Source organism: Haemaphysalis longicornis, unplaced genomic scaffold (assembly GCF_048455015.1).
Source record: "Haemaphysalis longicornis isolate Haplotype H1 unplaced genomic scaffold, Haemaphysalis longicornis Haplotype H1 scaffold_7, whole genome shotgun sequence".
Lineage (NCBI taxonomy): Eukaryota > Metazoa > Arthropoda > Arachnida > Ixodida > Ixodidae > Haemaphysalis > Haemaphysalis longicornis.
The window spans coordinates 150,976,426-151,048,514 of NW_027526422.1; the positions used below are offsets into that span (position 1 = coordinate 150,976,426).

Sequence of the window (72,089 nt, forward strand, 5' to 3'; positions counted from 1 at the left end):
TTGATTTTGGCTTCGAGACAAAAAAGAAGCCATATGGCTAGCTAAGCCATGTCGGCGAGGAACGTCGCTAGCGTCAATGGCACCGCCCACGGCGGTCCGCTACTGCAGCGACAGATTTCCCTCTAGAAAAAATTAGTATGAAACGCTATGCCGCATACAGTGAAAACCCCTACAAAGAGACACTGGATTGAGTTCTCAATAATTTGGGGTAATTATGCGCTAATTCATGATTTATTGACTAATGTGATGTTATTGTGTACTTATTTGCAGTGTAGAAACGGCCACCCCCTTGGCAACGGCGCAGCGCAAAGATGATCACCCCAACACTTTGCATATACGTAGCGTGGGTCGGTGTAGTGCAATGGGAACGGCTACTGCTTCGTGCCGCGAGGAGCGCACGTTAGACCCAGGCCAGAGGAAGCGGTGATCTTTTCGAACCCTGTGCTTGGGTGCGTGACGCCACGGGACTGTGGTGGCCAGATACCGTGACCTTGGACGTGCTACGGCGACAAGCCGCGCCCGTGATAAAAAAAAAGTTCCCGGCATTTTCTATTCTTCAGAGATGGTATGGCGATATGCAATGCTGCAATCCTACGCGGTGTTTCAGCAAGGCAGCGAAGGACGGCCTTCGAAGCTGTTCTCAACTTCATTCCATCCCTCCCGCATTAGTTTTTCTACCGGAATCAGGGTTAAGGGGGCTCACTCGATCACATTCTTAAGGTACTTGCTAATTCATCACCCACGGGCTTAAATCGTGCACCGATAAGAAAAGTTTTACAAATTCAAAGAAATCATCCTAACGGCCCAGTTTGCTTCCTTAAGAAATATATCACCGCTTTACTGAGATAAAAAATACACAAGAAAGGGATTTTGGTTTCTCCAGTTCTCAATATAGATGGCGCTAGCTGTCTAATAAACAAGAGTTGTATTTTTTATTTCAGCACAGAACTTGCATATCCCTAAAATAAGCTAACTAGATCGTTGTGAACGTTGATATGTATTTGTAAAACTTTTCGCAACGGTGCACGATGGTTTTTAAGCCCGTGATTCGTAAAGTAGTAAGTCCTATAGGTACCGGACGGCCGTTGTATGGCGCCACCGTCGCTTCAGCGAACAGCGCCGCCCGTGGCGAACCGCTCGTCAGTGGAAGGCCGGTGGCGGTCAGCGCCACGTTGTTGTGTGTTGCTTTCTGTCGTTCTGCTGCGGCGCGACTTGCAAAACATACATAAGCACAAAGGCTTTTTTTTTTTCAGATCAATAAATCGTGAGAATGTAGGGGACCTTTACGAGGCATGCCTTGTGTGTGCTTTACGCTTATACTCATTAATTACAAACAGCAGACGACGCTCAATGCGTCAAGCTGAAAGTCAAGCTCGAAGTGAAAGTACGTTTCTTCGTGCAAATTTTTCCTGCCTGCATGCAATTTGGCGCATCGAGGAATATATTGCAGCTAAATGCTCCTACGGTGTGTGCAGCCGATCCAGATTTTCTGTGGCGCTGGCCTTTGGCAGTTGATGACGAAACGGCGTCGTGCACAAGCGAAAAACAAAGTTGGGGGTTGCCTTCTATTCTAAGATTTGCCCTAAAATAAATTGTGATGGACGACGCTCCGTAACTCCATTAACTACTCTAGAAACGTGTTTAATTTCACAGAAATATGCTTACTACAGTCATCGAGAATCGTTTACAGAATAAATGCCGCAAGATAAACGTTATTGCTTGTCGTGGAAAATCATTGCTTTACAAGAATTGCAATGGTTGCTGGCTAGTTGGTTAATGCTTTTTAAAAAAAGAATACCTGCGTGTCTGAAGGTCGAGAGACAGAAGGATGCCAAAAACCTGCCCCCAGTTTCATAACTGAATTATGTGGTCGAGTTTTACAAGCTGCCACCTACGCTTGAATATTCATGCACTCCTCCGGCTACCGTCGATGATGGTTTATTGCAAAGCTTTTTCGTGTGGGTTTTTTGGTTGCCTTCTGGATTTAAACATTGACTTATTGAGCCTTGAATTCGACCATCACGCAGTTTGGTCTTTTGATCGCAGCGTCTTTGACTTTGACCCTTTCCCATTCTATTTCGCACGAAGAAAACTTCGCGTTCAACCATCGTCTTCGCTGAACTGAGGCCTGGGTGATTTTTATGTTTAATTTTGCACTTCCATGCACCCGTTTCCAAATCCTAACTACTTGCAGCTTGTCGGAAATGCGTCTGTGTTGGAGGACTCGTTTGATTGATTGTAGTATTTAACGCGCCGACGCAACGCAGGCCATAAGGCGCGCCGTAGTGGAGGGCTCCGGATTAATTTTGACCACCTGGGGATCTTTAACGTGCGCCGAAATGGCAACACGGTACCGATCTCGTACGTAAGTTCATGTCTCTACAAAACATGCGTATCGAGGTATCCTAGAGTTAAGGTTGCCGTGGAAACCGTAGTGATTGAAATCAGTGAAGATAATTTAAAGTGGTAGAAATAAATACTAATATTAAGGCTTTTATTCCCACTTAGACCGCGCAACAAAAAGCGCTCATTTAAATGTAGCCCATTCCCAAACTTAGGAGCGTCCAACAAGTTTACGTATCCATTTGTGCATTTAAGAAAAAATGAATACTAATAGTAGTTTTGTTCGTGCTCAGAACGGGAAGAGCCAAGCGTAGATCGCTGCAAATGTCATTGTAGCCCACACCCAACTTTAGAAGCGTCCGACAAATTTATGTAGTTGTTATTACATCTAAGAACCCAACACATCTGTCTAGAGTTTGTTTCACCGCACATATTCGCTCACAATACTACCAAAACATTCAAAGCACAGATGCAAACACGGCAAAAACAACGGGAGACTACGTAGTCCAATGCACCGGCTCATTCCACTAACGAGGGGAGCGCCGAGTGGTGGCGCCACCCGTCCAGCTGCCCTGTCCCTATAGGAATGTTAACCAGTGAGTCCCCGTTAAGATCCGGTTACCGCACACTAAAGAGGCGTAACGTTCCGACAACTTCCTCGTTAACGAGAACAGCAAATAACGGGTTGATTAGTACATTCGTCTTTATAAGGGATTGTCACATTTTATAGTGCCTTCTGCGTGTGTGGGAAGCGTAGACTCGTGAAGTTTCAGCGCCGCCTTACGTCAAGCGACGTGACGTCACGGTTATACTAGAAAGAAAACTGTTGCTCAAGCGCGCTGCCGTCATGGGGACCGCTGTTACACCTGACAGCTTTCTTCTCTTACTTGGCTTAGCTTGAACCAAGGCTTTTTTTTTTTTGCTCATCACAACAAAAGCTATACCAGGAGCAACACCTTTTTGTCTTTGCATGAAACCTTAAAAAAGCCCAAAGAATACATCATTTAAAGGTATATACTTTTCTATTGATAAAACTTCAAACTGTCATGTAACTACAATTGTGGGATTTTCTAGCCGCAGGCAACTTTCGAGCTTGTTCATGAGCCAGGACAAGTGAGGATGGGACTCTTCTCCATCGTGCATGATGGCACTATTGCTGAAACGTGGCCCAAGTAGACACTGGCGCCGCGTTTCCCTCTAGCCTTCATTTGTGCAAAACTCTATTGCACCGTAGGATAACTAGTTCCAACGCAATGTGGTTTCCTTTCATGTGTCTTGTGAATATATGCATCACGATTTCGCTCGTTCTTAGACTCTCGTAAGTTATCATCCCGCTCAATATCCTGAATACATCTGCAGGACACAAATGCATTTTTAAACGTTTAAAATATGGGCTGCTGGCACCCGGTAACCTTGCGCTTCGGGTATGAGTTAATTATACACAGACATGTTAGTATGGCCATAACAAGATGCAGTCGATAGAAACAACCTCATGCTACCGGTATCCTGACTTGGACCCATTAAACAACTGCCACGCTTTTTGAGAACTGACAAAGGAGCATAAGCAGTGAAGCCGCTAAAGGCTTGCGGTTACACATTAAGCACGTTAGTGCCTCTTGGCCCTGGTAAACGTCCGCACAACCCCAAGTTTTCGGATTGCACGTTTTATCGTCACGTGGTGCACCGAACCTTTCAATGGAGCATACGGCTAACTTGAGGTTTGCAAAGACAACTTGTTCATCTCTCTGTGGTCCAGGTTATTGGCGGTGAACTCTGAGGTAACGCTGGGGGATGTCTACGTGGTTCAACTGGCGTTCTGGTAAGTTTACCAAAGCGTACACTCAGTGACGAGTTTGAGGTTAACGTGAGGTCAAGAAGACCAACTTGAGTTTGAAGTAACCCCGAATTGTGCGAAGTAATTTGCATATTTGCTTGTCAGTGCACCAACCCAGCTAGGAAAGAAGATATTACCTTAATTATGCTGCCAATTTTCACCACCATATTTTGTTTATTGGCTGGCTTTACAGCTAACCTTACTGTGCGTACAGCCTTTGGCCACAGAACGTATCCAAGTAAATAGGTCGAAAGTCCCCCTAAAGTAACCTCCAGAAAAAGGCATAGATCTTGGTAACGACAATTAAAATAAGGCCTACTACATTCGAATAGAAGAAACAAACGCACGTATGCATGAAGAGGCGGTGCAGTTACTGAAAGATTTTACCGAACACAGCTGAAATCGACAGGTAGGTAGTGCGGGCATGCTGTGGGCGGTGGCGTAACGTACGAAAATATGCATGCCCTTAATTTTTGGTCGCCGTTTTAAAAGGGCCACGAAGACAAAAAAAACATTGCTTGAATAAAAGTAGTGCTTTGTCCCGATAACAGAGATACCAACTTTATCGCATCCTTCGAACAAATAATCGAGATGTTGCGGAAAACAGACAAAACAGCGGTAACCATTTTTCTGCGATTTCTCTATGACGTCCAATAATTATGTTTGTGCGATTGGTGAACTCTTACTTAAAGGGACCCTGCAACACTTTCGATAAGCGCTTCAATCTTTCATACGAGTCTGGAGCCACTGCGAAAGCTATAGTTATCGCCAGCACGGAGCGGCACTGCGTGATTTGCTCGGCGCACCAGATACGCCTTCCATTTCTGCTTTGTTTTTGTGGCTTTTTTTGAAGTTGCTATCGAAAAGCGTTCATTGTTGAAACTGAATGAACACCGGCCAACAGCCGCTACATAGCCTAAGTGGCGTAATTCGATCTGTCGAAGAGCGTCAAGACCGGAAAAGAGAGAAAAATCTTTTGAGCGAGTTTACAAGATATCTGATTGGCATAAATAAAGCAGTAATTTTTGACTGAAGTACTTTGCAACCCCCTAATCTAAGTACTAGGTGTGTAGGGTGACTACGTTCTGCAAGCATTTAAGATTTGAGAAAAAGTTGAAAAAGTGTTGCAGAGTCCCTTTAAGCCATCTTCAAGAAACATGATTGACCCGCTGCGGTGGCTCACTGGCTATGGCGTTGTGCTGCTGAGCCGAAGGACGCGGGTTCGATTCCCGGCCGCGGCGGCCGATTATCCGATTAAGGCGAAAAGCGAAAGCGCCCGTGTGTTTGAGATTTCGGCGTGCACGTAAAGATCCTCAGGCGGTCGAAATTAATCCGGAGCCCTCCACTTCGGCGCGCCTCATCGGATGTGTAGCGTCGGCGCGTTAAACCTTATAATCAATCAAGAAACATGATTGCGCGCTTGTAGTGGGGCCTGCAGTGTCGTTTTATTGTGTCAATCAAATGCTTACATGCACTTAACACACTCATAACTACGTTTATTCTGCTGACCCACATCCCGTCACTCCGCCGTTACTACGTCCTTGCCACGCGAAGTTGAAAATTGAAGCCTTTTCGAAACTTCTCGCGTTTTGTTCGGTAAAAAAACGTTTTTTGTGGCTGGACTGGAGCTTGGCGAGTTACCGAAAGTTAGTTCTTTCTAATTGAAGGATTTTGCGTCTTGCCTTCATGGCGCCCATAAACATTGGGGTTTAAAGCACGCTTATTCATACATTCATACATCCATATACTCTGGGTGTATAATGAAAAGAAAAAAGTACGAATTATGCCCAAGGCGGTGTTCCTGTTCTTCAAATCATTACAATGTCGGGAAATCGTTGAAGGCAAATGATGCTGGCGGCCAAAACCCAGGCAGACAGCCATGCTCAATGAGAATCTCACAGCTCACAGAATCTCACAGAATCTCACGACCGCCTTCTGCTGGGACAGTCGAGGTCACGGCTAGGGCAATCATCTTAGCGGACATGGACATTACGTGTAGAATCTGGCTCTACTTTCGACGTTTCTAATTACTTGTGCGCTGTATACAAAGATTTATTTTGTTCCATGGCCCCTTTAAAAAGCCGTTGAACGAAGCGGTACCCTTCAGGGTTCCCGGGCACGCACCGCCGTGTGTGGGTTGTCGCCGCTGTCGTTGTACTGCCACTTTCCGGAGCAGACGTGCGCCGTGAAGTCGGTGCAGGGGTCCCAGCTGAGGTTGACGCTGGCGGCTAACATGGCGTCCATGGTGGCGCACCCGGCGGTCAGGCACAGCCCACGGTCCCCGTCGCCGCCGTTGTCGTTGAAGTACAGATGGCGCAGCAGCAGCGCCAACACGATGGCGGCCAGCACCCCGACGCGCACGCACACCAGCAGTGGGTTGCTGAGCACGCACATACGGTCCGCCTGGTCGCTGCCATGCTCCGCAGACCAGGACTGCCCGCGGGGTTAGAGGGGGGTCATCATTGTGCTGTACACAGCCGGTGTGTCTCGCTTGTTCATTCAGACAATTTGCATTGAAAGGCGATAGTTTTTCTTGTGGCATGTCTGAACGCGAACCGTCTGGTCCGTGTCTCTTTCACTTGATGCAATTAATTACCACCTCACAAAAAAAAAAAATGTCAGTGTATCTGCTTTCTTTGCTGCAAATGAGCTGCTGCAGTTGTTGATACATTGCCCCATTTGGCGCGAATAAAACCAACATCACTGAGATTGCCATCCCTAGTTTGATTATAATACACGTTGGATTGGTTTTGGTGATGGCAAATGAAAAAATGATGGCTCAAGTTCAATGCTGTTGAACCTGAACCATTGGCAAGACTGGGGGACCAATGGCGGATGAAGCATTACTAAAACCCTCGCCTATATTTACGTGGTTCGCATGCTCGGAAGCAGAGCCACGGACGGCGCCGCCGGCGCTGAGCGATAGAGCGCTGGCCAGCAGCCGTTTTTCAACCTGGCCTAGTCGGGCGATACGGCAGCTGCGATGCTCCCTGCGAGTGCATCGATAAGAAAGAAAAGCGTGGCTTGCCCGCCGGTGGCTCAAGGTCAATGCGACGTGATGAATGATATTGAAAGATGTAGCGTAGTAGAGATTTCGCTTTAAACAAATAACTCGTAGAATACGTTGCGAAATAGAGGCGGGATAAATGTGCGCTCTCCAAACAGATGGCGTGCTTGCAGTGCGAAGGCGGGAAAATTGAGTTGAATTGAGTAAACTTTTATTTCGTTGATTATGGGAGGAGGGAGAGGGAGAAGGGGAGGTAGTTAAGTGGCAGGAGTAGAGGAAGGCTGTCGTCCAAATATTGACATTTCTAACGAAGCAAGCACATGCGCAACAATTTATTAAAAATCTGCCGTTATGGCCAGAGGATTTACAGAGGGAGTGGGTAGATAATCATTCACAAAGTCGGCCGCCTGTAAGGTTGCTTCACTTCGAAGGACGTCTAAACAGGATATAGCCCATGCCGCTCCGAGGCCAGCCCCAGTCATGTTATACACTTCGAACCTAGCGAACAATGAAATTCGGATTCGTTGTCAATTTTTTGCGTTAATAGACAGCAGTGAGACAACACTGGAACGCCCGCCTCGCTGTGAGATGCGAACACGACTACAAGGCTTGCAAACCAGAGCAATTGTGTTTCGTATGTGCATATTCTTACTGCCTAAGCACACTTTGCCTAGAACATCCGCAGCTTCAACAGTGTGACCACCTGCATTTGAACAAAAATACATAATTTGCGACTACCGATGCTGCCTTAACCATACCTGACCGCGACATTTCCACGCGTTTGCCCTAACACTCCGCACTGCTTTAACTCATGCGCAGCTATCCAGAAGCAGCTATCCCGAGCCTTTTCTCGTGTGAAATATGAATGCGAAATAAAGGGTTTCGTCACAAATGCGACTCTCGCTGCGGTAAACAGGAGCGCCTTGCCATGTCAGCTCAGAAGACCGGCGTCTAAACTGTGTCGAACGCCGCGAATATGTTCTTACCAAGAGAAAGCAATAGGACCCAGTGTTCATTCTCGTACGGAGAGCGTCGGTAAGAAATTAAAATAGTATGACAGGTGAATATGGTGTAATTATACACCTTATAAACTGCGATCAGCGCCAAAAGTGAGCAAACAGTGCCTAAGTTGAACGTATGTCTCCTGCTCCGCCTATCCTCACGTCAAGGGCTACCGCGGGCACTGGACCGTTGCACCGCAGTACGGGTGGAAAAGTGAAGGCTTCGCTGATGCTACGCCGTGTCTCTCGACATAATCGAAATACGACGTGCTTCGATCATTGAATTTTAACACGTAAGTGTTTTATTCCCGGATACACATACATTTGAATGACGTCATATCCGTAACGGAAGTGACGCCAGTTCAACGAAGCAGGCTGCCTGTAAAGGGTGCACTCCTGCACACAGGGTCTTCTTGCGCGGAAGCAACCTTTAGTACTATGCAGTACGTTATACTTAGGGTTGTTTGTTTTCGGGTTTTATATTTTAACACGAAGTGTTTTATACCGGCATACACCAAGATTTCACTGACGTCATATCCGTCACGGAAATGACGCCAGTACACCTTTGCCGAAGCCACCAGGCAGCAGGACGTCGCTCGCTAAGCACACCCACAAGACAGCCGCCGACCCGCAAATCATGCTCAGCTGCAGATTTCGCTGTACATTTAACTTTCGTGTTTACCGATTCCTATGACAGATGAATTATCCACAGTTTTTTTCCCCTAGACCCCTTTGTAAATAGCTCGGCTATTCTTAAATAGCCGACGAGTACGGTAGGTCAAAACGACATGAAAGACGTTATCGGGCGTGTCAAAAACCTCATACCCTGTCACGACAACCCTCACGCTGACACGAGAAGCTGCATCCGAGACCGAGGCCACTGGTTGAAACTGAGGCAGACACGTGTGTTGCGGGTGTTGCGGACAACCTGCAGACAAACCGCTGAGGTGTCCCGGACAAACAGCTGAGTCGCGAGTCGCGGACAAACTGCACGGGTTCAACGCCTAACAATCACGTGTAAACAACCTATAAAGCCGACTAACGCCAACGGAGCTTCGCTTCTCATCGGAAGGCGTGTTGGACGCAGCTGGTGGGATCTCCCCGCTGAAGAGGCAACACGGACTGGCCTCGTACTCGAGCCTCGAATGAACGACGCATAGTCCTCACTCGGCAATGAAAGGGAGACCCACGTTGATGGTGGAGCGGTTAAGTCGTCTGGGTGAACCTAAATAACCGCGCGTATCTGTATTGGCACGACAAAACGACTGCACACGACAAAAGCCTGTGACCGGCAGCTCAGGCGACTTGGCCTTCACGTGCGAGACCAACTCCACAAGCATAAAAAGACAGACAGCCATGGCTATAACCAATTGCCGGGAAGCTCTGTAATTACTTCCATTGTGCTTCTTCTATAAGTAGAGAAGGTTAGGTCAAGAGCGCATGTCCTCGCTACGAAGTTGATCGTACCACCGCTAAGATTTCTCTGGGTTTGTCCATGTCCGCCCGGATCTCTTCGCGGAATCCACTTGGGCCGTGGATCACAACAGGAATGGCACGTCGCGCAACAAAGGCGCTCGTATAGCGTTCCTCCGGAACCCTGAAAGTGAGCCATCAAATCACTTACGCCCGATTGTGTGTGTGCTTTTCGCGTGTCTGAGTTTGAGCAGTCGTGTATGTGAGGGCTATTTCCATCTCCCTCCCTCCCTCCCTCTCTCTCTCTCTCTCTCTCTCTCTCTCTCCCTTAGGAGGCAGGGTAGGCAAAGCTGGAGTGCTGTACGCTTGCCACGGCACGGCATCCAGCGATGTTAGGAGGCAAAGTTCGCACATCGCGTCACCACAAGCCGCCCCACCAAATGGGGTTTCTCCTTGGGGCAGTAGTGCATACTCACCTCATTTTTCTCGACGGTGAAAGGCCCGGGGGAGATGATGTGTGCGCTCTCAGTGCCGCTCCGTGGTGCGGGGAACCACGGGCGCAACGGCGTGATCGGGCTGGAGAATCGCCTAGTCTCCATTCGCTGTCCCTGTACAGCCAAGCTGTTGTTGCTGTTCTTCTTCTTCTTCTTCCTCTTCTTCTTCTTATTCTTCTTCTTCTTCTTCTCCTTAAGTGCAATGGCACATACCCATTGCGATATTGGCCAGGTATGAGATTGACCTAATTAGGTAACAACGCGTGCTTTAGAATTGGACAACGATGGCTGGTAAGGTAGATAACAACAAAACATACGCTCCTTAGTGGCGGGAGAAGACAAATGATTGTGCTAATCAGCGTATGAGTCTTCCGGTGGCCGCGATTAATTCATGAAGGAGGGAGTAAATTTCCCTCCATGCTTTGCGTAGGGCGCTGGCGCCGAATGAGAGAAGCACGGATGGTTTTAATTCAAGACCAAAGAGCTCGAATGGGACAGCTAGGTAAAATTTTCGTTCCTATGAAACCTAGAGTTATCGGCTCCGATTTCATGCTTCCAGAGATATAGTAATCAGGGTTTCGGAATGCGCCTAGGAAAAGTCTGCCCTACTAATCTTAGAGAACCTTAAAAGAGAAACAAACGGCAACATCCAAGTTCATTTCAATGGCGAGCTCGTTCCTCGATTCAACTGTATTAAAATTCCTGGACAACAGATTCCACAAAGCATGGGACATGGGGCTACACTCATGAAACGTGGGGCAGCCACAGAGCAAGTTCTCCTAATGATCAGAAGAATCAGAAATATAGGCCACAAACTTGGTGAAAGGGAGGCTACACGGCTAGTAGAAGTCTCTATAGTATCATGTATCATCTACGGGACGGCGTACCTCCGACTCACCAAGGGCAAGGTAGAAAAACTGAACATTCAAATGAGAAAAGCATACAAGACAGCCCTGGGGATTCCGAACTCGACATCCACCATCATACTTCTGGAGCTCGGGGCTTACAACACAGTGGAAGTGCTTTGGGAAGCTGAGAAGATAGCCCGCATTAAGCGGTTAAACCAACCAACCAAACAACCAATGGAAAGTGGCTTTTGCAGTAGCTAGGTCACACCCTGCCCAGCGGGAAGCCATAGCCACTACAAGATCTTAGCGCAGATATGAGAGCGAAAATCACAATCACTCGTAAACCTAGAAATATGCACCCCCTACATAAAGCGGAGGAGAAGAGCCAGGGCCGAGTGCCTGGGGAGACTATGGGACAGTAGCCAGCACACCCCATATGTGGGCACCGCCGGACCACAAAAGGGAAAGATGGTAGCGGCAGTTACGACACCGTATGGAAGAGTTGCAAACTCGACTACCGTAAAGACAAACATCGCCACCCTGGGGGAAGAGGCAGCCATTGCCCTGGCCATCGCTTACAAACCCGGGGCAGTAATTTTACCCGACTCGCAAGAGGCCTGCAGACATTTTATACAGGGCAATGTCTTCACACTAACCCACTAAATTCTTTCTAAACAACCCCCGGAAGGGGTGCTTATTACATGAACGCCAGCACACAGATCGGTCAAAAGGGGAGCAAGGCCCGCGGCCTCCTTGTGCGAATCCCCGTCCTTGGACATGGTGAACGTTACCTTCACCGAATATTTAAGCATATTCAGACTCAGCAGAAGAACTATCCACCACCAGACAAAAGACTCACTAAAGAAGAAGAGCCCACTCTCGGAATATTACATACAGACACACTACCCACACTGGCTAAACTATACTTCTGGTACCCCACGCTATAGTCCCCTTTTCGCCCACACTACCGGGAGAGAGCGGACGCTTACTACATGGTATGGGCGTGCCAGTACACACCAGCTATACGCCCGTTCACAAATACGTCAAAGGAGCAGTGGGAGGCCACCCTGCGCAGCCGTGTCTTTGCCTGCCAGCGATGGCTGGTATAGAGAGCCACAGCGGCGTCGGATGCTAGTGGAATCCTGGAATTACTATAGCAACCGTCTTTCCTTCCTCTTTCTTTCTATTAAATAAATATATTTTCAATCAGCAAATCGTTGCTCTCAGAAACAGCGACATTCAAACAAATAGTGCTTTAAGGATTAGGTTTTATTGCAAACCCAGATTTATTGAAATACAAGTTTAATTTTGTAGAGGGGCGCTTCATGGCTGTGAGGGCCACTTAATGTTGTCGGAAAACGTAAAGCGATGAATTCCATTTATATCTTAAGTGAGCACACTCTCGCCTATTTAGGATACCGTTGGAGCGCCCACTAAGCAAGTAATATCGCCGAAGAGCGCCACAGTAATGGTTGTTACATTACGACACACAGGAAGTGCGGGTTCGCGAAATCCGCTAAGGAGTCCACCGTTTCATTAAGCAGGATACCTGCATGTCCTGGCGCCTATACAACACATACTGATAGGATGTGATTGATCAGTTGGAATAACAACTTGGTCTGGAAAATGAGCCACGTGTCCCTTTAAATGTGCCCTGCAGCACGCGCCCAGGCAGCAGCTTGGCATTCTTTGGGAATATGTTGTCGACATAAGCCGGCACTCGTGTATACAAATGGTTCAATCTAGAAGTAGTCAACGCTACTTCGGGAAAGAATTGAATTGACACACAAGAGCTGAGGGCGTCGAAACTGAGGCCATGGCTTCGTCAAGAATGCGAGAGGTTGCTGTGAAATAATGGCCTGCGCTCCACCAGTTAGGGAGACTGTCATCCCGAGGTACGTCCGTACTGACAACTGTTGACATCTCGTGGCTAGTGGTGGAAGGTCCGCCTTTATGTTATAAGTATAAGCCACAAATCTGGGCAACCCAAGAAGTAAGTGCAGAGCACGTTTTTAAGCATATTGTTACGTGACGCTCCAATTACAGGCAAACGACGAAGACGACGGGAGACACTGGACGGTGCTCGGTTCACGAAAGAAGAAGAGAAGTTTGATCGGCCAGCTTGCGAACCGTTCTGTTGTATCCGCCGCCCCCATACGTGGCAGAGAGACGCAGACGCTACCTCGTAAGCACGGAAAAGAGCCTTTATCCTTGTTACATCTATTTATAACCGGGCTTGCGGTTACTGATGATAATGCTGGAAATTGGCCACCTTAGCATTGTACGCAACCTGGTGGCATGAACAGAACTACATTACACAACACAACATCCCCTCCTCCCAAAAGGGGCACGCACAGTCACTGCATTGTCTCATAAGTCATATTTAGCCAGCCACGCAGGCTTGCGTCGATCTCTGGTGGATCGCCGTGGAGCCTCACTTTCAGCACTTGTCTCAGTCCCTCCCGACACGTTCCTTGGTACACTCATGTCCGTGACATCAACACTCGGCACACCAGTACTTGCAGTTGAAGTTGGAACTGCCGTTGTGTCGGTGCTGGCCGGGGTAGTAAGTGGCTGGAACATCTGGGCACTCGGGGGCTGTGCTGCGGTGGAGCCGGGAGTCCCGGGGGAAACGCAGGTTGCCTCTGTCGCAGGATTCCAGGCTGCAGTGTATGGAATCAGCCGCTCACGATTCCAAACGCGACCGTCGCTCAGCTCGTACGTGTCCTCATGTTGGCGCCGAACCACTGTGAAAGGAGGAGAATACGATGGGGAACCCTTTGGCACATGTCCCGGTAGTTTAATCCGAACTGCTTGTCCTGCGCTCAATGACGAATGTTTGGCTGCACGACGTCGATCCGTATAGTGCTTGCTTGCAAGCTGTTTCCGAGTTACCTTTTGCTTGACGGCTTGAAGCTCCACGCCTTCGACCTCAGGAACACTTCCAGTCGGTCCTGCAGCGAGATCGAGTCTGGTCCTTGGGTGATGGCCGTGTAGGAGAACAGCAGGTTTCTGACCCGTAGTTGCATGCGGGGTGCAGCGGTAGATCCCAAGGTACTCTGTGACAGCCTCCTTTAGTGGGCGGTGTTCCTCCAGACACACCTGAACGTAGTCCTCTAACACACGATTAAACCGTTCCACTTGTCCATTTGATTGCGGATGATAGACTGCCGACAATGTGTGGTGGATACCTCTATTGCGCAAGAATTGCAAAACGACAGTCCTGAGGAGCCCTTGCGAAAGAACCAACGATGTCGATGCCTAACTTCTCCCACGGCGCTGGAGGAAATGGTACCGGCTGCATTAGCGGCACAACTGGCTTTGCTGATTTGTCAACAGACTGACAAACGGCACAAGACTTGATCAGCTGTTCGACGTGCTTGTTCATGCCAGGCCACCAGTATTTTTCTCGGAGCCGTTGCTTTGTACGCGTGATGCCTGGGTGTGATTCATGGGCGATATCCAGAAGTCTGCTCACCAACGAAGAAGGTACCACGAACTGTTCCCCTCGGAGCAGCAGGTCATTCATCACTGACAGTTCGTCGCGAACCCTGTAGAAAGGCATTGCTTCTGGAGGCAGCGTCTTGGCTGATGGCCACCTGGACGTTGTCCACTGCATCACTTGGCAAAGTACAGAATTCTGCGCAGTTGCAGTTACATTTAAACATGCAGTTGCAGTTAAACATGAAGAAACAAAGCAAACAGCATCTTCCGGCTCCGGACGGGCTCCATACTTCTCCTGCGGTAACCGGGAAAGGGCATCTGCGACAGTGTTTTCAGTGCCCTTCTTGTATTCTATTGTGTAGTTGGATAGCAGGTCAGGAGAGAGCCCTTCCGGTTTACAAGTGCGGAAGCAGCTCAGTGACGTACCATTTATCTGTAGTTGCAGTGTGTTGATGGCGTCGATGCCCAGGAGATTTGTGCCTTGTGGTACCACGTAAAAAAGGAGTTCAGCATACCGGTTCCTATACTGGACTGGAGTGGCGAAGCATCCTTGAATGTAGATTTTTCTGCGTGAAAAATCGAGCAATGTCGCTGATGTTGGCTGGAGTGGTGGTGGAGGCCTCAGTTTGCTGTACGTATCAGCAGCAAGAATTGAAACTGCAGAACCCGTGTCCACGAGGAAATCGACGAGAGTTTCTTGAACCTGTACTTGTATGCGCACTCCGTTGCTCGGTTCCCCGTTAAGTTGCAGTACGCTCAGAGCTGTTGGATCGTGGTGCTGGACTTCTTGAACAGCGAGGGACTTCTTGCTAAGCTTCTCGCTACGACGGACTCTCTCGAAATGGCCTACCTTGCCACAGTTGTTGCACGTCTTGTTCCTTGCTTTGCAAATACTAGAATTGGCTAAGTGTTTCGCAGAGCCGCAGCGAAAACAAGTCCTACTATTTTGTCCCGACGAGGCATGTTCGGCTGGCCCTGGCGCCCAACGCGTATCCACTTTTTGCACTTACCCTGTAGGGCTAGCTGATGACAACTCCTTGGAATATTTTGCAGCTTCTTCGATACTTCGAGCAATCGTGAGGGCCCTGTCCAACGTCAATGAGGAGCCTTCCAAAAGTAGCCGCTCCCGAAGTACGGTGTTGCTCGTCTTGGCGACGAGTTGGTCGCGTATGAACTCGTCGGCCCTGTCATTAAAGGCGCAGGAAAGTGAAAGTTCTCTCAGCGAAGAAACGAACATGTCCGCGGTATCAACCGGCAACTGAACGCGTTGACCAAACCACTGGCGTTCAATGACAACGTTAGTGATAAATGCGAGCAAGGTTAATGTAGGTATATCAGGCATCATTTACAGAAATTTCGGTACGCGGGAAACATCATTTAGCATTGACTATAAAAACGTTGTCTTGGATGGCCGCCATATCAGAGTATGGAAAATTGCTCTCAGGTATTTCTCCCAGGACTTCCTTCAATGCCCTTTGGATCTTCCAGAGCAACTAAGGCCTGTTTTCATTCGGAAGTTTTCCAAAACGCAGCTTCAGGAATTAAAAGAAAGCGCTCGTGAATGATGACGATAAGTCTTCGTTCCGCCTGCCAACCAGTACAGCTTGGCGGTTCCTGTAACAAATGGAATAGGTGTGCCGCCGAGCGGGATGTGAAACTGGAGTGGACTGCCCTCTTGGTGGCGGTATAGATATTGAAGGGGCGGGCTAGCTGGGAGGGGTAAACAGCCTTGTCAATGGCGTATAGTTCCGCTTCTTATGCTGAGCTGAACTGCTTGTTGCCTTCTGTATAAGTTGTGTTGAGTCCGGTCTAGTAAGCGACAGCCCGCGAGATGCCTTTTCCCGCCGCGTCCGTGGGGTCTATATAACCGGGAATGGGCGCCACCTTTAATTGCTGTCTGTCTATAGGCTCTAACTTGCAGTACTCGCCAACCGTTGCTTGGGAATCATAGCTGATCGTTTGTAGGAGTTTATTCCCGGCCTTGCTTTGACTCAGTCTCCTGAATGTGTTGTATTTGTGGACTGAGATTGTTTTCTCTATTGTGGCTGTGGTGCCGACGTCCTCTATGGCCTTATTACATGCGGTTATCGGTATTCCTAAAGATATCTTTGCGGCTCTTCGCAGTAGGGTATCCAGTTTCTGCAGTTGGGTCTTACTGACGTTTGTATTAGGAACAGCGTATCTTGTGCTTGGTGTAATGAGTGCTTCGTTAAGTCGGAGTAGGTCTTTTAGAAGCGAAGCATCTCATGGTCGGGGCTATGTCCCTCCCTTGTCGTTGTCGTTGTTGTTCCCTTGTTGGTCCCTTCTATGGCTCCTGGAGTGACACTGTTGCCCGTGTCTTCCTTGGCCGGCACGAGACGAGCATGCTTCACGCGCCTTCGACGTTTCATCGTCGTCGGCAGCGGCGTGCATCGGCGAGTCTCGGCGAGCCATAATTACAAGCAGCCCACAAACATCCGGGGAATGCGCATCGACCTCATCTTCAGCAACTTCAGGGTTCATCCACTACAACAGCCCTTGACTTTACATTTCACAGACCATAAGGCGGTCATAATCAAAGAGGAACGCCAACCACAGTTCGACGTCACCTATAGAACAGGAATATGACAATGCTTAAATAAAGACAAACTCATACCAAGTACAACGTCTCTCTCTCTCTCTTTAATGCCTCTCCACTCTAACACCCCCCAACCCCCTCCAATAAAATTACACCATCTTCCCGTAGGAGAACCCTGGGTAGTATGCGAAACAGCCATGGGGTCAACACAATCTCCCATTTCGTAGTTCCGGTAAGTGAAAAGTGTGGTAGTTAGCATGGAAACCAAGAATAAATATAACAGTAGCTACGTACCTCAACCTCACGGAAACGACGAACTGAAAACTAATGGGCACTTGAATTGACCCCATGCCTGCTTCGCATACTACTCAGGGTTCCCCTACGGGAAGATGGTGTAATGTTTTTTTCTTAAGTCCTGACTGCCTATGGGCGACTCGTTTCATAGGCTGAAGTAATTGTTCTCCTTGTTTGAGGCTGAAGCAATCGTTTCATAGGCTGAAGTAATTGTTCTCCTTGTTTGAGAATTCAGACCACTTTAGTGTAGCTCCCACCATCCCTCTGGCCAAGGATCTTGATCGTGGAATGGATGACTGTGGCCTGTAGCGTAAGTTGAATGGGGGTGGTTTCCATCTTCTGTTGGCGGCAATGAGTACTTCTGTTCTTTTTTGTGGAGGATGTCAAGCCATTTTTTTGGGCTACTGCTTGGGTTTCATTGAGTTCCTATTGTAGTTGTGTTTGAATATGTGCAGGGTAGCCTGTCTGGATAAAGATGACATCTACGTACATACGGTGATGTACGTCTTCCACCTGTTTTAGAGTCCTGTGAATCTTAAGGGCTGCAAGGTTGAATAGGGTTGGAGATCGTATTGCATCCTCGGGGGAAAGGTGGTGTCTCATGCTCACCCGTTGAAACCACGAAGAACGCTCTCGTAAGAAATCCCTGACGTAGTTGTACAGGCTTGATCGACAGCTTCTGGTGGCAAACTCGTCTAATATGGCGTCTTGGTCCACACAATCAAATGCCTTCTTGTGGTCGACTGCGATTATGGTCTTGAGTTGCGCCAAGCTTTGTTCAGCCGCAACTTCTTCGTGGATTCCTAGAAGGACATCTTGTGTTGACAGAGGCTGTCTAAATTCTAGCATGCTGTACGGAATGACATCAACTTCTTTAAGGTGATCTTGCAAGCGCTATAGCATCATACGCTCCATAAGCTTACTCTACCAACATGAACTGAATTAACCATTTCTTGCCTGGCTTGCAGACATCCGCATTTCAGTCCTTGGCCACACTTATTGCGCGGTGTTACACCCACTCCCTGATTCTTTGGTCGCTTTTCCCACAGTATCCCGTTGACCACATTGCCTTCTCAGTGAGTGCCCTTCGGTGCAATTCATAGCCACGCAGTTCAACAGGGGTTCTATCTATACGTGGCGTTCGCACAGCGTCACTATAACACAAGTATAAAGCCCCGTGCACGTAGATCTTCGCTGTTCATACAATAGGAGGACAATATTTCTACCATGGTGCGGGCAGTAATTAATATTTCTATGTCAATGCCCCACAAGGGATCTTTGTGTAAGTGAGTATGTGCCAGTAGCGGGTTTTTGTTCGGAAACTATTTATTAAATGTAAGACAATCCCGCACAACTAGTCCTTGGATGAGTTGGTGTGTGCTGGGATGGGGGGTTTTCGGCGGACGCGAAAAAGGCGGCTATTTTAGGCAAACACAGTTTCACAGTAAAAACTTTGCGAACTCTACCTTTACTCGTTACACAGATGCTTACCCGTACACCCAACAAACAGCCATGCAGTGAGTGTCGCCGATGCCAATGGCGAAGAACTAACGGTGGTTACAGTCGCCACGATGTCGGTAGAGGCAGCAGAGTAGCTGGGATACCGCGGAGTACTAATAGACTCTTGAGCCGTCTGTTCCAACTTTTTACCTAGCCGCATATTGTACGTTGCCCTTAACGTTCTACAAAACGTATGCCGGCCCCCGGAACTACATGTCTCCTGGACCGCCGGACACCAGTCTTTGGAGGGAAATGCGGCGGAGCGCCGTAGCCCGCGTTTATACGCACTCGGCCGTTTTCCAAGACGGCGATGGCACGTAGCCCTCAAGTGTACCCAGAGCCACTCCTCTTCATCGATGCCCGGCATCCTCACCCGCCACCACCCAGAACGACATTTTGTGAGTTTCGAACGAACTCTGATCACCATGATATTTTACTGATGCAACGTATGCAACCATCTACACCGTAACCCCTGATCTGCGGTCCCAGCCTGACACCGTGTACCGCACGGTGAGTGAGTGTCAACAAACACAATCCTTCCCATGGATCCTCACCTAAACTACGAGCCGTGGGTGGGCAAGCTGACCAGAACCAACCTCTCAGTCCAGCGTAGCTTGGTGAAAAGGTTTTTCCAAAACGGCCGATTGCACTAACTGGCCCAGCAAGCTACGCTTCTACTGGTGAAAAAAGCCCGAGCAACCAGCGCGAACCTCGGATTCCGGGATCAGAGGATACTCACGCGTACAGTCTGCTCTACGATGCGTCATATTTCTGGGCAACACCATGTATCTGCACACTTGAATTCCCTAGTTGCATTTGGAAGTAAATATCTTGTTCTGACCGTGTATGAGGATCATTATTTCTAACACATAATACATTGAACTTATCCACGCTTACTTTTATTGCACACAACTCTATAGAAAGTAGTCTAGCGTGAACAGTTGAGAGCCGTGACTCTGCTCTCTGCACACCACATGGCCTATCCTGCCTTCTCAGCGGCCCACCTGTCTCACCGTCAGAATTCCTATAGATATCAAGATGTGCCAGGCCGCAAATACCTCCATCGCTTACTCCCACTGTACACACTGGACCTAGAGTCGGCCTGCCGATATAAGAGCTAGCTCTATCCCTCTGTCTTTTTTTACTGGGAGGCGCACAGAAGTGATGCTGTGAAAAGTATATAGAAACTTTATTAAACACGACATGGTAAGGATTAATCTGCCGCCTCCGTCCATGCGCCCGCGGAGGGCCCTGGTGATGTGAGCCGCTTAGAAAGTCTGCAAGGATGGGGAGAGTAAGGGGAGGACAAGGATCTCTGTGACGGGCTTCGCAAAGGGCCGGGATGAAGTTTTGTGGAGAAAAAATTGGGTTCGCCGCTCGAAAAAGTTCTTCACATTGTTATTGGCTTCGTACACTGGTCTGGCCATACGCGATACTTTCCGCAGCTTCCTACTCGAGTGCCCGTCGTGGAAAGGTTCCTTGACACATCTGAGCCCTTTATTTCGCATCTTTAGCGGCGACGCGACAAAGTCTGCATGGCAACTGGTGAGGAGATACCACTGCTCTGGACAGTACTTAGTTTATGTGCAACAACACTATCTTTACTGTCCAGTGGTCGCTGCGCTCTTGTCTCGAGGTTCTGATAAGGTGACGAAGTCAACACCGACAATAAAATGACGTTCGGGGGACTGACTTAGGTGTTTCTGCTGCCTGCTTGTGTATTTTGGCGTTTTCCAAAACAGACGAGTGGCGGAGTACTCCAATGCAGGCGAGAAAAAAAGCTACATCCTAAAGCCGACCTGCGTAAAATATCTAGTCCCGCTCAAGGTGAAAAAAAGTGACAAAATGGCAGCCACAAACGGTGATGCGCTAAGATATGACCCAAAATTCGGGTTGGATTCTCAACGGAGCTGGACTATTTTGGGATTCTGTGCGGTGACTCTGTTCCTATTATTATCTACGGTTAATGCCAGTGGCGTCCTCTTCTACGGCATTATGGAGACCTTCGGTGTAACAAGACAGCGAGCATCCTGGCCTCTTACGCTGACTAACAGCTTACTTCACCTGGCAGGTAAGCACAATACGGAGTGTGCCGGACATAAACCAGACCTTAAGATACCCCATACTTTATTCTGTTCGCTGCCTACTTGTTAGCATTCATTATTAAAACCTACCAAGAATCTGTTCTTTTTCCGACCCGAGGTTGACGCATGGATTAATGAGCCTCTAGTAACGTCTGCAGTAATAATTGTTGAAGCCTCATCAATATTTCAAAGGTCTATGGAAATGCAGAAAAGTTTGAATAATTCTTCCTCCGTTTTTCTGTGGGCACATTTTTCTTAAACTTTCTGGGTAGGGACTGGAATAGCGGGTCCGTTCACTGATTTCAGCAGTACTGGAAAATGAAGGCTGCCATACAGATTTAGGATTCCGCACTATTCGATTAGAATGAGGAGAGTGGACGTGCCTATTGCCAGGTCTATTGCGAAGTACGTGTTGTGTGTTGTGCTTTAATACGTTGCTTATTTTTTGTAAGCAAACAGGAACCAGAAGAGAGCAAGACTGTTTCTACTGTAAGCCTTGGGTTAATGAGCAACTGAGATAAGTAGCATTAAAATTTCCTGTCAGTATGTGCGGTTCTGGAAGTTCATCAATTAGTTTTTTTAGTCCTGGGTATAATCGGTGATATTCGAGGGGGATGTGCAGTGAACATATTAATGTCAGACTGCCAAAGGCGAAAGCTCGTACAGCTTTCGCTAGTAGATACGTTTACAGCTTTATAAGATGATATGCTACTGATCTGTGAAGAATGACTGCTACACCAGGAGAAATGGGATATCAGTGCAATCTTAGTCTTAGCTAAAATCTGCACACTGAGGAAGGAAGCTTGTTTCTAGCTCAGTGTGTCGCTTGCAGATACATTGTGGTGGGCTTGTGTTTTGAGAGAATTATGAATATATAGTAAAAAAATTCTCCAGGGCCCCTACAGTTCCAGTCAGTTATGCTGGAAATTATGCAGGGATTTGGTTTTCAGAATGAAAGTATACCAACTAGCTCAAGTTGCTGTTCTTTGAGGCGGGAGAAGCGGCCAGAAGAATGTCTGCTATCAGATCCATTGTTGCAGCTCGCGATTTATCCACAAGGCAACGAAGAGTGTTCGTAGCTGCGTAGCAGGAATGAGTTCAGGGATGTAGACGAGCAGTTGGCGCCAGCATGTCCGCGGGCCTGGTATTCGGCTGTCGGTAATCGCTGGTGCAGCTACACAGCACTCCGACGGCGTTCGGCCGCAGCTCTCGTGTTCCACTTACTTGTGACCGATCCTGCACATGTCCACCCCATCGAGACGTCATAATTACATTTTATTACAAATACCTATAGCGCTTGATGTCAATTATTGTAGAAGGCTAATTAGCAAACACAGTAAAACGTAAGCATACAAAAACAAGCTATAGAATGTAAATACAGGTTTGTCTTGTTACCAGGTCAGAACAAAGTAACAAAATAAAATCGCTGACACTAACCAATTGTAACATCAGCATTGAGGAAGCGCTTTCAATAGCAGTTAAAACTAGGAGTGTGCGAATATTCGAAAATTTCGAATATTACTGGAATATTAAATATGTTATATTCGTATTCGCTTCGAAAACTATCTATTCGAAACATTTTGAATATTCGAACAGGTTCGAATAATCGGCTATTATCGAATATTTGGACTGATTAGTCCGGGTGGGGGGAGTGGGGGAGGGGCATGTCTTTCAACTTCGGAAAAGGGACCACAACAGCGTTTTCTTTAAAGCCACATATTCGGCTTCTATGTTTTCTATCCCTGTGCGTTTGCAAAGTTTGTCCGCCGAAAACCGTCGCAAAGTGGTATAAAAATTCTTTTGCCAACTGCGGTGACAAAATGCCAGCGGAAATGAGCCAAAAAAACGCCAATTTTTGGAGCGCTGTATCTCCGCAACGGTGCCACCAGGCGTGGCCGTTTTGGTACCATTGAACCAGCCGAGCGATCCTCTTTCCGGTCCTTTTTGAAAGAAAAAGGAATGCGCACAAACGAAGCCAGAAATAGATGCGGAAGCGTGGTTGGCCTTCCGGTCGGCGCGCGTTGAAACGGCCCTCCTGATTGGGCGTCGCTGCGGCAATGCAAGAGGGCGGCTGCCTGAACTGTGTAATGCGCGTTTCTGAGTTCATTTGCACTGCCTCGGTCGTCGAAGTTTCTCTTCAATCATTTTATCTGCTATGGTATTCAATGCGGGCATTATAGCGATGGCAATTTCTGAGATCACAAGCCGTATCACGGGAAGTTGCGTGGCTCAAAAGGCGGAGGTCATCGAACGCTTCGTGGTGCGCGTGACTTTACCCTGGAGGGTGAAACGTGGTGTGCGCACTTATGATAGCGGTTCGCGCAGTAAACTTTTCGTCTTATTTGAGATGCCTTGATTGATTGTAGGGTTTAACGCGCCGACGCAACGCAGGCGATGAGGTGCGCCGTAGTGGAGGACTCCGGATTAATTTTGACCACCTGGGGATCTTTAACGTGCGCCGAAATCTCGTACACACGGGCGTTTTTGCCTTTCGCCTCCATCAGAAAAGCGGCCGCCGCGGCCGGGAATCGAACCCGCGAGCTCGTGCTCAGCAGCGCAGCGCCTTAGCCACTGAGCCACCGCGGCGGGTATTTGAGATGCCTATACACGCTTAGTTATTGCTCAGCTTGACAGTAGGCTCGCTAGCCTTGGGAAATAAACGGCCGACGCGTCAAAAGCTTCGGCGCGCACGGCGTAGCCGCTGCGCGTTTGGAGCCTGGCTGCACAACCTGGTACGATTGAACGCCAGTAGTTGTAATTAATGTCTGTGACTTTAGACTTAATCTTAGGAGTGACCGGGCGGGCCATGTCAGGGATAAACAAAGTATGACATGTTGCGGTATACGAGCGCCGCGATGCGGTTTCTTGCGCAACGTAAGACTGTCATGACCTCGTTTATTCATTTTGGAATGCAAAGAAGTTTGAACAAGTTTTCTATCATATTTTACAGGCCTATTAAGCTCGGTTCAAGGTCGACAGAAAGAAAATTTTATGAACAAAAAGTTAAAAAAAAACTTTTTATGCTGTTATCACAGAAGGACTTCCAGTTGGTGTGCTAATTTTCATCAAAATTCACACAAACAAACAAAAAGTTGAATTTGAAAGCCAAATTTTTTCTTATTTATTCTATATTCGATTCAATATACGAAGCTTCATATTCGTATTCGATTCGCATTCGAAAAATTGGATATTCGCACACCCCTAGTTAAAACATTTAGTGATTGTACAATTTCATTTGGGAGCGGGTACCAGTCGTTAATGGTATCATAAAAAACGAATACGTGAATACACTGACATGGAACCGGAACGGTCTAAGTATTACTGAATTGCGTTTTCGTGCTGACACGTGATTCGGTGGTTTTAGATGAGTATTTTCGTCAATTTCAATTAAGCCACTCCTGGTGGGACTTAAGTTTGCACATTTGTCTTCACGAGCGCTATGTTTGCTACCATAAATTGTCTTGGATGACAGAGCTTCTTATTGTAACATTGAGGTTACCTCTAAGAAATCACCCTGCATGCTTTTGTACTCGGACTATAGTTAAAACACCCGAACACGCGTTCAACAGCGCATCCGCGTAATATAAAACAGCCCTAATGTTGATTAAATCAAGTGTCTCTTTCAATTATTTAGTGGAATATTTAAAATTGTTTTGAAAGAAGTACAAAAGCCGAGAAGATTTTTTATCGGTTCCATGAATATGGTCTGTCCAGTAAAACCTACAAGTTCAGTGTCACACGAATATATATCACTTCTTGTACATTTTCTTGTATATTATGGTTTAAAAATACCACTATTGCAGTGCTTTTTTATTATTAAATGCTACATGGTAGCACGTAGTTAACACCAATGTGAAAATAAGTAAATCTGATTGTAACACACGTTAATCATCCACACTCTTGACAGGATAGTACAACACAGCCATCAGCGTACAATCTAACATTCGACCGGACACTGGGAAAATCATCGACAAAAAAGCAAAAATGCACCAGCGCGACCATCGGCCACGCCAGACAACTTCAATGGGTGATGATGGCGGATTAATTATGTCTAAACATTGCTCACGTGCAATGATACACTCGTTTAACCAACTAAGAAGGCGGCGAGGGATGCCCTGAAGCGATAACTTGTGCAGCAGTAAGTTGTGTGGTAATACGTCAAACGGTTTTTGAAATCTAGAATAACTGCATCTACTGGCTGGCCCTGGTCTAAAGAGGCGGTAACATTATGAATTTACTGGGTTGGTTGTGTCCTGCAGGAAACCATGCTGCGTTGGCTAAAAGAAAAGATGAGCTTCAACATGTTTTATGAAGGGCGAGCAGAAAATATGCTCAAGGGCCTTACAGCAAACTGATGTAATGATACTGGTCGATAATTGCATATCCGATTCCGATCTCCAGCTTTGTACATGAATGTGAAATTTTCCATTTCCCAATCATGGGGAGCGTGTCAGTTTAAAAAGATACATTGAAAATTAATACCAAAAAAGGAGCCACTGAGGCTGCGCAGCATTTTTAAAATGTCATTAGAGATACCATGCGGGCTATGCCCGGTGTTAGAATTAGATTATAGATTAAGGACGACGTCATAGCTTGCTCAGTAATAGCCGTGTCATTCATATCTGGCAAACGGTGAAGTGAATGAGACCGGAAACTAGAATGTTCAGCTGAAAACATGTATAAATATATGCTATAAAGCACTCGGCTTTGGTGAAGGTGTGATCCACTAATTTGCCGTTATCTGTGATTACGGGAATGTCAAAATAATATTTCCTGTTTCTTTAATTATAACGCCACAATTGTTTTGCTTCTTTCTTTATTCTGCCAGCTAAAGATGACAAATGTTGGCGTTTTGAAAGCTTCTGGACAGTTCTAGCTATGTGCTATGTTCCTTTATTTGAGTATATAGGTTGGTATTTTGTGTTCGTCGAAAGGCTTTGTACATTCTGGCCTTTCTTTTTATTGACATGCGTTTGTCTGTTGTCATCCAGGATTTATCGACACGTTGTTTCTGCCTCCTCATCGGTACAAACGTTGTTGTTACTGAAAACATTTTGTCCTTAAATGGGGTTTAAAAGCTTTCTATGTCTAGATATTGGCTGTAGTCAACAAAGGTCGGCAAGAAAGAACTTAATGCAGCGCTAGAAGATCGTAATTTCTCTTGTATATCTTTCGTGAACACGGTCTAGTATTATTTTTATCGGACTACACTTCGATATTACAGTTTGAACTGTAGGATAGTTAATTCTTGGTAATGCTATAACCGACTGAATGAAATCACTTTACTTACTGAATACCCCATCTAGCATACTGCTCCCTGAAGTAATCCTCGTAGAAATATTTACTAACTGCAAATGCCTATATGCACGAAAAGTTTAAAAAATGAAGCGTAAATTGCCGAGCGAATATTTCCACCTGGACGTTTGTTGTTCCAACTAACGCAAGGCATGCTAAAACCGCCGCCGGCAAGAGCAGTATCAGAAAAAAGAGAAAAGCCATAAAATAAGCTACCTGCAAAAAGCATTTACAATAAGGCGTTCGCCTTGAATGTCTTCTTTATTCATCAGTCCGCTGCCGCCGTATCTGGGACTAAGAATGGCAGAGCGTTGCCCAACTCGACACCGCTTTATATGAAATGGCCTTTTTTTTTAACTAATTCGACATAGGTCGGCATTTCATGTTCGCCTGCACCATTGTCACGACCACGATTAAGAAAAATAGGACTTTAAGGGCAGAAGCTGGAAAGATACGTGCGCTAAAAGGTGAAGCTGGCAACCAAAAAAGGAGGACCGTTCGCACGGGTCCTATGCTTTCTCTTCTCGTTCTGTTTTCATTCTCGGGTTCATGACACATACGGCGAAACAGGGTGAGCCTTTACGCAGCTTCAGAATCGCACTCGCACCAATTTAATTTTTTTTGCTCATTTGCTGTTTACTGTGAAAGCATTGTTCGGCTGTGAATAGCGGTTGAACAAGAATTGTTGGCTTGGAAGTTGGTACCTGCAAAGTCCATTGATTTATATCCAAACTCTCTTCTATGCAGGTCCTGTCATGGGCTTCCTGTGCCGGCACTATTCTTGCAGAAGTGTGTTGCTGATATGCTCTTTAATCACTGGCATTACCGTCAGTTTGTGTTTTTTCGCCAAGAGCATCGTTTTCATTGACGTCTTCATCGGCGTATTTCATGGTGAGTGGTGTGATATAGAACAACTAAGTCGAGGTTCGTGCTTTCATTGTGACCTTAGCTACAGCCACTAAAACTGCCCGAACGGTTTCCCCGAGAACAATTTGTGACTCACTGAATTTAATTTGAACATTGCTACTGAAAGAATAAAGACAAAGGCACAATCGCTCCGTATTAATTTTTTTCATAAAATGGTCATCGCACCTAGGCCTCCGCAGTTATAACTTTCCTCACAATTTTTATACACAGGCTTGTTCCTGTTAGCTTTACGCTAACAATATTTTTATATTTTCAACTGCAAACTGAGGGAGAGAGAGAGAGAGAGAGAGAGAGAGAGAGAGAGAGAGAGAGAGAGAGAGAGAGAGAGTAAATACTTTTATTTATCGAGCAGAGGCTGATGTGTGGGCCTCGCCCCGTGGAAGGCATCCCTAGTCCGGGATTCCTTGACTTCGGCTGGCCGTCTGTGTCGGGTCACCAGTTTCAGCTGGATATCCGGGTCTGGGCTGCCCAGGGAATCCCTCCACTGCTCGTAGGTGGGGTTGGGAAGTCGGGGCAAGTCTGGCAAGTGGGGGCAAGCCACGGCATGAAGCGGGTCATGCCGTGGCTCGCGATTTAATATAATAAATCGCGAGCCACAGCATGACCCGCTTCATTTCCGGGGATGGCGGCGTGTCCAAAAGCCCAGACGATGCGAATATCAGTGGTTGTCGAGCAGGTTTTCAGTATGAGTAGGGCTTATAATGAAATGCGGCCAATCCGGCAGTGTCGGCAGGCTGTCTGCGAATCGGTGAGGATAGTAACTGGTCCAGGGCGGGAAGTGGCGGCCAGGGCAATGGTTATTTCTTCAGCGACATCGATTGAGGGTGTGTTAGTAGTGGCGGCATTGTTGCATTGGCCAGTATGTGTAACTACACAGGCTACGTTGCCGGTGCGCCCAGGGTAGTGGGTAGCATCGACGTATAGGGCGCTGGGGTCGTTCCCGCATCGCGCAGTAAGGGCTCGAGCAAACTTAATTTTCTTTGCTATAACGTATGTTTCTATATGTAAAGCTTCTGAAGGAATAAATGCGGTAATTGAATATTCTGCCATCAGAACCACTGTGTAATACCGGAAGCTCCAAGCGCTCTTACAAACTCCAAGACTTCGCACAAACGATCCAAAAATGAGATTCGGCTTGCACCGATTTTTCTTCCATCACAGTTTTGCTCACGACATTGCTTCTTCGCTTTTCCAGTTTGGAAGACATGTCTCGAAAATGAAATTGTCACTTAGTGTTAATAACTGGTGAAACAAAACAGGTGCGATTTCCAACTGGCTACCAGCGTGCCGATTCGGGTTACATGTGTGCCGTGCCAAGCGGACGAGAATTGGTTTGACCTGGTCTAGTTGGTGCCCAACTACTATTATGACAGCCAAATCTGAGACAAGAACGCACAGTGGAAGGAGTAGCATGGTGCTGCATGTCATATTGTCGCTGAATTGGCTTTAGAAACAATACATTTCAAAATGACGAGCAACAAGAAACAGTCCTTCAGACGATGCTGTTATCGTGAGAGATGCACGGAAGGTTTTTTTTTTTCTCGCGTATCGCACCTTATCCGCAATTCGGGCACTGAACACTGCAGGGACAGTTCTCACAGAACTTCTCTTTTTTCAAGTAGTAAAAACCACGTGTTAAAGCGAAAAATATACATACTTGGGTGTCCTACTAACCACTTAGCAAACGCATTGCTTCTGTTACGGCACGGCAATGCATTTTAATATAATGCTAAAAAGCGTTACTTTGTTAATTAAGACTAGTTCCAAATTTCAAACAAAATTTCATTGGGCTGTCGCTTCTGATCTGCCCAGCAGAAATTGGAAGCCTGGTATTGACGGTTAAACCTTATGAAACAGAAGTGCGTTTCACTTTGTAGCGGTCGTGTGATGGCTTTTGTTCTTGCTTTACACAATGAAAATTAATAGAATTGCGTTACCATGCAGCTCTAGCGAATCTCAATGGAGTGATGTTCCGTGCTGGGAATTTTCCATTTTTCGGGGAATTCTCGGCTATAATTTTGGTTAAAGGAGCCATGAGGAGAAAACACAAGTTTGGTTCATTCAAAAGATTGTCTCGTTAGAATCATACTGACACCACTTTTAACGTAAACTTCGCTCAAATAAGCTACATAATTAGGAAAAACGGGAATGGTCATGCGACCCACCAGCTCATTTCCCGCAACAGAACCTATGATGTCACATGAGCTAAGCTCTGCGATTGGCGGAGGCTGGCAGAAGCAGACACAAATTAGGTAGAGCTTACAAACTCGACGAACGAGCGATTTGCGCTTAAATTTAGGGCACATTCTTTACAAAGCAATAAGAATGATGGGACAAACAGTGGAAGTTACGAAAGCACATGTAAACATAGAAGTACTGATGCGTTCTGCTGTTCGTAGTGCGCACAACATGCTTGGTTTAGCTGCACAGCACTACGGGGCTTGTGGTTGTCTCAGACGACACTGGCCAATTGACGCAAGCAACGGTGTCTTACGTGACCCCATTTGTCGAGCGAGCACTGTTTCTGGGAACGAATATTTTCTCCCAGAACAAAAACAAGCCAGGTTTAAATGCGGGCAAAAACAAACCAAACGCTTGCCACGGTATGGTGGCGCCATCTAGGTTACGGAACGTAAAGAAACGCGGGAACAAACCAACACCGCTGTACAGGGTAGAGACAAACTTTGAACGGTCCCGTGCCGCCGCAATTGGGCCAACGGGCTCAACGCGTTATTCTTTTAGTTTCCCACGAGACCTAGCAACGCGAAACAGACAATATGATTCAAACTTCTTCAGTAAACCACGTTGCGGCGATAATTTTAGCGCGGTTTTGACACAATGAATTGCTTCGGCGGCGAGCGAGCTACCGAAAATGGCGGCGCCAGCGTATACGTGTCTCTACCCTGTACGGCGGATGCGTGAATGAAGGTACTCTAGGCTGCAGAGCTAGAGTGTACTAGAAGTTTTAGAGTGGCCCGAGCGGCGGCCTCTCCCATTGCTCCGCCGGGTCGACTTTCGCGCAGAAAATAAACCGGTATAGCGGCGGCGCTGCTGTCCTCAACCACTGAACAGCCGCCGCTTCCCGGCCCCAGCTCCTAGCCTGCGCGCGGCAAGATTTGCGCTGCTGGCTGCGGTGTTTGGCGCCTGCGCAGCTGATTTATTGATCGATTACGAAGTTTAACGCGCCGACGCTACACAGGCGATGAGGGGCGCCGTTGTGGAGGGTTTAGGATTAATTTTGACCACCTGGGAATCTGTAGCCTGCGCCGAAATCTTGAATACACGGCCGTTTCTAGCTTTTCTTTTCCATCAGAAAGCGGCCGACGTTGCAGGAAATCAAATCCACGCCTTTGGGCCGCTAATTTAGAGAGTAAACGCAGTACGTTGTAATTCCGCTTGTGAAAATTTTAAACTAGTACGACCCAACATCAAATTATCGACGCCTTCCACCTAACCATACTTTCACATTTCCTGATGCGTATTCTGAAAACGCTCTTGATATACAGCTCCCGTTAACTCAAAGTCGTAAAATTGCCTGAAAATTTTAAGAAATGTGGAATGCCAAAAGTTTGTGGCCAGGTCACTGAAATAACAGCTGGTGCTACTTATAGCTCCACTGCAAATAGGTGCTTTCCTAATAAAGGGAAAATATAATTTGCAAGGAAAACAATTTCTAATATTGCAAAAGAAAGAACTTATATGATCCTCGCCTTTTCTGCGTTCGCATCTGCATCCCAAAAAAGCGTTCTCAATCTGCTCAATGCATCACATCGGTTGTTGGTCGCCAACGCTACTTTCTATCTTGTTGTGAAGCAGACGTTGCATGTTTGGTGTTTCTTATGTTGTAGGCACTTCTGAAGGCTCCTCGTCGTCCGCATGATCAGCTGCGTTGTCCACATGTAGCTATCTCAAAACGATGTAAGCGACAGACAGCATTCCGGTAACGGGGAGGTCGGTTATGCACAGCGCGTACTTCGCGTAAATTTGCCATTCACGACCGCGTTTGGCGCGTAGTAGTGGGAGCTGAGCGTTCGAACAGGGACATTATCAACTGCCTGTGCTAACTTTGCTTTGTGTCCTCTCTGTCAAGATTTCAAGATATCCGTGGTCCTAGGGAAAAAAACGTTTCGAGAGAAATGGGGGCAATTGCGTACCGCCTATGGGAGGTAATTATGCACGGAGAAAAAAGTTTCGATTTGACAGATATTTTGAGATTACAAAATCGAGTTAATCTTTCACGTTCGGTATCGGGAAAGTTTTCCCCTTCACCGGTATTGGTTGCGGCCAGCACAGTGAGACCTTGACTGCATACTTGGTTGGGTTCTACGTCGTGACACGGATGCATTTCTATATAAAAAGTCTAAACAAGTCCTGTGATTACATGCGAAGTTCTGAAAATGCGTTCGCCCCAAAATGTAAGCAAAGTATTTTTGTCCCAGGTAAATCTCTATGCTAGCGTTCTTGTACTTTTCTTTGTTGAATAGATTTTGTGTATGATTATTTGCGTTACATTTCATTTTCGTTGCCATCGAAAATGCGTGTGTATTTAGTACCAGTTCCGTTTATTTGAACTTTGAACTTTCTTTTATATTAGACTGTGTATAGTTTCCCGCGTTATATTTTATTTTTGTCGCGATGAATATATTTGTTAATGATCTTATCTATGTCTTGCTTCGGTTTTATGTGCGTGTAGTTGTTCTGATCAGTATACTTGTGAATAAACTTTGTTTCTTTGATTCGACTTTTCTTAACTGAATTACGCTGTTGAACTCAAGGATGCGGCTTCGATTCCCGGATGCGGCAGCCGCTTTTCTGATGGAAGTGAAAAGCTAGCGGAACCCCCTTTTGCTCGAGATTTCGGCGCAAGTTAAAGATCTTCAGGTGGTCGGAAAAATTAACCTGGAGCCCTCCACTACAGCGCGGCTCATCTTCAGTGCAGCGTCGGCGCGTTAAACCCCATAATCAATCAATCAATCAATCAATCAATCAATCAATCAATCAATCAATCAATCAATCAATCAATCAATCAATCAATCAATCAACCACATTAAAGGTGGTAAGAAAAATATAATGTTGGGAGAATAGTTGCAATAAAACAAGGTTTTGGGGACAACTGGGCTAACAGCCAAGATAATCCTTAAGTTAAAACAATTTTTCGCTTGCGTGTGTCATTTTCTGCTGGGTCAGGCGACAGCATGCATTAACACCACGCTGATTCTTAATTATTACAAGTGGACCACGTAAATTACACCACAATAAAAAATCTTCTGAAAAGCGATCATTCCAGGCCTCATATTTTTTTCATTTTTTTGTGTGAACGATATATGTCCATCCAGCAGCATAACAAGGACAGGATCATAAAGCAATCATGAACTCGTTCATATTAGGCCGTTTCACGCAAAAAAAAGTTTCATTGGGGAATTTGTAATAGCGACAATGTCTCTGCAATTACTTAATTTACAATCCGCTACCAATACTGCACCAAAGGATCGATAAAACCGTAATTTTTTTGTTGTCGATCGGAAAGGGAAAAATTAACGCAAAATGTGCCGCAGCCTTTATTTCTCATTTCGCTACCCACACTCCACTGCATCTACAGTATATTTAAACAGTCGGACGTCCCTCGGAACAAGCTTCAAGCGCTCCGCGCGTACAGCAGCAGCGTTTCCTGGCCGCCGACAATACGGCCGGGCGCGCGGCCGTGCGCGCGGCCAGCCGCCGCTTTCAGTTGTCGTTGACTACAGCGCCGCCGCTATTTTCTGCGCGAAAGGAGCACCGCTCCGGGCCGCCGGTCGGGCCACTCTAAAACTTCTAGTACACTCTAGCAGAGCTAGAGTGTACTAGAAGTTTTAGAGTGGCCCGAGCGGCGGCCTCTCCCATTGCTCCGCCGGGTCGACTTTCGCGCAGAAAATAAAACCGGTATAGCGGCGGCGCTGCTGTCGCCGACAACTGAACAGCCGACGCTCCCCGGCACCTGCGCGCGGCAAGATTTGCTTTGCTCGCTGCGGTGTTTTGCGCTTGCTCTGCTGATTTAGTTTGAATTATGAGGTTTAACGCGCCCGCGCTACACAGGCGATGAGGCAAGCGGTAGTGGAGGGCTCCGGGTTAATTTTGACCATTTGGAGATCTTTAGCATGCGCCGAAATCTCGAAGACACGAGCGCTTTTCGCTTTTATCCTCCATCGCAAGAGCGGCTGCCGCGGCCGGGAATCAAACCCGCACCTTTGGTCAGCTAAATCTACTTTGGTGATTTAGAAAGTAGACGCAGACCGTTATGACTCCGCTTGATCAAACTTTCTAACCCCCTCCTCCCTTCCCCCCCAAATACTTTCTCATGTTTTGATGCGTATTCTGAGAACGTTGTTGATCTACAGTAATCTCTCGTTAACTCAAAGTCGTAAAATTAGCTGAAAATTTCGAGATAAGCGCGGAGTTTCGAGTTAATTAAGTCAAATGCAGTAAATTTGTGGCTAGGTCCCTGAAATAGTAGCTAGTGCTTCTAACAATAGCACTATTGCACAGGGGAGATTTTGTTATAAAGGCAAAATATTTCGCAGGAAAAAGAAACTTTTATTATTGCAGAAGAAAGAACTGTTTTGTGCTCGGCTGTGTCGCGTTCGCATCTGCATACCAGAAAAGCCTACTCGAGCTTCTCAATGCATCGTATGAATTAGTGGTCGCCACCGCTACATTCTACCTTGCTACGAAGTAGAAGCAGCATCTATGTTGTGTCGGCCGTTGTTGTATGTTGTATCCGCCGTCGTAGTCACTTCTGGGGGCTCCTCCTCCTCTGCATGATCAGCTGCGTCGTCCACAGCTTTCTCAATGATGTACGCGTCAGACAGCATTCCGGTAACGGGGACGCGTAGTCCGCGTAATTAAACTTGCATTTCACGGCCGCGTTCGGTGCGTAGTGGGAGCAAGCATTCGAACGGGAACCTTATCAGCTGCCTGTAGCGGACTTTGCCTTGTGTCCTCTCTGCCAGTATTTCAATATATCCGTGGTCCTCCAAAAAAAAAAAAAAAACCTTTCGAGATAAAGCGGGCAAATGCGTATTGTAAAATCTGGCATACCCGGTCATGGTCATGTCTCACGCTTCACGAGCGCACGCATTGTTTCTTCGTCTTCTGTTCCCTTCGACGTTCCATTAAACATAGACCTCGATGGTCGCTCCTCTCCCCCTCGACGCTTGAGTCTTGTCCTTGGGGGTCGACGGATCCCACAAATTGGTGCCGAAACGACCCGGGACTCGTGTCTGCCAGGCCGACACCGACAAGCAGGACCGATAGCCCTTCTTCGATGGCTTCTGCTTGACTGACCGGCGGACCTACCTCCAAGGACCAAGGATGACTTCAATCGAGCGAAAGCTGCTTCGACGAACTGCCCTTCGGGACAAGCTTTCCGCCGTCTTGACCGAGATAGAAGACGGCCTCCGAAGTGGTACCCTGACTACAGCGATGGACGCAGCGATTTCTTTGGAGAGGATCGAGGCCATGCATCGACCGATCCAGAAGCTGGACGACGACATTTTCCTGGAAGCTACAGAGGAAATGGTCACGCAAGAGACCTCCAACGCGACTTCGTACAACGACAAGGTGGCGAATATTAGGGCTGTGCTTCAGTACAGATCTCGAGATCAACAGGCTGGTGAGTCCCTCGTTTCGCCTTCTTTAACGAGACCGCCGCATAGCGAAACCGCAACCACAAGAACGAAGCTACCGACATTAGAACTGCTGAAGTTCGATGGAGACCGTCGAAACTGGTTGAGATTTTGGAGTATATTCGAGTCCGCTGTACATAACAACTCAGAACTGCGGGCGACGGAGAAATTTTGTTACTTGAACAGCCTACTGACCAGCTCGGCGGCTGCATCAGTTTCTGGTCTGCCCATGACCGAACAATGCTACAATGACGCGATCGAGATACTTCAGAAGCGGTTCGGTGACCAGACTCTTATTGTCCGAGACCACCTGCGAGCTCTGATTGACATACCACCTGTTTCCTCATCAATTGACGCAATAGAACTACGAAAGCTTTACGACGAGGTGCAGATACACTGTAGAAGCTTGACTGCACTTGGTACTAGCCCAGAGTCGTATTGTGCCATGCTACGTGAGATACTTCTTCGGGCACTCCCTCGAGACATGGTCCTGAGGTACCACCGGCATTCAAAGACGTCGTCTACTGCTTTATCGTCAACCGGAGTGGAGCGTCAACAACAACCGATCGACCACAAGAAAAAGTTTGATGAACTGATGGACTTCATTGGAAACGAAGTTGAGTACCTGGAAGCAGTTTTTCAGGACTCGTCGGAGCTAACGAAGTTTAAGAAGGACAACAAGACAGGGGAACAGCTGCGAACAGGAATTTCAAAACATCAACATGCTGCAGCGTTCCTAAATACCGCCGCTCCCGAGATACGAAAGTGCTTGTTTTGTTCCGCCTCACATGACGCAGCGTCTTGCGCAGCTGAAAATGTAACCATGGAACAGAAGAAGAGCCTTCTTACCAAATACGGACGTTGTTTCCGTTGTCTCACCCATGGACACATCGCTCGACAGTGTAGGAGGAAGATCGTTTGCCCCCGTTGCGAACGACGGCACGTTCCCTCAATGTGCAACGAAGACCCAGAAGAGCCAGAGGAAAACGTGTATTTTGGCGGTGCGAGTTACGAACGTGCTGTTCCCTCCAAACAGGCAACTGACCTAGGTGACAATTCCAAAGGAGCAGAGCGAAGAACAGGTCACTTGGTCGAGAAGCACGATCAGAACTTTTCCCTAGGAAGCGACAACTCAGACGAGAACCTATCGAGGAAAACAGAAAGCGAGCCGCTGATGACTTACGCGTCGTGGGAAGGACCCTCGCGGACATCTATGCACAGCTCACCCCCCGACCCCGAGATTTTGCCCATGCAGCCACAGCAAATAACCGAGGCAACGAGCTTGAAGGGACCACGTATTTTCAAGACGCCATCTTCGAAGAAGCGCTCCCACGTCATTTTCTGCTGCGCCAATCTAAGAGTCATTCGTTTCATTTTGGACTCCGACATGAGTTTTGAAAACATTCTGCGGAAACTACACTGCAGTGCATGCTGCCATCGGGTATGCCAGATTTTACACAACGACTGCGCAGGAACTTGTACCATGGCTGCCAGCTCAACGCCTACACTCTTTACATGCAGACTGTCTCCACATTGCCGGCCGCCGGGAAGATGTAAAATCTCTTTGTACAGGTCACAGCCGCATCGCCATCGACCGCCATAGGCCGGGTGCGGCCAGCCATTATTTGTAGCGAACTGAGGTCAATCTCCCTTGGCTGGCATGGTCATGTCTCACGCTTCACGAGCGCACGCATTGTTTCTTCGTCTTCTGTTCCCTTCGACGTTCCATTAAACATAGACCTCGATGGTCGCTCCTCTCCCCCTCGACGCTTGAGTCTTGTCCTTGGGGGTCGACGGATCCCACACGTATGGCCTATGGGAGGTAAACACACTGTAAGAAAAAGTTTCGAGAATATATTCTGAGATAGCATGAGTTCCAGTTAACGAGGGATTAATTTGACGGACAGGCACCAGGAATGTTTTCCCTTGCCCTTCTTGACTCTTCGCGTGAAGCAAAAGCGGCGGGGCGCACATTCTATAGGCTGAAAAAAGTTTGCTGTTTTTTTTTACGTTCCTATTTGGAACGAAAATATTAAGAGCCTTCTTATGAGATACCCCTAACGTTGGTGCTTGTACTGTCATTAGTGGGCTTTCTTATTTTATTAACGTACTATGTCGCAGGCACTTGGTCAGTAAGTGTGTACTGAAAACGAAGTGCCAAAATAAGTCTGCAGGACCAACTACTGCTTCCTGCATGCCAGGGGAAGATGCCGCTGTATTTACTACCTCAGGCTTGTAATTTTGGGGGACTTCTCAATCCTTCCGTGCATTTTTAAAGTTTATCAGCGATCTCTAGGACGTTTTTACCGGTTGCTTCAGCGACAAGGAGCTCCACCATGACAGCGTTATGGATGTGCTGCAGCCCTTATTCACAACAAACACCTTAACGGCGTTGGTTGCGACCAGCACAGCGAGACCTTGACAGCAAATTTGGTTGGTTTTGTATACATTGTGACACGGATTCATTTCTATATAAAAGGTTTAAACAAGTTTCGTGATTACATGCGAAGGCGGGAGCAACACCTTAAACTTAGCCGTCGCTAATGATTGCAGGCGAGTTATGAAAATGCGTTGGCCAAAAATGTCAATTTAAATCTCCCTGTAAGCGTCATTCCCAAACCGTTACCTGTGTAGACTTTGCGGATGATTTCCCGCGCAACATTTTATATGCTGGGCTATTGAAAATGAAAACACAATGTGTATTTTGTTCTAGTTCCGTTTATTTGAACCACTAAGTTAGCTTTCTTGACTTTGTGTATGATTTCCCGTGTTATATTTCATTTTTGTCGCGGTCAGTATATTTTCTGATCTATGCTTTGCTTTGGTTTTATGTGCGTCTAATTATACTCTCAGCATACTTGTGAATTAAATTTGTGTTAATTTGATTGAAATCCTTTCTTGACCGAATCAGGTGAAAGGTGGTGCGATTAATAGAATGTGACATAGTTCTGTGAAAGACGGTGATTGGAACAACTGAGATAACCGCTGGGCTTTCCCTTTTTTATTTAAAAAGACATCTCCCTTGCGCGTGTAATTTTCTGTTCGGACAGGCGACGGCATTAACACCACGGTGACCCCTAATTATCACAAGCGGGCCACTGCTTAAATAACAACTCACGCAATAAAAAAACAAACACAACCTATGATATTAACCCACATAACTGCAGTCGGAGCGTAAAGTGCGTGACAATAAATAAGAAATTCTTCTGAAAAGCCATCATCCCAGTCCTCATATTTTTTCATGTCATTTGTGTCGACCAATTATGTCCATCGAGCAGCACAATAAGGACACACTCATCAAGCAATCATGAACATGGTTCATAGCAGGCAATTTCGCGCAAAATAAATTTTGATGGGAAGTTGGAATAGCCAAAATGTCGATGCAAATACTTTATTTACAATCCGCTAAGAATGTTGCGCTCAATTAAGAAAAATCCGTAATTTTTTCGTTGTTGTCGAGCGGGAAAGGCAAAACTAACGCAAAATGAGCTGCAGCGTTTATTATTCCCTTCGTTACCCACAGTCCACTATACCTACAGTATATTGAAGCAATTGGATGTCCCGCAGAACAAATTTCGAGCGCTCCGCGAGTAAAGAAGCAGCGTTTCCTGGCCCGACTGGGCGCGCGGCCGTACGCGCGGCCAGCCGCCGCTTTCAGTTGTTGTTGACTACAGCGCCGCCGCTATTTTCTGCGCGAAACGAGCACCTCTCCGGGCGGCCGGTCGGGCCACTCTAAAACTTCTAGTACACTCTAGCAGAGCGGTCGGTTCCTGTGATGTCATTTGGGACCACAAAAACGCACGATTGAGCGGGAAAATCAAAATTTTAATCTAAATTGTTTAATTTCTCAGTGAATAAAGCACCGTTTGTATCCGGACAAGCGCTGGGGGCACTATAAAACACGAAATCTTTCGAATAAAACCAACTTGCATTTTCTCTTCATGGCTCCTTTAAATGTGAATCTTTTTTTTTTAAATTCAGGCTATTTTAGGAGTGGTGTAGTAAAATGGCAAAATAATGTCAGTAAACCGGACCTGGCACCATTTATTACTTTTTCTCTTTAAAAGTTTCCTTAACACTTTGTTGTATTTGTGTTCAAATATATCCAATTGTTTTCTCGCACGGCAAAACCACCCGCGACCGCTTTTAATCCAGTTACTAAAACAGGAGGGAGCATAGAGGAAAGAATGCCCCACGAAAAAGAGCTAGCAAAGCGTGAAGCGATGGCGGATGAAGGGCTGAAGACTGTTCGCATGTATTCATGCGCAATATACAAAAAAATTATTTCGGATGCGCCTTAGTCTACGTGCTGACAATAAGAGATGGCGCCAGCAGGCCCGGCACTGAGCTAAAGTTACCTCAATTCAACACCTGTCCATTACTTCGAATTGTTGATCAATTCGTTCTCGCGCAAAAAACAACGAGCCTCCTGGTTAGCTCAGTTGGTAGAGCGACTGCTCCGGTTAAGCGGTGGTCCCGGGTTTGATTCCTGGACCAGGACGAATTTTTCTTCAACTGCGAAGTTTCTGAGGAAGCTCTATAGCTTTCCTTTGTAGCCGTATGGCTGCATTCAGGTGAATGTCAAACTTTCCTTCGCTCGTACATCAGTTACCCCAAACTGCCTTCTTCCTTTATGGGCGAGGCACCTAAGGGGCTCGGGCGGTCGGCTACTCCTATCGTCTCATGCAGTCATGGTACTAAAGCAGCGGGACATTCGTTTTCCAACGCGTCGCGCTAGAACGCTTCGTTCTTCCAAGAGACGAGACTTTTGCAGCAAAGCTGTATACCTTTACCTCCCAATGGTTTCATCTCCGTGGGAAAAAAACGCCATGGCGCCAAGGCCATACAGTTTCTTATACTTACTAAGAAACTCTGTGGCCAAAGCCTAAGACGCCGAGCGCTCAGCATCAAAATCGCATTATGGGTGATAACGGTCACCTGTGAACAATGGGACCCCCCACCATGTGTTTCTGGTAAATATTTTGTTTGCAGATTATCTTTGAAGGCTAGGCAAGATCTAGTGACACTACCCGAGCGCAAGCGACAAACCCGCAAGCGACAAAGCCCGCAGGCGACCAGCCCGTCCAATCAGCGCGCGCCGTGTGGCAAGAGAGGGACGTATCTTTAAATGCACTTACACACTGCATGTTTCGCCCCTCCCCAGGTTTCACGTTAGTGAAGATGGCCTGGGATATTTTTTATACGGGTAGTTTTAACTTAGAGCTTTAGCATGCACAGTAAGCATTGTGTTTGCACGAAACGTGAAGTGCGGAGTCCAAAGCATGCCGAGCGGTGAGTGTAGTGCAGTTTAGCTCGCGCAGAAACTGATTATTTTAACGGCGCCTACGCCCGGAAAGTTGCGTAAAGTTAAGTGGCGCTGGCTAACGCCTAAATCCGACAAGGAATCTATGTAAATATCCATAAACTGCAAAAAGAGAATGCAGGAAAATTTGCGGGGAATTCTTGAGAAACTTGTGGGAGAAAAGGGCTAAAAATAAGGAATTTGTGAGCCTAGAAATAGGAATTTTGCTCCCCTGTCTTAATTTCCCTGTCTTAATCACTGTCTTAAGGCCCCTGCGGGAAACGGGAGTCGGGGTCGGGGGGAGGGGGGGGGGGACATACTTTTTTTTAGATTTCAGAGGCTGTCGCTTCCTTACGAGGGTCACGAAAGGATTGCGCAACAGCCTTTACCATTCGACGAAGAAGGACAGCAAGTTTCTCCACTGAGTGGCGTTTATTCCCCGGGCTATTTGCATGGCCCTATTTTGAAGTTGAGTCAAAATTAGTTCTGACTGCAAGCGCAGGATATTTTTACTGTGGGCTTAATTTTGTTGGCCTCAGCAAATGTCGCAAGTAAGGCACTGTGACATCATACAGGAAAGTGCTGGAAATTTGCTCGTGCACTGCCATTCTTTGTTCTGTTTTTCTTATCTGCTATAATCAATTGCCGTCTGTCTTAAAACTGGCATCATGATTGTTCTTCCGGCAAAACAGACTTTTGATGAACCAATCTGGTATGCTACGGTATCTTTGGGAGCATTTTCATTGTATCCTTTGGACCCTCGAGATGTTTTGCAGGGTTGGGTGGCGAGGTGTAGCTTTCAGAATCCATTTCAACCAGCACTTGCCTTTCCCGTTCAATAAAGTGCTATGCATATAAATTGTTTAGGCGCAATCTGTCATAGCCTCTTCAGCCATTTTCGAAGTCAGAAATGCTTTTAGGCCAGAGTCAACAAGCTCGTACAGTACCTAGATTATGTGGAAGCGAAGTATCTGTATCCCAGCCAAGTATTAGTGCCCTCGCGCAATAAATAACTCTGAAACTGGCTCAAAAGATTCGCTTACATTTCTTGGTCTAAGGATTCGTTGCGTGGTTGAGCAGCGTAACTCAATTGATGTCGTGAGCATTGGCAGGCTATCTTTCCGATGTAACAGTAAATGCATTCGGAAGCCACTTCAAATACAATCGCACCAAATGCAAAGCAGAAACTAGCAAAGGTATCTTCTGCGACAAGTAAATCAAGCAGTTCCGTTCTCTACTTGCGGCAGAAGTAGCTTATAAAATAAAATGAAGGAAATACGGTGACAAAAAGATGTACTTTTTGTCATAAGCACGTAGCATGTGCAGCAACTGTTTACTACGCCAACCATAACCACTTAAAACCTCTCGCCCCAATCTGGCGAGCCTGAAGATTAACCTGCGGAGAATCACGAGCTTCAATTGTGGGTATATATTACAGAAAAAAGTGACTGATAACTAAGCGATGAAATAAGACTATCTCAGAAGTTTAAATGGCCATTGAAACTTAAATAACAAATCATGACAAATTTTTGTCTAGCTTAAGTCTGAAACAATCAATTGCGGCGAGGAAGTGATAACTTAATGTTTACAAAATTCATCTTTTAGTCATACAAAACTTTCTTTGAATTTTATCTGGTGCACCAAAATCAAGTATATTATTACCTGCTAGCAGGTGACATAATATTGCCACCAGGCAGTGAACAGTGTCTGCACAGATATATGCGGGGGAGAAGCCACTCAACTGGGGTTAGAGTTTAGCACAGGAAAGTCGGAAGTTCTGTTTTTAGATGCGAACGCATCTCATTCACCCGCCTTGTCCCTGCATCAGGCGTCAGCGCCGTCGTCGTTGTCGTCGGCGTCCACCCCTCCTCCATTCTCCTCGCCGCGCCAGCTTCGCTCTCTGCCGCTCACCCCCTCTCCTCTCCGATAGCGAACACTCTCTCGCGAGGGGCATTGGATTGGATTCGATTGGATTGGCTTGGCTTGGCTTGAATTGGATTGGATTGTGTTGCGTCATAGCCGCGGCAGACGCACTGGCGCCGGCGCGTCCCCTCGCCGTTATGCGCGCAATAAAACGCGGTGCCTGCGCCGCTCCGCTCCATCGTTCCAGCGCCGTTCCCCCGCTGTCCAACGCTGCAACGTGAACCCCCTATGCGCCGCATCTATACAGGGGTTCCCGCGAGGGGAGGTGGGATTTTTCTTTGTTTAATTACGACGCCCGTAACGAAACGGTTTTCGTTAAACAAGCAACAATACCATGGGTCATCATCATCATCATCATCGCCAGCCTATCTACGCCCACTGCAGGGTAAAGGCCTCTCCCATTATTCTCCAATTATCTCGGTCCTGTGCCAACTGTGACCAATTTATCCCCGCAAACTTCTTGATCTCATCTGCCCATCTAACTTTCTGCCGCCCCCTGCAGCGCTTGCCTTCTCTAGGGATCCACTCTGTTACCCTTAATGACCAGCGGTTATCTTGCCTTCGCATTACCATGGGTAACGAAATACAAATATCTGGGCTAATGACTGAACGAAGATCAGGCCTATCTAAATTGAGTTTAATTTCTATTTCAGCTCTCTGCCGATTGCAGACGTCACCTTGAACTTCGCCTAAAAATGCCCTACAATACTGGCAGTTCTCTTTCGAAAAAATTCCGGGCCACCTCCACTAACGTGAAACCTGGGGAGGGGCGAAGCATGCAGTATAGAAGTGTATTATTGGGTCCTTGGCGTTTCTGCCAACGGAGATTAAACTGTTGGAGGTGCAGAGGCATACAGCTTTGCTGTAAAAGTCTCCTGCCTTTGAAGCACGACACTCTCTAGCGCGAGGCGTAAACGAGTGCCTCGGTGCTTTTAAATACGCATTACGAAGCGCTCCAGCGCGAAGCGTAAACCCGTGTCCCGGTGTTTTTTAGCACACGATACGTTCTAGCGCGAGGTGTAAGCGAGTTTCCCGGTGTTTTAGTACCGTGACTACATGAGACGACGATTATGACGACGACGACAGGATACGCCAACAGCTCCAGCCCTTAAGGGGCGTCGCCCCTAAAAGAAACGCCTCAATCATGAAGCACAGAGCACTGTGGGGATATAATATTAAGTAGTGAGAGGAATCTGGAAGGGTGTAATGGTACCAGCACTCACCTTTACAAACACAGTAGTGTGAGTCAAATCAGTCAGGGCTAGAAGTGAATCATAGGGCTGTAGGTCGATTAACATTAGGAGTCCGCAATAAAACAACAAATGAAGGAGTACAGGGAGACATTGGATGGGCCTCCTTTGAAGTAAGAGAAGCACAGATCAAAATATGTTTTGAAGAACGACATAAATATATTGATGACCAGAAATGGGCGGCCTGAGTGTTGAGGTATCTTTACATGAAAAGCGTGGACACACAGTGGAGTAAAAGAACCAGAAGGCCCAGGACAAAGTATATGTAACCTGGAAGCGCAGGGGAAGTGACCAAGACAATAAAAAATATAGCGAAAGAATCAGAGACAACGACCTTGAAAAAGAGGATGAACACAAATAAGTCCTTGGATATCTACCGAATCGGGAAGCGTGAGGTCGCGATGGAGAAGGTATTTGATAATACCAAAGCGAGTGCATTGCTTTGTGAAGCCCGAGCGGGATGCTTGTGGACAAAAACGCTTATCCGCGAGCCGGTACAGGAAGAACTGTGCGCAGGTTGCGGCAAGAAGCCAGAAACCATGTGACATATTGCAAAGGTATCCGTCCAGTCCTCGGTGAGGGAGACATCTAAAAGTGAATTGGACACATTGCACGAGTTCAAAGATTTCTTGGAATTGTAATAAACCGCAACTTGACCTGGTCAGCAGAGGTTAAATGGTTACGGGCCCACATTTCTCCGGCAACTCAGGTTCTGAAATGTCTTGCGGGTTCACGCTGCGGCAGTGATTACCATTTAATGCTTATGCTGCGCAACAGCTATGTGGATGGTATGCTGGGGTACAGCCTACCTATCCTTATTCGAATACCACAAAGGAGAAGAAGAGTCTTGAGGCAGCAAGGAACAACAACTTATGCGTCTGCCTTGGGCTTCCGAAGGGATCTTCGAGCGTCGGAACCCTTGCAGATGCACGTTGTTTGCTTTTTGACGTGGTTAGGAAACAGGAGGCTCTCCGTGTGCACCTGAGGCATCGGCTTCACTCAAGGAACCACTATTTAAGTCGGGTAACCTCAAGCTGCTGGAGCTATGGATTCGCCCAAGCAATTGGCAGTATACCTGTGTTAATTTCAAGCCAGCCCACACACATAATGCCACCACATTTCCCTCCATGGAACGTTACTCCCTTACAAATTCAGTGTCACATTCCCGGAATTGGCCTAAAAAACGCAATGCCCCAGACGGAAATACTACATATCGTGCTAGAACACACGTATAAAATGCATTCTGCTAGAACTCACATATTTACGAATGGATCGTCATTCCCGCAAAGCTCTTCATCTGGAATTTACGTGGCACCTACTGGTGAAATCTTTTCATTTCGTCTGGAGCGGCTGAGCTCTATGACCTTCAAGAAGCACTTGTTGACATCCTACGCCACGAGCAGCATCAGTGGAGCATCTTTACGGACACCAAGGCAGCTCTGGAAGTTTTGTCAAGGAGGAGCAGGTCTTCCCGCCACCATACGCGCCACCACCTCGCTTGCATTGCTGGACACTGTATAAAATGGCAATAGATACCTGGCCGTAGTGGTATTATTGAAAACCAAAGAGCCGATGAAGCGCCCCGTCTGGGCTTTAACCACAAGAAATACCGTAAAGTGTTCTTTACAAAAAACAGAGGCTTCTACTGTGGCTCATCGCTTTGCAGAAACTGAAAGAAACCAGCTATGGTGTAAACAACCAAATAACCAAGTCTTTTTGCACGCAACTGACCCAAAGTTTAAATCAAGACTTCCGAGACAGCTCCCTCGTAGCCCAGAAACATTATATCATCGCCTACAGCTGAACTCGGCGCATACCGACAATTACCTTTGTCGCCTCGGACTGAAGACCAACCCTACTGCTACAACTCTTCTTCTGTACAAACCATTATTAGAATGAGCGGCCTACTTGGCATCAAGATTTTTTAGATATTGAACGCCTACAACAAGGGCCGGTAACTCTCAAGGCTATCCTAGTACCATGAATTTGTCCCTCAAAGCAGCGTCATGCCATAAAAAACGATTTTATTTGGAGGACTTTGGTCGCATTTTAACATTGTGAATTCTGCGGCACATTCTCAAAAATCGTCAGTCAAGCACGTCAAGCCACGGAGGTGTTTTCTTTTCTGCCCACTTCTTTCTAGGGCATTTTTTTTTCGACATCTTCGATCCTTAGCAGAGAAGCATGTAAGCGATAGCAAACGCCGGCAAAAATCTCTGCTTTTTCAATAAAGAGCCTTCTCTCTCTCGTTCCCTGAATTGGACAGCAGTAGAGGTTAGTAAAAAAAGTTAGAATGTTGGTAGGGAAAGAGCAAAGAACAATCTGGGAAGACATCCAAACAAAAAAGTCAGACAAGCACAAAAATCCCATAACAGTTGTTTTAATGGCGAGGTGATTGTAAAGTGGCATTACTACTAAGGTCGCTGTGCAACGCCACCCCGTTACAATGATGAAGCCGCTAGTCATAATCATCATGATTCCTTAGTCAAAATTCTTATTTACTTAGGGACACAATAAGTAAATTTGGCTGCCCAGACAGTGGCTGGTTGGGTGACTGTACGAAATGCTCTTGAAAAAAAAAAAGCAACTGTGAGGAAATTTAAAGCTAAAAGAAATAATGTTTGTCTATTCTTTGTGCCAAATAGGAGAAGTAAAACACACCACCTTGGGTCATGCCTGCTTTTTCTTATTTTTTAAACACAAAACTATGGACAAGATATGCTCCCATAATGAACTACCACATAGTTCAGAGCTTCCCTAGACGATACCATGGCATTTAACCGGGCGTACGCATTTGCCGTAAATACCCACTCAGAAAAGGAACGCTGTCAAAATCTGCAGCACCTTTGCGTAATTATTGCACAATACTCATTATAATGAATAGTTATCAATGTTCTTAGGATCGCTGGCTCTTCTCTATGTAAAATCAAGTGTAAACTTCACTAGACATGACATGAACGCAAAGCAAGGTTCCGCATCAATGCGAACCTGTGAAAACTCTAACAGAGCTTTGTAAGTTGTAATATTTGATCTTCAACGTAATGTGATATCCTCAAATTCTCGACATGGAGAATGGAAGTGGCCAGTTTATATATTTTACGAAGGATATTGGGGGTATAGTACAGACTGCAAGAGCCCTGTCTAACACTCGAGCGGCGTGCCGCGGGCTGCACCGGCAACGTCTTTCGGTGGCACCGATGCGACATCGTGTTCGAGATAGCGTGCATGCATGCACATGCGTGGCCACCCTGACATGATCAGCTTGTCTTTGTCGGTGGTTTTGGCTGCCGCTGTTACAGAGGATGCTTTGGCCACCGGGAGCGCTGTTGGCGGCACCGCTCGTGAGGCGCGCGTCACTGCTGCGTCATTGTTCCTGTCGTGCATCTGCGCTCGGAAGAAACTGCCGCGTCATGGTGCTGTCAAACTGCTACGTGTGATGGCGCGTTTCGGGATGCGAGTTTATGCACCGGTTGGGTAGTTCGTCGACGGCGGTGACGGTTGGACTTCCTCGAGCGGCTTTTATCGTTCAAGTGGCCATGCTTTGAGGTCATTGGGTGCAATGAACGGAGAGTGAGCGGAGGATCATGCGGGATGATGTTGCGAATCTCGCAAAGAGGGAAAAGAGCTGCAGGAGCACAACATAGTTTTATTGATAACTGTATTATATGATACAATGGATCAATGTGATCACTGTAAATGAGATAAAGAGAACGTTTTTGTCTAATCATTCCGTCGACCTTCACAGCCCTTGAGCGAAAACCGGCAGTCATCAGGCGTCGTATAAAAAAGCCCCTGGACGCCTCCAGGGAATAAAAGGCAGTTAGAGCGACTTAGAGGAAGATTTAGAATTAGGCGATGACACTGCGAATTAAGTAGGACGAAAAAGCGAATAAGGAATAATACTAGTGAATTAAAAGTATCAAAATAAAATAATCGGAACAAAAGTGAATTAAGAAAACACGGGAAATAACAAGAATCAGTGCGAGTTAAAAAGGGATTAAATTAGGCGGATTTCTGAGAGAATCAAGGTAACTTCAAGTTAATAAAGATGAATCAAACTCAACTGACATATGTCAAGGTGTGCTAAGATGAAACCAACCGTATTAAAAAGGAATACGAAGCGATTTAAATTGTGAGGATTTAACGCAATAACAGTGAATAAAGTAGTGAATTAACTTTGATAAAATGAACTAACATGAACCCAACTAAATTCATACGGACCGAAGTGCATTACGAAGACAAAGCAGATGGAGAGGAAGCAATGCGAACCAAGCGGAATCAGAGTCAAATAACTTTAATCAAAGTAAATTAGGGTGGGTCAGTGTGTGAATTAACGTGTATCCATGTAAATTAAGCTGAAAAAAATTGAATCAACAGTAACCAAAGTGAACTGAGATGGGCCGAAATGAATCCGTAAGAAAGACAAACAAATTAAGAAGAATTAGTCTGAATTGACAAGAATCAGAATAAACAACTTGGGGAACAATGCAGTCCATGTTAAAATTGAATTAACAGACAGCAATGCCAATAAAAAAGACCTAGCGGAGTTCACGGTCTCTGAAGCGTGACCGCATTGATGCAAGAAATGCTGCGGTGGCTGAGGGGGTAAGGCGTTGCGCTGCTGTGCCCGAGGACGCGGGTTCGATTCCTGCCAGCGGAAGCCATTTTCCTGATGGAAGAAACATCCCCCTCGCGAGGGGCATGATCAAATGCAGAGCATTTCTGGGGGCGCACGACGTTAAGTAGTTTGCGTTACGTTAATGTTGTTGCACTTGTGGCAACTGCTGACGAGAGAGTGCGGCGATGAGTGCGTTCCAGCCTCGCCGACACCCGCCTTTATCACGCCACGATGGCGCCACGCGCGCGCGATGCTGACGTCACGATCACACCACAGATGTTGTTGATCCCGCCACGCGCGCGCCCCCACCTGTTGGGCGCGAACCGACCGCGGAGAGAGCGCGCGATGCGAGTGGAGAGTAGGCGAGGAGGAGCGGGGCTGACGAGAGAGCGCGGCGATGAGTGCGTTCCAGCCTCGCCGACACTCGCCCTTATCACGCCACGATCGCGCCGACAGGGCGCACCTGAGAGCGATGCGGACTACAACGGACGCCTAGAACGGGTGACATCGTGAGTTAAAGAAATGCTCTGCATTTAAAACGTCCGACTTAATTAGAAAGTAAGGATAGCAAATTAAGAGGAATCAATGTTAATTGTGAGAAAACAAAGTGACTTGAACGGAATGAATGAGTGAAATAAATGAAAAAAAGTGAGTTAACACAATACCTGGTGATTTAAAAACGACCAACGTCAAGTATGACACAAGACAGTAAATTGACAATGAATGAAAATTAAAACAAAATAAATCAATTCCTCTCAAGTTCTTGTCTGCTTTCTAATTTATTTTATTTTAATTTAATTCACATTAATTCACTTTGCTACACGTGAAGTCACTCATTGACCGGCACTAATTTACTTTGACTCAAGTTATTTGACTCTGATTCCGCTTGATGCGCATTGATTCCTCTCCATCTGCTATGTCTTCGTAATTCACTTCGGTCCGTATGAATTCATGTTAGTTAAATGTATCTAAGTTATTTCACTACTTTATTCACTGTTATTGTGTTGAATCCTAACAATTAAAATCGCTTCGTATTCACTTTTAATATATTTGGTTTCATCTTAGCACACCTTGACATCTGTCAGTTGAGTTTGATTCATCTTTATTAACTTGAAGTTACCTTGATTCTCTCCGAAATCCGCCTAATTTAATCCCTTTTTAACTCGCACTGATTCTTGTTATTTCCCGTGTCTTCTTAATTCACTTTTGTTCCGGTTACTTCATTCTGATGTTTCTTAATTCACTAGCATTATTCCTAATTCGCTTTTTCATCCTGCTTAATTCGCAGTGTCATCGCCTAATTCTAAATCTTCCTCTGAGTCGCCCTAACTGCCTTTATTTCCCGGAGGCGCCTAGGGGCTTTTTTATACGACGCCTGATGACTGCCGGTTTTCGCTCAAGGGCTGTGAAGGTCGACGGAATGATTAGACACAAACTTTATCTTTATCTCTGTAACATTGATCACATTATACCATATTGTATCATATTATACAGTTATCAATATAACAATGCAGTTCTCCAGCAGGGGCGGTATTCTCGTAACTGTCCCTTTTGAAAACGTCCCTTTAGCGTCCTTTTCATCGTGACGTTCTTCCGGTTAAGCAGTGGGCCTTTGATTCAAATACCGTAACTGTTCTTGCAAACGCATTTTAAAGAACTCAAACCGTATCAGAGTATCTTTTATGTGTTTATTGTTCCGCGAGTGAACCAACAATAAGGCGACGAAAAATCGTCTGCTCCAAATCGTCTGCTCCGTGCAGCCACGGCTCATAGCTCTCCCCATAGAGTTTCTCACTATAGCTCCACCGTGCTTGCATGGCGTCACATCCGGGTGTTTGCTTTTAGCCAATCAGGGCTCGCTCAAAAGAGACACTTTTGAAGGGGACACACAAGGGACAAAACACGGGAATACCGCCCCAGCTCTTTTCCTTCTGCGCGAGATACGCAACATCATCCCGCACGACCCTCCGCTTACTCTCCGTTCATTGCGCCCATTGACCTCAAAGTATGAATGACCACTTGAACGATAAAAGCCGCTCTAGGAAATCCAACCGTCGCCGCCGTCGACCAGCTACCCAACCGGCGCATAAACTCGCAGCCCGCAACGCGCCATCACACGTAGCAGTTTGACAGAGCCATGACGTGGCAGTTTTTTCCGGGCGCACACGCACGACAGGAACAATGACGCGGCAGCCACGCGCGCCGAGCGGCGCCCGCTCTGCGCGCGCCTCACAAGCGGCGCCGCCAACAGCGCCCCCGGCGGCCAAAGCATCCTCTGTAACGGCGGCAGCCAAAACCTCTGACAAACACAAGCTGATCATGACAGGGTGGCCGCGCACGCGCACATGCACGCTATCTCGAACACGATGTCGCATCGGTGCCACCGATAGGCGTCGCCGGTGCAGACCACGGCACGCTGCTCGAGTGTTATAGACAGGGCTGTTGCGGTCCTCACAAGCCTTGCTTATTCAATACTAGTGCTATAACTCAGCGATGCTTTGCGTGCATGATGTATAAATAGGTTTGTTTGCCTTTCTACCTACTTACAGGTGTGGCCATTTGCGGTCTCTATATCAGCATCAACATCTTAGTGGCCCAGCATTTCGAAAAGCGACGAACGACAGCATGCAGCCTCATGTTCACAGCCGGTGGCATCAACACCATGGTTCTTCCCAAACTCGTCGATTTCTTTCGCGTCACTTACGGCATTCGTGGCACATTCCTCCTATACGGAGCCTTCCTGATGAACGCCTTCCCTTTCGCTTTGGCTTTGAGGAGCCCGCCATGGTTACGTCAACGAAGACGCCCGGAACAGAACAGGGATTTGAACGAGCCTATCGCCACTGAGGCCAATACTAGTGCTGAGTTTCGAGTAGAAAAGTATGGAATTTGCAAAACAGGGGAAGCAAACCATGAGCCACAAATTCTCGCAACTGGCGTAGCCTGCGCAGAAACATCACGCGCCATAGGTTTAAGTCCGATGCCTGATCAGAGCTGTGGGGCTCGTACATCGAAGTGGGAAATTTTTAAAATAAACATATCGTTCTACGCTGTAAAAAATGCCCTAAGTCCTTTTATGACGCTCACATATTTGGTTGATGCTTTAAGCTTCTCAGTCGTTGTAAATGCGCAGCCTGTTTTCATTGTCGTATCCTCGGATTTAGTGAGTGACCGCGGGATAGCGCCTTCACACGCTGTTTATCTTCTTTACGCGCTATCCGCAAGTGACACATTTTTCCGACCTCTCTCAGGACTAGCCATAGACTCTGGGTTCTTATCACTCGAATCTGTAATGATCATAGGGTTTCTCCTCCAAGGTGTGGCCTTCGAGCTGCTTTCATACTTCCGCCAGCTCACTGCAATGGTCATTGTTTCGGTGTTAATGGGCGCGACATTGGGATCGAGAATTGGTCTTCGAACCCCGGTTCTGGTAAACGACTTCGGCATGCAGAGGCTACCCGTCATGATAGGAGCAGTCTTCTTTTGCGAGGGAGCGACCGCGCTGCTGCTACCGCCTTTGATCGGTAAGACATGAGGTCACTTTCAGTTTTTTTCCTTTTATGTCTTATCTATATTTATGACGTCAACTGTGCAGGTTTCAAGTTAGATAGAACAACAGCTTCGGAATGTTCTTCAGTGTAATAAACTACACCTAACCCTTCCTAAATTCTTGAGTGGAGGGAATTTTAAAACAAGAAAGGTCTTTTTTTCCCCTCGTCGTCTGAACGATGATACTGGACACGAGAAGTGGCAATAATGACCCTTTTCTACTGTTTTTTTTTTTTCAAAACTTTTGCTTCATGTTGGTAGCGCTGTGCATTTTGTTATGCCGTACTTACTACTTAAAAAAGCCACTAAAAGCTGAATGAAATGTTTTATAACTGAAAGATAATACGATTCGTAGCACTCACTGCTTTTGTTCGACGAGCAACAATGCGTTATTTCTTTAGAAATTCGCAAAGAAAGCTGGCATTTCTCTCTCCCGTTACCCTTTCATTTTTTCGTGACGCAGACATCAAGTAAAATATTTGAGCGAGGCACCGGTGCGGTCTAGAGAGTAAACAGTTGGCGCTAGGCGCTCTCAGGCTGGCAACGGTAGCTGTTAAATCACCAAGCCATGGCCGACCACCGAGAACGTTTCTTTGCCCGAGGAGCCTGGCTTTTGCTTTTATTATTTCTCACTGACCGAACGAGAAATTCTTTTCACCGCTCCAGCGGCCGTTGTGCCCGCCTACACCGGACACCCAGACTTCACGCCGGCCGCGAACGAAGCAGCGCTGGGCGTCTCTCAAGCGGGAGCCTGCATATAACCTCGTCTGGCGATCACGCCCATCTCATATTCTCTTCTCTCGCGCGACGCGCCAACCTGGCGTGAAATACACACTCGCTTCCCGCGGCCGTCGCGAGTAGTCTTCGTCGCCAAACTTTGGAGCGGCTCCACCCGGCCGAAATATGACAACAGTAGAGCTATGCGCGCCCGATTTACGGATTATTTATCAACAGCGTCTCTCAGCAAGCGGAAGAGCACAGGTTCGAATCGGTCGGATAACCCAATGCAGTAAGTACCCTAACCTTTCACGGGCGATAAGGTTCGAACCGCGCGCGGGCACGCCTTACTGGTAGCAACATCCGCGCGCAGAGAACGGATTGGAAACTCAGGCGAGTCGATTAAACATCGGCAGTGCATCTTGTTCCTTTTGCCGTTTCCTGCCGGAAATATTGTTTGCAGAAGCTCGCGCCTTCACCGTGGTAGGTTATTGACTTCGCTAATTGCGCACCAATGTTTTTCCAAAACGACACTGAAAGCATGATGGCTGGCAAGCGTCAGGGGAACAGCCTGTCTCGCAGTTTATAGAATCCGTAGCCTGCGTTTTTTTTTTTTTCAATTACGTTAGCTCAGGGAAAGCTTTTATTTGCATTTATTTCATGTGCTCAACCAATTCGGAACTGTTCGTTTTAGGAAAATACATTTATAGATGCGTCTCCAATGAGCTCTCGTCTCGCCGTGCCCAAATATTGTGACGTCACAAACCGTAGTACCCGAAAGCGTGCGGGGCGTCAGCACCCGTTTTCACGTTTCTGGAATTCGCTTCCTTATTAAGGAACTGCGAGTTGCGATAACGGTGATTTTGGATGGATTCCCGGCACCTTAATCTATCGATATAGGCAAATTTGTTCCCACTGTTTACTGGCCCTTTAAGGGTGCTAATAGGACAACATATCTGGTGTGTCAAAGGCTTGGTGCATTGCAAGGCCTTAAAGGGACCCTCAACCTAGTCGTAAACGCTATCAATTGACCTCACAACATAAGAGTCTTGATTAAGTAGACTGTGTTCTCAGTTTTTTTTTTTCTGCAAATGAGGGCAAATATTTAACGAGAAAAGTTTCTTAAGAAGTTCTCAGTTGCCCACTCTGTTTTCCCCGTTGATTTGCTGGCGTCTGCTGTGCCAACGCCCTGGAAATTTCACAGGGCTAAATTTATCAGATTGATTACATGTCTGACCAGCAAATCTCTTACATTAGCAACGACAAATTTGTGAAAAAATAAAAAAATCGTCACTGAAATCGCCTTAAAACACATTGCAAACTAGCGTAACATCACTGGAGTAGTCACTGAATTGCTCAAATCGATTAAATGTTTTCGCGTTCGCACTGCTTCGACGCCATTATTTAAGACCTTTTTCTTTCCAATGTTATTGGAGAAACTCGAAGAGACATCTTTTGCTAACTTTTGGCTTATATATCGCCTGTCTTTAACACTGTTTCTTTACCGCGTTTTTATTTCTATTGCAAACTCAATTCAATGCCTACCTTTAATTAGGAAATTTTGAAAGCTGCTACTGTCAGTTGTATACTTGAGTTTCGCCTCAAACATGCATATTGTTTTCGTTTTGCTGGACAATGTCGATATGTAGGGTGCATTTTGCTAGTTTTAGCGCTTTATAACAGTCTCGCGTATATATGCTTCGTGAGGCTGTAACTTTTCATCGTGAGGCTGTATCGACGGAATGAGAGAGAGGCACAGACAGACAGACAGACAGACAGACAGACAGACAGACAGACAAGCAGACAGACAGACGGACAGACACACGGACGGACGGACAGACAGACAGACAGACAGGTCATTTTTTTGCTATTGGGCAAAACTGGAAAGTCTGTCGTCTTTAAAAAAATACATCTCAGTTCCTTAGGACTATGAACACGGGTCTCCAGAGTAAGAGCTGAGGGCGTTACCACCAGCTACCTCCACGCGTATCCAGTGGCATAACAAGAGTTGGCCTAGTGCAACTGAGAGAAATGTGAACGGTACGGCACGTGAGTCGAGCTGGTGCGCCCCAGCAGCGCGGAACTCTGATTCAGTGGAAGCTGTCGCGTTAAAAATCCCCGGGCTGCCTGTTTAAGTAATTTGTTCTAAAAGACAAAGAAAAATGAGCGAAGAAAAAGGCGCTATTGCGATGTATCAGTAAAGAAGTCTTCGATAAGTACAACCAGGCTTTCGGTTTGAAAGCACGTAAGCAGACGTAAGTGCCGCGAGGAATTTCTTCTACTCACTGGATGTATATTGCTCATTGTGAAACGAAGCGCGAAGCAACAACGACAACCACGAGGAACAAATATAGCAAGACGAAACGCTCCGCCCCGTTGTATTTCGTGGTTGTCGTTGTTTCTTCGCGCTTCGTTTCACAATGAACACTTACCAACTCGCCCAGCTTTATTTATTACTTCAATATATAATGCTACATGATAAATAAACAGTATCTGCTGCAAAGCCCACAGGTTCTTGCAGTGAATGTTTGCGATCTTTGAAGGCATTTTGTTATTGTCTTCCCTGCGACGCTTCTGAGGTCGACAACCGTTTGGTACGTTACGAAAAATTTCGGTGTCGAAGCATAGCCAATTTTTCTTCATGATCGGTTGCTGTAAAATGCGGGTAAGCCGAAGGGGTCGCATGTTCAGGTTTGATTCGACTCTGTAGTAACAGCATTATAATCAGTGGGAAGAGCAAGCACTGCGCACATATAACTGATTTTTTTCGCCACGATAATTAGCCCACTTGGTGTTTTGCAATGGGAATTTTTCATTGTATCCTATACTTTCAGGGTGCTTCAGGGACAAGATGGGATCCTACTCCGGTCTTTTCCACACCATGGCTGCAGTGAATCTTTTGTTGTTCGTCGTCTGGGTGCTCAGGAAGCATAGGCAGCGGAAACTGTGTACAGATGTTTGAGAAAAGACAGTATTTCAACACAAAAATTGTGCCAAGTGAAGTTGTATCGAGAAGAAACGAAAACTTTTCACCGTGCCCCGCAAAAGACGACGAATTGTTACTTGCTTTGACGGTTTACTTCTTCCTCGGCATTGCGTATTTATTGCAGCATGCGCAACTTCGTAATCCATTTATTGCGATAAAAGTGTAAGGGATTCCAAAATAAAATCTCCAAAAAGACATGAAGCGCCAGTTGGGGAGATATATTCGTTAAAAATGCGCCCATTCACTCCGAACGGATGGCTACCAACGAAGCTCCAAAGTGCACGTCTTTGTAAGAAAAGGGCAGCGCCACACACGGGAGAGATCGAACACGAGGCAAACCCTTGCGCTTACTACCAACCAAATGAATTTATTGCATCGGGCCGCCAGTTTTATACATGCTGGTCGAACACCAAAACAACGCGAAAAAAAAGGAGTGGGTAGGAACAAGGCAAAACCGTAAAAAATCAAAATGTTGGGCAAGGGGAACGGAACACGCGTGTCAAGTCGACAGATATGGAATCTCTTTTTCGAGGAGCGAGGCGCCTGGAGCACAGACTGACCAGACGTTCCGTTTAGGCCCGGAGAGTCCGCTTTTGAGGTCCGCTACTGGCGTCCCGTCTTTTAAAGACGATAGCCTTTCTTGGGCTACTTAAACCCAGAAATTTTGTTCTGTCTGTATGTCTGTCTGTCTGTCTGTGACTCGATTCAGCCACCCGGCCAAAGTAAAATTGATATTGCGCAATAGTCTTATATACTCATGCACAGCCAAATGTAAACGTCTAAGCCCGGTTTATATGTTCATACTTGTCAACTTAGTTGAACAAGAACAAGACATAACGCAAATATCACACAGGAAATAAGTACACAAGGGATATTTACAGTGTTCCTTTATTAAAAAATTCATGGATACTTGGTTTTTGGATAGCATATGATATTCTACATCTACTGCAGAAAACCGCCGCCTCCTGGCGACATATGAAAAATCACGCGGCAACAGCAACGAAAGGTTCCACTCGCTACGTTCCACGTTCTGCTTGGAACGCACGTGGAACACGGCCACGCGGTTCTATAAACCTTCTCGTCGGCCGCCTCCCTTCACTCGCGTCTCCGCCGTACTGCAGCGCTGGCATCGAGGAACCCGGCCTATAGCAGTGGAACGCAGTAAATTCAAATCGCCTTGCGCAAACCTTTAGTGTGTTTACCTTGGGATGAGCGCGACGGTACAGGAACAGCATGAGAGGTGATCGGGAAAGCAAGGGGGGGGGGCAGAATTTCCTTGGCAAATGTCTAGAAAGACTATCGTCTTTTGACGACATTTGCATGAAAGGAGCAGATACGCGGCCAATTTTTTCTTCCAGTAAACAGCAATGTCCCGTTTTCGCAGGACTTCAAAGTTTCAAAATTGACGCTAAGCAATTTGGTGAAAACACAGTGTGCCGGCCCGTTACAAGCATATTTTACAAATACAGTCGAACACGGATATATCGAACACGGGTATATCGAATTATTGTCTATATCGAACTCATAAATTATCCCCTTCAAAATTCTGTGTAAAAGTATAGGAATTCGTACGTTTATATCGAACCGTATTTTTCCCGAGGTTGGGTATATCGAACGCCGCGCGAACTGGAAGGTGCTCTTCGGCGGTCGCTGCACCCCCGATTGAGGTTGAGGAGGATGTGGAGGAATGCGCGGGCATGGCGAAAACTGGCTCGCGGAACTAATCCCCCCTACCGGAACGAATTTGCGCTTGCCCAGTCGGGCCCCGCTACCGGCCGCCGTAGGGTTAGCGGACGGAGCCCGGTATGCTAAATCTCTCTAGGCACACAAGCCCGAACGCTCAGAAAATGTGACAGTGCGAGGTAGGGATGCCTCGACTGCGCACGTCCTTTTTTTTTCAGCTGCGTACGTTCCCGGCTTGCGAAAAAAGAGTTTTTTTTTCTCTCTCTCTGTGTCTGTCTTCCCCCGATGTCGTCTCGGGAAAGGGAAGAGGGAACGAAGGCGCTGACGGCATCCTCCTCCTTTTACATTTTGCTGCTGTTGCTGCTGTTTGGCGAGTTGTCCCGCACCTTTCGGAGATCACTGTTTCTCTCGGAGATGACCATCGCGAGCGCTTTGTTGGAGTCCGTTCAGAGAGCCTTGGAATTGTTACCTTCAAAGTTCTTGTGGTACGTGCGCGCTGTTCTTTTTTTGCGTGCGTGTTGTGCATGGTGTGCGAAGGCGCAGCGTACTGCTGGAATTTTCTAGTTGTGCAGCCTCGAGAAGATCGAGACCAGCGTATTTAATTTCATTTCCAGGACGAAGAAGCAGGCCAAGATCAGCGATTTTTTTTTCACGGAAATAAAGCGTCCTGTTGCGTCGTGAGTGCGGAATTAGTTGTCATTCTTGAATGCGACGATCGGTAAGTGATCGTCCGCCATAGGTGAGGTCTCAGAGCCCATATTTTTATATCGAATTTTTCATATATCGAACTATTTCGCGATCCCCTTGGAGTTCGATATATCCGTGTTCGACTGTATGACTTTGAGTACGTTAAAAATGTTTACCAAGAGTGTAAAATGTAGATCTATTCTCACCGAAGAATTTTGAAGTTTCTTGCCGAAGACGACTTTGAAGAGGCATTTTTTTTTACCAGTGGACAATTTTCAAGTAGAACATTGAAAAGAAGCAAGAAGATTCAAACTCTTCCGATATTTCGGTTTCTGGAAGATGGGTGCAATTCTTTAAAGAGACGACAACAGGGGATGTACGCTGCGCTGAGATTTCTTGCGTCGAGGAACTGTCCCTGTGTTTTCCTGGAATCATGGCTTCAGTGGAGCGCGTTTTTTTTTTCATTGTAAACTGGGCGTAAACATCAACATTCTGTCAGCATTGCGTGCAGTGTTACTTGTGCGGCTGACTTTCCGTACGCTCGAAGAATTTAGCAACCGAGTGTTGCTGGGTGAAGTCTTGCTTTAAAAACTTCTATCGTCCACAAAATACACCAACAAAAGAGCTGAAGCGGTACCTTCGAAATTAATGCGCGTAATTGTACTCTGAGTGGGGTACCCTTGGCCTAAAATTGGGCGTAGTGCAAAATGTAGCATTTTAAATGATAGCAGTTCTCGCATTAAAATGCCTTCCCCTAATCTCAACCCTTTGTCTTTTGTACGCCCTCTACTCGCCCCCCCCTCCCCCTCACCGTACTGGACAATACAAAACGCCCCCCTCCTCCACTCCCCCCCCCCCCCGCTGGGGTGTCCCCTTTTCCACCGCCAGGAATATGGTAACCCTATTTATGCACTAACACAATATTCACCGTACTGGACAATGCAAAACGCCGCGGAAATTTCGCGTGCCTTCTGCTCTCGATATCCGTCCCAGATGCTGCATTTCTCCAACAACGGCATGCAGCCACAATTTTTGCAATGTGCAGCTAGGCGATCGCACACAGACCCGTTGAGCGCATTGGCGTGCTCGCGCAGACGGTCGTTATGCAACGGCCAGTCTGGCCTACGTAGTATTTCTTGCAATTCAGTGGGATGCTGCAAACAACTTGAAATTTGCATTCCACAAATTTCCGGGCATCATAAGCAGCAGAAAGTGCCAGGCCCAAGCATGGCAAATCATCAGTGGCCAATGTGTCCGAGATTGGCAATACCTCGGCCGGCATTATTGCCTGGTGTATGGGAAAGGTGATAAGCCGAGAATTGGCCAATCTCTGGAAGGCCAATAGTGGACAATGCTTGGCAAAGCGTGTTGCCATGAGAATGCCTATAAGTGGACATCATTCTATTATCATGCAGAATTCTGGCTTTCTGGCCAGTTTTGAGGCCAGTGATATTCTATAAGTTGCCTCCCGGCCCGATTTCTGCTTTATACATGCCGTTATACAGAAACGTAAGGCACACGAAATAAATAATGTTCTGTACAATGACATGTATAATACTGAAATCAAGCCGCAAGGTAACTTGTTGAATAGACACTCGGCATAATCATATTGCATGCATTGATCACTGCCAGTTCTTCAATAAAATTTGCAGTTATTTTATGTGAAGGCGTTTGTCAAGTTTCCTTATGTAGATACATGTCTAGGCAAAGTAACTTGAAAAACATTTGTACCTCAAGTGAACAAGTAAAGATTTCACACAAAGTCTATGGCAGTTAAATTCGTTTCCTTACGCACCAAGCTTAAATTTGAACAAGCTTACGCCCGCATCACAATGGAAACGAATTGAAAAGGTTCGAACTCTGCGGCTAGGATAAATTTGTATGACAATTCTTCGAACCATCCATGTATTCTCGGCAATCGCCTAACGGCAGTGCTCTCAATAGACGAACTGCTTTTAAACCCGGATATACTGATTATCCGTTCTTGAAATTCACGTATCTGCATCACCGGCATCCAAGGCCGAGTCGCTCCGTGACGGTTTAACCAGATGACCGGTTTGACTAATATTTGCAAGCCTATAGATCTAACTGCACAGTTTCTTTTTTTTTTTTTTTGCAAGAGACTCGCGCTGGTCCAGGTTGACAAAATTTATCATCTTATCATCTCCGCTCCAATCGCGCTTTATGCAGCCAATCTCCGCTCCGCTAAAGCAATTAAGTCCTCCAAGTTGTTAGGGGCAGCGAGTACGGCAATTTACGGCGCCCCGTCCGGAAGTCGTCTCCATAGGTGCAGTGTTGAGCTTCGCAAAATATAGCCCTATAATGTATACTAAAATAAACAGAACGAAGATAAGAGCTACTATTGATTTATTAATAAACGTTTACCAAGGCAGTTGTTGCATATCCTGGCCACTTTCTTTACTCAATAAAAGCTAATGTATGCGACAAGCAAGTCTGACGTCAAAGGGGTTTTTTTTCAGCACCTAATGAAGCCGTGGTCGTTTGCTGCCCGCGCCGCCCTGATGGACAGCCAGATCTGGGCCTTCAGCATTCGGTTGGACAGCACGGCGTGCCGGGCTGGTCGATGTGATGGTAGGGCTACTGAGCTTGTTATGCGTGTTAGTACAGACCAGCCCTCCGTATTGCAGAACGTTCGACTGGTCTCTGCAGAATTGCCACTGTCGCTGATAGCGTCCGGGATGTGGTCTGTAGTAAAGAGCCGTGCTAGTACGCATTGGTCTGTAATCGGCGCCAGTTGGGGACAGTTCATCGCGCTTGTGTTTTAATGCTGGGTATTGCTGGTGCTCATTCCGCGGCCGGTTGATGGTACAAGAAGTATTTTTGTGGAGAAGGCAAAAAGCAGTGGCAAGTAGTCGTGACGGCCTATAAAATGTAAGCCAGTGTGTTGAACCAAAAAAAAAAATACCGATTCGGTTATGGTTCGGGTGAAATTATTTCGTTCCGGTTCAGTTGCGGTTCGACTAAGTCACATCGTGAACCGGTTCGATGAGTTCGATGAGTTAAATTATTCGCGAATAGCAACAAAATGTTTGCTAGCTCAAAGGGACACCGAAGTGAATTGGTCAAGCTTCCGTTTTTGCTTGCACTGCGTAGACTGGCTCAAATCAGCACACTTTTCAACGTATATTTCTGCGTGTAAGGCGGTATTTTTTTTATAAAGCCCGAAAGAAGAAAAACGTTCATGCGTGGCCGCCCCAACTAAACGCTGTGACGTCGAGAGGAGATGCACCGTAATTGGACGCTGTCCAAGATTAGCTTTCAGAAAAGTTCCGGTTTCGGTTCTGTAAAACAACATGCTTGACATCCGAATGTTATCGTTGGATGGGCATTCCCGATATCTCCATAATCGTCATACCGCCCTTCTGCCATGTTGTCGGCTGTAAAATGCCCAAGATAAGCCTCTCAGGACGGCTCATGCCTTTATCGTAAAAAACGTGTTCGCAACAGGCCAAGGGTCTACTGATTCGGATCTGTGCCCACTGCCCGCAAGCAGTCGGTGCTTATGGCAACAGCACGCCAACGAGTACTCGCTAGCGCGTCAGTGTCAGTCTGCGCGCGTTCTGCGAACTTGTTCGTGGACTAATGAACGTTACGGAAAAAAAATAATTAACTCAGTATAGAAAAAATCGGCTGAAAGCGAAAAAAGCACCTTACAAAAAAAAAGAATATATACTTGGGGATTCGAACTTGCAATGGCAACTCACCCAACCACCACCCATGTAACCAAAATCACCGACTCTCAACAAGCCTGCCGACATTGCCTGCTGGGAAGAGTACCTCCGACAGCGCTCAAGATCCTCAAAGCCATTCCCGACCTACCTACAATCACCATCGTATGGACTCAGGGACATGCCTCACTACCTGGGAAAGAGGCAGCACATATTGCGGCCCGAGAGCTTGGCCCGGCTTCTACGACGGCCACTCTCCATCCACTTCACCCCTGCTTCACCGACGTCCTATCGCACTACCTGCGCTCTCGCCGAAGATATGCCCCGCCTCACCCTGCGCTCTCCATCAAAACCCCCCCGCCTCCCTCGAAATATGCACCCTGATGCACACCGAGCCGCAAGATGCACAGGGCCAAAATGCTTGCAGAAAAGTACCCGATACGTCCAGCCACCGTGTATTTCGATGCAGCTCAATATCGACACCGCAATGCATTCGCTACAGCAGTCATCAACGCCCAAAACAATCCGCCACTCACTTCTCCCACGATTCGCACGGCAGAACCGCTCACGGCGGAAGAGGCGGCAATCGCAGCAGCCCTTGCAAGTCGGCAACCACCCTCAATCATATTTTCTGAATCGAAAACGGCCATTAGAAATTATGACGCGGGTACCATCTCACCCCAGGCCCTAAACCTTCTCCAAGTTGAGATGATTTGGACTCCTTCCCACACTGGGCTTGGGGGTAACGAGGTGACACAGACGACAGCCCGAGCACTCACCTCCCGGGCGTGCCCCACCTGTGTAGCCTCTCACGGAGCCAGATCAGCCCGAGATAGCCTATTGAGCTACAACGAAATAACTACTCATTACCGCCTCTCTCGCCTCAAGTACCCACCGGCCCACCCCTCACTGACGTACACGGAAGAACGACTATAATGGCAGGATCTGGAAAGTGGAAAATATAATTACTGTCGCTAATTTCTGGAGAAAAAAAAAAACGCAAAACACTGGCGATTATATAAGAAACTACAAAACATTTAGAGACACATGGTTAATTTTAGTTGCACGTCCTGCCTCTCTGTTCGCGGCCTCTCCCCCGGCCACGCGAACTATCCGCGGCCGGTTACGCGCGAGGTCTCTTGTGCGATACTGAGCGCATGCGCACGCTCCTCTCGAGTGTTGCCGTGGCCGCTATCACGTGTCTTTTCGTGGTAGAGGGGTTAACGCGACAGCTGCGCGACGCCTACGCGATAACGTTCCTCGCGAGGAGTATTCGGCGCGCACGAACATCGGACCTACGGCCAGTAACAACAGCTCCGCTGTTAAAGGGACACTGAAGTGATATGTAAACATTGCGGGATTACTAGCGCAAATTGTAGTCCGGAGTCCCCAGGCCATGTTACGACCACTCTGGGCGTGTTTACGCGATTTTATTTAGTAGAAAAATTAATTCGAAAATGCTGTCGTCCTCTCTTTACGCTCGCCCATTTTCTGCGGCGTTTTCGTGTGACGTCGCGAGGAGCCGAGCTCGCAATTGGCTGCGCTACTGCACGGCTCCCCGGCCTTCAGACAGAGTCAGTCGGCCCAGCGTTTCGTCCGCCGGCCGCCGACGGGTCGTCGCAATTCGTTCGCTCAGTTGAAACGAAGCCAGGACACGTTTGTGAATGGAAGAATGGGCCTTTCTTTACTTGGTTAGTTTGTACACTGTATCTAACTCCAAGTCAAGGTCGCTTCACACAAGCGCTGCACAAGCGCACATGCGACGCTTCGCTGACTGGTACGCCAGTAGGAAAACATAAGGCCTCTTGAAGGCGGGAGAAGAGTCAGCGAACTCAATATAGGTACTAAGGAAATAAAATCAACTGATATTTTTACCGTACAGCGTAAAAATGGGGTGCGGGAAGCACTTTTTTTGCGCTGGGCGAACAAGCACAGCGGTCAGCAGCACGACTACGCATCTGCGAACGCTTTTCCGTCTACGAAATGCAATTGCTAGACGTGAGCTATTGTGGAAACTCGGGGGACGCTTACTGCACGAGCGCAATACAACAAATAGTCACCCAAGCTGTTTGAAATGCCAAAACTAAATAAAAGTGTAAACTTGTTGTACAATATATACCTTATATTACGAAGGCCGGCGCTGCTCGTCCCGTGGCCGAGTGACCTTTTTCTTCCGGTTGTGCGAGGGGGACTTGGGCTTGTTCATCTGTTTCTTTGGCAGCTTCTTTCTCGTTTATTCTACTTTCGAGATGTTCAACATCATTTTTAAGTGCGAATGCACTTCTTAAGCGAGCCTGAATCGTCCGCCGCCGTCGTCCGCATAGCAACAGCTGCGGGTGCGCGCGCTCCTCGTCTTCCTCCTCGTCTTCCCTAGCAACGGGGGGAGATGGGCGCGCGCTACTCTCCTCCTCCTCTCTCCGCTCAGTGACTGCGGGTGTTGGGCGCCTCCTCTCCACTTCGGGCGGGAGAGCTCTCGCTCGCGTAGCGGGCGCTCCACATTCCGACGCGTGAGGGCGCTCGTGTAGCCCTTGCCGTAACGGCGGGCACTACTCTCCTCCTCCTCTCTCCACTCAGTGACTGCGGGTGTTGGGCGCCTCCTCTCCACTCCAAGATCACGATATCCACCGTAATCGCGCAATCAACAACCATGCATTCGCACTTACACACTCTCCCCCTCGGGGAAGTGCGAGGGAATTTTTTTGAAAGCTGTACTGCAAATACGTCTTGCACATTTTCTCCCAGATATTGTGGTGTCTTCGCTCTCTGTGGACGCAGCCCGAAGCCCGCGAGGTTTCCTCAAAGAAGTGGTTGACACAATTCGCTTCTTACAGGCTCGGTTTAGCCTTGAGTACATATTTAGTGGTACGCGCGAGTCTATTTCTGATGCCCTGGTTTCTGGGCTTTTCCCCACACCTTTATATCGTGTTCTGTACCTACAGTGTCCGTACCAGGATGTCCTCAATAGAGTGTGCAAAATGTGTGTTCAGCCAGGTGTTAAAACATTTTTCTTTAAATTACACACTGGCACGCTCCCTGTTAAAACTTGGATGAAAGATCGGGGTCTGTTTATAGCTTGGTCGACAGACTGTCGGCTCTGTACTCGACCAGAGACAATTGATCACTGCTTTGTAGACTGCAGAGATGCTGTCTTTTTCTGGGACATTCTACAGCGAACGCTCAAAAAAGACATGGATATTACGCCTTTCTCTATCCGATTTTTGCCATTCGACTATCCTGGTGAGCCACCTTATGACATGTTCGTGTTGATTGGTTTGTACAGTCTGTGGCGATGCCGCTTATGTGATAGGCATGCTGAGCCACCAAGATCAACTAAGTCTTATTTCCGAGAAACTGTGGCATTTGTACATAGTGTGTATAGTTCGCTTGACAACCACCTGACTGGTTCCCTCTTTTGAACGCTTGTGTGTGTTTGCCTGAATTTTGATGTATATTTGCTTCTCATAACTTCAGGGTATTCTTTTGTTTGCTTGTATTCGTCGTACTGCAACGTCTGAGCGTATTTTCCCATGTAATAAAGAAAAAAAAAGTCCCGTGGCCGAGTGGTCTGGGGTGCTAGGTATGTCGCCGCAAGTGTTTTGCAAGTCACGAGTTCGAGTCCCCGTGGGTACGTGCTTTTTTTTTGTAAGTTAACTTTTTCGTTTTCTGCCGATGTTTTCTACATTGAGTTCACCTTTTTTTGGGCCGCAACGTTCATGGCTCCACGAACTAGTTCACAGAACGCGCGCAGGCTGGCACTGGCGCGCTAGCGAGTTCTCGTTGGCGTGCTGTTGCCATAAGCACCGACTGCTTGCGGGCAGTGGGCACAGGCCAGAATGAACAGACCCTTGGCCTGGTGCGAACACGCTTTTTACGGTACAGGCATGAGTGAGGCAAGCTCCAAATATGGGGGAAAAGCGCATGACATTTGGGCGTCTGCGGGTACGCGGAGGGCGTCCATGTACTGCGTAGGCCTCGGCTAGTGAATGCTACGATTCCAAGCCGTCCTGGGAGGCTTATCTTTATGCATTTTTACAGCTGACAACATGGCAGAAGCGCGGTACGATGATTACTGAGTTATTGAGAATGCCCATCCAACAACGCCACCGGTTGTGTTTTACAGAACCGAAACCGAAACCGAAACTTGTTTGGTTGCTCACCTTGGGCATCGTCCAATCACGGTGCCCGCTCCTCCCAACGTCACAGCTTTAGTTGGTGCGGCCGCCGCAAACCGCGCATGGTAGTTTTTCTTCTTTCGCGCTTTGTAAAATAATTACCGATTTGTCAACCGGATAAACGATGAAAAGTGTGCTAATTTGAGCCAGTCTACGCAGTGCAAGCAAAAACGGGAGCTTGACAAATTCACTTCAGTGTCCCTTTAATAAAACGAGTGAGAAGGCAAGGTGACACTGTCACGGGCTCTTGTTCCTTCACGGAACGCATCAACGATGGTGTGGAGATTAGCCGGTTAATGTGGCCCACCCTAGTGAGGGTACGCGCTACAGCACCGTCCGGGAACCCAGCCGCACATATTGGCCGCGCTGCCGACCACTGGAGAGGCCGGCGCTGCGGTCATTTTGACGTCACTTGTAGAATCACCGTTTCTATCTTGCTAGGTAGTGGGCTTTATTGATATTAGGAGGTTTCAATGCACCTCACTCAATATGGGGCTACAAGTTCTACTCAAAGAGAGACAGGGTGCTGGCGAACCTCATGGATCAGCACAACCTAGCCCTCCTCAACGAACCAGATACTCCCACCCGCATGGGCACAAGTACATCCCGAGACACCACTCCAGACCTTACCCTGCTGAGTGGAACCTTAGACGTGTCGTGGCAGAACACGGGGGTAAACCTGGGGTCGGACCACGATTTACTCAACGTCACGATCAGCGGGCCCATGTTCAATGCAAGAATGGGAACAGCAAAGCTAACAGACTGGGACAAGCTTCGACAAAGATGATGAAGAAGAGAACATGAACAGCACCAGACCGTATGGGGAATGGGCAAAGGAGCAAATCGAGCTGGTAGCGAAATATACCCAAAAAATTGCGACCACACTACCGACACCCTTTGTGAACGCAAGGCTTGCCCACTTCTGGGAAGCTCGACACAGCCTCACCAGACGGTTGAAGAAACAACGGCACAACAGGAAATTTCGCAGACGCATCCATGCACTCAACAAGCAGGCTGCCGAATACGCGGCCCAGCTGTGCAAAGAGAACTGGCTGAGCGTATGTGATGGTCTGCAGGGCACCTTGTCTACCAGGAAGACGTGTTCTCTCCTCCGTCACCTGATCGACCCTCTCAGCAGCAAAAGCGCCACTAATCAAAGCCTCATGCGCACCCTCAACAACTATACTAATGGTGCCGATGAACTCATCAACGACCTGAAGGCCAAATATCTGAAAACTGAGAAGGGTGACATTGCACCTCAGGACTGTGCAGGACCTACCAACGAAGCAATAGACAAACCATTCACCGACACCGAATCGGTCGCGGCAATCTCCGAGAGCAATAGGGGCTGCGCGCCAGGACCCGATACCATTACCTACAGGTTACTCAACAACCTCGGGGACAAGGCCTGCAGACAGCTGCTCGAGTACATTAACCGGGTCTCGGAGACTGGCAAACTCCCACCGGAATGGAAAGAGGCAGAAGTCCGCTTCATACCCAAGCCTGGGAAGACACCTCACAAAGACAACATGCGACCGATATCCCTCACAACCTGCGTGGGGAAGGTCATGGAACGTATGGTACTCAAGCGGTTGCAGCGACATCTGGATGCCACCGACCAGATGCCGGAGACAATGTATGGCTTTAGGCAACACCTCGGCACCCAAGATGTTCTCCTACAACTTAACGAGCTAGTAATCAAGCGGGCAACGAAACAGGCGCCGCGAGCGATACTAGCGCTCGACCTCAAAGGTGCCTTTGACAACGTCACTCATGAAAGTGTCCTCCGCAACCTACGCAACACGGGTTGCGGAGTGAGAGCGTACAACTATACCCGAGACTTTCTTAGCAACCGAACGGCCAAGATCAGAATAGGAGAGAAGACATCACAACCGATCTTTCTGGGGGATAAAGGAACGCCGCAATGTTCGGTTCTCTCTCCACTCCTGTTCAACATGGCTCTCCTGCCATTGCTCAAGCTTCTAGAGTCAATTGATGGCCTGGGACATGCATTGTATGCCGACGAAATCACCCTCTGGACTGCGGGGGGCAGGGTCGGATGGATGGATGGAAGACACGCTCCAAAGAGCAGCTGACACGGTCAACAGCTATGCGAAGGCCTGTGGACTTTGCTGTTCGCCTCAAAAGTCGGAGCTCACCATTGTTAGACCACGTACATGAGGGGAACGAGCAGAAAAAATTGAAATCACTCTGGAAGGGATCCGCATCGTTCCGGTACCTCAACTCAGGATCCTAGGGCTCCTGATCCAGGCAGACGGCAAGGCAACGGCTATGATCACAAAAATCAAGCTAGCGTCAGACCAGATCTTGAGCATGATCAGGCGAGTGGCCAACAGGCGGAGGGGTCTGAAGAAATCAGACACATTGCGCCTCGTTCAGGCTTTTGTTACCTCAAAAAGTATCTACGCAGCGCCGTATATGAAACTCCTGAAAAATGATGTAACACAACTTGACACAATAATCAGGAAAGCCACAAAGCAGGCCCTGGGTATTCGTCCACAACAAAATTACTGCAAATGGGAGTCCACAACACAGTAGCCGAGCTTATAGAAGCCCACCTGTCCAATCAAAGGGTCCGCCTTAGCCATACCAAGGCAGGCAGAAGCGTCCTCCGCGAGATCGGATGGCAAGAATCCCACTATACCTGTCACGGCCAATTACCCGAAGAGTGGACTGAGAAGATGGAAAGCAAACCATTACCGCGCAACATGAACCCCACAAGACACGCCGGACGGCGTGAGGCCCGGGCCAGAGCCCTCTCCAGGACCCTGGAGGAAGACGACACTGTCCTCTACACAGACGCCTCCCTGCTCAAACACTCCACAAGGGCAACGGTCGCGGTCACCGGGTTGGACAAGCTGGTCACCTGCGCATCGATTAATACTCCACCTTCAGAGGAAGCAGAAGAAGTGGCGATAGCCCTCGCACTCCTGCAACCTAACGTCACCAAGATCATTACGGACTTACAAGCTGCATACAAGAACTACAGATCTGGCTGGGTGTCCCTTGCGACACTAAAACCCCTCGAAAAAGCTACGCCTCCTAAACAAAAAATGGAATTAGTTTGGGTCCCGGCTCACTCCTCTGTTGGGGGCAACGAATATGCTCATCAACAGGCCCGAGCGCTCGACTCCCGGGCCACCGCGGAGGAGGGAATGGGTGGCAACCAATCACCAGCTACACAGGTATAGTCAAGTATTACAGGGACGGTTGGAAGACATTCCCGCACCCCCACCACTCCTTGACTAGAACAGAACAAGCGATATACAGGCAAATCCAGGCAGGCTCCTTTCCCCACCCCTTCCTCCAGAATAGAATGTACCCAGAAATCTACAAGAACAGATTCCGTCACTGCAATGCACTAGGCACCCTCCAGCACGTCATAAGAGAGTGCAATTTCTCCAAAGGCCACCGCCCACCTATACCCATAAGTAATGCCCCTACTATCCTCAGCGTTGAGGAGCGATGGGAGATCTTGCTTTCCATCCCCGCCCTGGAAGACCAGCTCCGACTGATCCACAGGGGCCAGGCGGCCCTGGGAGCATATGGAAACCGTGAGGAGGGAGCCACCGCTTACCGCACTCTATTTGACAATATAATTCGTTTCCTCCTCCTCCTTGCAACGAGTGGCGCTTCGCTTAGAACGCGTGCTCTAAAAGCTTTTTAGCGTTAATTTCCGTCGTTTGAATTTAATTTTCAGTGCGTCAGGCGCAGTTCGACCTCATTGGGACTTTATAACCGCATCAACTGAGGCACATTCTCCGCAAACAAGTTGAACGTAGTGGTGTATGAGGTATATGTATATGCGATCGAAGCGTATACGCTGCGGCTCGTTTCCCCAATCAACAATGCAGTCTACGGCGATCACCGAGCTAACCTTCTAGATTTCCCTTGTTTGCAAGAAATGTATAAAGCAGGAAATCATGAAGTGTTAACTGCTCGCAGAAACACTCCGCACACACACCTGCCGTGCTTGCCCGCACGGCCGACGGAGCGGCTGGCACCGACGCAGGTCGCGGCAGCAACAACTTGTCGCCGCTTTTTAAACCACACAAGTCGCGTAAAAGAAGTTCCAGGTTGATGTAAGTGGATGTTAGTGTGGTGAAAAATTGTTATAAGTAATGTCATCAGCTATGGTTTTAAAAGCGATGCTCAAATATTTGCCGCCATTTGACCGAACGCGGAGGTCGGTCCCGGCCCCGCCGGCCCGTTCACGCGCGGTGTGGCGACTTTCCAAAGGATGGCGGTACCTGCGCGCAAGAATCGGCTGAGGCCGTGGCAGGCATCTTGATCATCGATCGCTTAAAGGGCCATCCCCGCGGATAAAAAGTTCCACATGCGCGAAAGGGGGTGACAGTGCGGTGTAAAGTTGTGTTAGGGACTGTCATTCGCAACTTTAACGATAGAGGCGATGAAATATCTGCCGCGACGCTAAGCCGAAAGTTCCGAACATTCGATTACGCGCACCCGGACCGGCTGCGAGCTAATGGAGAAGACCCTCCCGTCGCGCCCGCTGGCGTGTTGCATTTGGGTTCCCCTAACATCTTGGGGGCTCCCAACCACCCCAACCACGGCCGCTCGATGGAAACAATTCCATCGAGCGGCTGTGTCCCAACGCTCGGTTCTTGTATTCTAAAACTATCCATTACCCCAAATCATTAACAACTTGCTTCGCATCGTACTAACCAGCCTCGCCTTCTGTGAGCAGTCGTGAGTTTCGAAATTGATAGAGAAAAGCAGGCTCGCTGTAAATAGACAAAAGCCCACGGTGCAATTATAAATTCTCACGCGGACGTCCTAATAAAAACTAAATACAGCCATGTCTAAACCCCGTCGATGGCGTTGAACACTCGCGTCCATGCCGTTCATACATTGCGGACAAGTTGTCGCGAAAAGTAAGCATATCAGCCGTGCAGAGTACAGGCTAGGGCAGTGGTCGTTAATCAAATACGGGCATAAAAAATATTGTAGGGGAAACAGGCACTGCTTAAGTCAAACTGCAGATCATAGCACCACTTTTAAGCACGTGCGGCAAAGCAAACGGATCACCGTTCTCGCGTAGTCATTCATTTACCAGGCATTGCGAGCAGTACGCGCGGTGAGATCACAAGTGAGCGGCGCGTTTTCGTCGCTGTTACAGGATGTTTCCTTGCACACAGTCTCGTACATGTCACGTCACAAGTATTTCATAATGAATTTACAGCGTACTTCTCTCGGCATCAGTTGCATCGTCATTGGCGTTAGCTGGCTGCGTACGAGGTGTGGGTCGCGACGGTAGCAACTACCTAAACGAGGCGGTGTCGCCGGGAGCAAGCGAATCGCTGATCGCTTGACAGGATTATTCGGTCTGCAGATAACTTTTTGGGTGTTTTGCATCAAAACCACAAGGAGGGGGGAGACAGTGGCCCCACCACCACCAACAACAACAACAACACCGCGGTCGCATACGCAGAAGAAATGTGTGCAGACGACAACACGACCCGGCGTCTTACAAGTGGCGTCACTCGTAGTTGGCGCCACGGTGTGTCCTCGAGGCCGCCGGGGAGGGGTAGAGAAGGGCGCTCGCTGGTGTTCTGGCGCGCGCTGCTCCTGGGTCATGGAAGCAGCTGCTTCTGTTGCCGCCGCTCTGTTGTCAATTCAGTTATGTGCAGCTTGTAAATATATCCCCCGCTGCCACCTCACAATACTGTCACTGCGCTTAATATATGAAATACTGGCGATAATAGGTCGCTAGAAAACGAAATAATAAAAAATAGGATGACTTGAAAGCTGTACATTTCTTGGCAAGGCCGCATATATCCTCCCACTGGCCTAAAACAACGCAGAATTACAAGGAAGACCACTCATATTAAATATGTACAATTTTCCTGCTTGTATCTTGCTCGGCAACATCGCGCGCATGTTGTTGCCTAAAAGCCCGTCCGAATTTGTTTTGTACGCAACCGCCATGTGCCGAACCACCCTGTACGGTAACGTCCTGTACCAAAACGTCCGCGTCCAGAAACGCCCGTGCCCTGAAATTGCCCGTGTGCCGAAAGGTGCGTGCACCGAAAGTACCCAAACGCCCTGTGTTAAAACGTCCTGCACCGGAAAAACCTATAGACTCCGCCTCAACGCTTCGCTGGAAGTTGAAAACATGCCTCCGTGGGGTTCTTTCATTCCCAATCTACGACCAATGCCTCATTGAAGACGGGAAAAGCTTGGGGAAAGCGGTGGGGCAGCGCGTATACCTCCGCAATTGGTTTATTTGGAAGGTCCAAATCAAATCTTCAGCATTGCGCACAATGGGCATGAAGTGATAAGTTAGCGCGCAAGGCGGTCAGCGACCGACTAGTCAGTAGTTCAAAACACCAAGCCTCCGTGCAACCGCACGTAAAGCATTGCGTGCCTATGAGTAGCTTCGTAAAGTCATCGCTAAGAAAAAATATATAGGGTGTAACTGGATACGGGTGGTCCCTAAGACAACGATGTTTTGTCGCCAGTTTTTGCAAATAACCTATTGTGCATAATTGTAAATGCAGTTTTCTTTGCCATCGTATCCTTCCGTAATCGCCGTCAGGTCTTCTGCTCCATCGCCATCCCCGGGAGAAGCAAGCTTGAAGGGACGCGCCGCGGTTGCTCAGTGGCTAAGGCGCTGCGCTGCTGAGCACGAGGTCGTGGGTTTGATTTCCGGCAGCGGTGGCCACTTTTCTGATGCAGGCGAAAACCCTAACGCCCGTGTGTACGAGATTTCGGCGCACGTTAAAGATCCCCAGGTGGTCAAAATTAATCCGGAGCCCTCCACTACGGC

At 47.5% G+C, this 72,089-nt stretch overlaps 1 protein-coding gene across 1 annotated transcript; it reads left to right on the plus strand.

Annotated features, from left to right (window-relative positions):
- Positions 1–20,389: 20,389 nt before the first annotated feature.
- LOC144147131 (monocarboxylate transporter 3-like) lies at positions 20,390–56,507 on the plus strand. Its single transcript, XM_077679204.1, has 4 exons — positions 20,390–20,806; positions 26,862–27,005; positions 50,345–51,319; positions 54,896–56,507. Exons 1-4 carry the CDS (start codon positions 20,581–20,583, stop codon positions 55,021–55,023), a joined length of 1,473 nt encoding a protein of 490 aa, XP_077535330.1. The 5' UTR covers positions 20,390–20,580; the 3' UTR covers positions 55,024–56,507.
- Positions 56,508–72,089: the final 15,582 nt, after the last annotated feature.

Excerpts from the sequence above, each read along its gene's own strand:
- LOC144147131 (XM_077679204.1), top strand. The coding sequence starts at position 20,581 with ATGGCAGCCACAAACGGTGATGCGCTAAGATATGACCCAAAATTCGGG. Across the intron at positions 20,807-26,861 it reads CAGCTTACTTCACCTGGCAG|GTCCTGTCATGGGCTTCCTG; the intron begins GTAAGCACAATA and ends TCTTCTATGCAG. Across the intron at positions 51,320-54,895 it reads GCTGCTACCGCCTTTGATCG|GGTGCTTCAGGGACAAGATG; the intron begins GTAAGACATGAG and ends CTATACTTTCAG.